This window comes from Cupressus sempervirens, chromosome 2 (genome assembly GCF_028749045.1).
Source record: "Cupressus sempervirens isolate cs-2001-9-10 chromosome 2, ASM2874904v1, whole genome shotgun sequence".
NCBI lineage: Eukaryota > Viridiplantae > Streptophyta > Pinopsida > Cupressales > Cupressaceae > Cupressus > Cupressus sempervirens.
In genome coordinates, this window is record NC_143119.1 from 641413089 (window position 1) to 641485177 (window position 72089).

The 72089-nt window shown below is 34.5% G+C and overlaps 1 long non-coding RNA gene and 1 pseudogene across 1 annotated transcript; one reads left to right on the top strand and one right to left on the bottom strand.

The window, feature by feature from the left end:
- Positions 1–20794: 20794 nt before the first annotated feature.
- LOC149575003 (uncharacterized) lies at positions 20795–43413 on the bottom strand. The gene is made up of 5 exons (XR_016359666.1): positions 43175–43413; positions 36474–36606; positions 21516–21599; positions 21305–21415; positions 20795–21104 (listed from the first exon to the last, which is right to left on the bottom strand). It is a non-coding gene; the product is annotated as an uncharacterized LOC149575003 (long non-coding RNA).
- On the top strand, positions 24060–31077 carry LOC149575004 (uncharacterized; annotated as a pseudogene).
- Positions 43414–72089: the final 28676 nt, after the last annotated feature.

Genomic DNA, 72089 nt, shown 5'->3' on the forward strand with positions numbered 1-72089 from the left:
AGAGGTGATGATCTCTGAGATAATGAACACTTGTTTAAAAGACATTACGAGAGATGACAATCTCTTATATAATGTGTTGAACAGTAGAGATCTACTGTCAGATCTGGATGAGTTCAAATCACGTTGTGATGTAGACATTTCTATGCCTATGAGTCAAAACTTGGATAAAAGAAGAATTTAATCAATCTCCAGATTTTATCCTATGAACTAGTGGATCTTAACTCAAGATCATATTGTGATATAAGACTTCCAGTACCTATGAGTCACAACTTGAATGAAGGAAGAATTTAGTCATTCTCTAGATCTTATCTTGTATATTGCATTCCATGCAATCCTATTATCACAAGTATAGTGATAAGTCTTATCACATGTATGATAATATGACATAGTATCATGTGTTCAATGATACCACACGCTTAGAGGATTCAAATAGATATAGAGTATCAATCTATGCTTATTCATTATAATTGATGTTGCTAGATATGATTATCTCTCAGTATGATTATCAAGTTAAGAGGGAGTGTTAATCCGAAATAACTCTGATAATATAACTGATCTGGACTGCAGATTCTACGGATCTAGCAAAGCATTGATATCTGTTGGTGTAAATAAGTATTTACTTATTACACATACTTAAGTTTTACTTAGGTTAATGCATTATTTAATTATTTTTTATTATTTAATTATTATTTTAGGTGAGGCACTTAGGAGATTGTGAACTCTCATTGAGTTACGCAACTCTAATTATGCACATGGTGTCTACAACACAAGAGTATGCATCATTCACTAAGTTGTCATGATGACAACATAGTTTTTTGCACTCCTCATTTAGCACATGTTGTCTACACCACTAATTTGCATTCTACACCATTGTAGGCTTATCCACATATCATCACACTTAATCCCGTGCTTAATGGAGGATAACCCATATCTGGTGGACATGTGCCTGGTTGTATGACATATCATGATGCTACCTTCTATGCTTTCTAGAAGCTCTCCTGAGGCCTTTATATTCAGGCACTCCTAGTGTACTCTTGATCCAATTATTGAGTGAATATCATTATTCTGATGATACTCTATCTATTTTGGTCTACTGTGTGCTTGTGTTGAGTTCTTTAGTTCTTGGGTGAATTTTGGCCTTAGCCAAATTCTTACAATATCCTTAGTAAAGGATTTAAACTATTAAATACCTTATAGTATTAACCTAATCAACATCCTTCTTGGAGCATTTATTAAAGTTATAAATGGCATAGTTATTGTTAGTATATTTACTAACTAAATTGTTTATTCATGAGACATTGATCTAGGCAACATACTCTTTGGTTTGTGTAGGGCTGACCTAGGAAGAGTCATGTCCTTTCTTAGGACATGTCTCTTGGGTGCCTTATAAATATGAGATAGGAATGTGAATAAAGGATACACAAGTATAAAGAAGTATGATCCTTTAGCATTCTCTACCTCATTCAACTTAGCAACAAAATTATATATATAGTTGTAGAATTATACATCATTAAAGGATACTGCTTTTACTGATTGGTGTTGAGAAAGATCATCTTCAACAAAGTAAAGACTTCATATCAGATTTGGTTGTTCAGAATTTGTAAAAACTTTACACTATATACTTTTATTTTTATTATGGAAATTTTTGCTACACAAAAACAATTCTCATAATAGATCTATGAGACTCCTTCCTTTCTCCATTGAGATTTTTGTGCACAAACTTCTCTTCCTTAGTGGTTGATGGTACTTCAATTGAATTGAGAATTTCATTCCTTATTTCTATTGATGATTCAATTTAGAAGAACACATTAATTATATGAAGATAATATTTTCATTTCTCAAATTTATAGTTAGGTTGGTAAATAGGGATACATAAATTAAATATGTATATTTAAAAAAGAATGTAACTCCTAAATTTTGGAATGATAGTATTGAATTACAAAATTATTACATCAATATACTTGGGCCATTTTGTAAATTCTAGTAGGAAATTTCAATTATTGATCATTTGTACTCATTTTTTAATTCTCTATAAAATTTGGTAATGTTTGTCTAGTGTGTTTATTTTTTGAGAAACTAGATATTTAATTGGATATAGTTAATTTAGTTAGTTTATATGGTTAAGCACCCCAATTCATGGATTGATACATGTTTTGGCAAAATGTTTAGGGCTCCCTATGAGATTTGTGATAAGGGCTTATCTGCCTCCTGTGTACTAAAAATAGAGTGGTTATATCGGATAGTAATAGATCATTCTTTTGGTGCAACAACAACTCTACTCTAACAAGTGGTATCAAAGCTTTGGTACTTATAGAAGAAATTTTTTAAGGGACTTAAAGCTAAAGATGAAGATGTACATGAAGGAGATACCCAAGTTGAACAAGGAGAACTTCCCTACATGGAAAAGCCTAATGAAGCTAGACATTGCTAGAATTGGAGACTCAACAATATTTTACTTGGAGAATGAATATATAATTGTACTTTTAGCTTTGATAACCCATCAAACAAAGGAGAAATAAGAACACAATCATGCAATGTTGGAGATTGCATCTACCCTAAGCTATGCTAAGTTTGATGATATAAATGAGTGTAATTCTACAATGAAGATGTGGGATAAGTTGGAAAAAATCCATGGAGGAGATAAGAATGTACTCAGAGTCGAATGAGAGACCTTAAGAGGAAATTTTGATGACATGAAGATGGTAGAAGGTGAGAACACTGCCCAATATATTGGAAGAATTAAATAAGTTGTGAATGCTATTAGAGGAGCTGATGGAAAGATTAGTGATGAGACTGTGATAAAAAGGGTATTGAGAACTTTACTTCCTATATATGCTATAAGAGTTTTTGCAATACAAGAACTAAGATGTACTCTTGGTAATGATCTAACCCTAGATAGTCTAGTTGGTAGACTTACTACTTTTGAATTGTCAAATTTTGATAATTTTAATGCCTCTATTATTAGAGTAATAAAGTATTTTCTTATTAATTAAATCATATTGATTTAATTATTAAGTCACTTATTATCTCTAGTTTACTTAAGCTAAACTTTAGACATACAATAATTAATTCTTTTATTAATTATTATCATGCAACCTAGGTTTTACCTGTTAGGATTTTGATCTCCTTTATAAGGATGATCTCTCTTTATAATTTATTCATTCAATTTTGATAATAACAATTTCTCCTTTTTCTCATCAAGAATGTCTTATCTGTGGATCTGGAAATTCTAGCCTCCATAACTTTTTCTTCTCTCTTTCTATGATAGGTGTTTACATGTAGGTGATTCTAGGGGGTTGTGGGGTTGATCTTTCATCAACTTCAACATGGTATCAAAGCTCCAGATCTTCATGCCCCTACAACATGGTATCAAAGCTCCAGATCTTCATGCCCCTACTCTCTTTATGAGAGGTTTGGCTTGGCTTACAGATCTGTATTTTTTCTTTCAAAGGGTTTAAGTTTTTTGAGTTATTTTGTATTGGATATTGCTATGGGGGGTGGGGTGGGGCTCAATTTTTTCAATGCATTTTGAGTCCAAGCGGACATCATCGTTGGATTTGTAACACCCAAAAACCCCTATTTCCATATAAAATTTGTCCAATTTAGACACAGTTGATAGGTAAGGCACAAAAATTGCTCCCATATTTGGGCACACTTCTCGAGGTGATGATTTATTTTCTAATTTTTAAAAAAAAATCACAAAAAAAAGGGCTTTATTGAAAAAAACTCATTTTTAAAAAAAAGCGTATGCTTTAAAAAAAAATGTTTTACTTCAAAGAGTTTTACCTTTTTTAAAACTCTTACATAGCAGGGATGTCAGAAAAGTATTGACACAGTAGGGACATCAAAAAAGTACTAACACAACAGTGATGTTAGAAAAGTACTAATATTGCAAGCCTATCGTAGGTGCTGACATTATCAAATTTTTGGCCAAAATTTGACAACCTTCAAACCATCTCTTTTATGATTTGTTTTGTCTTAAAAAACTGTCTATGGTGTTTTGGCCGTATCTTGGTCATACAGAAGTATTTTTTGACAAATATTATATCATTGGAAAACTCCTTTTGAGCCTTTCATGATGCTATGGGTTATTTGGAATTTCAATGCCATTTGGTTTCTTTCTTATGTAGTCAAAGCCATAATTTTTATTTTTCACTCTGGGAGACATATCTTAACCATCTAATATCTAATCTGGAAATAATTTATATCATTAGAAAGGTCTTTTCAAGCTCTTTCTAGTGATGCTAATTATTTTTCCAAATTATTCTCTAAGAACATTCTATTTAGTCTTTTGCATTTTTGCATTCTGGTGGATATCTTGGTTGTTTTAGGTCTGGGGATCAATTTTGTTGCTTCGAATGATTCATTCATGGCTTGTAATATTTATTATATCAGCCTTATGTCTCTTTTGATCTTTGTTGACATCCTTTTGTAGTATTTTTGCAAACACACTGAGGTAAATTGCCACTCTATTGCATTTCAGGATCTTGCATATCTTTGTGCTTTGGTGTACTCGCACTAAATTATAAAGTGTCTTGGGGGGTTTTATGTTGGCCATATTTTCCATCTTCCTTTTTCAAGTGAGTGTTCCTTTCATGAAATTAGCCTCATGATGTGTCGATGACACTTGCTAGTATAGGTGTTTGTACTTTTTTGGCATTGTCAATGTTCATGGTTCTTCGTTCTACAGGAGATATTACATTCAATTTCAATGTTCATATCTTCCCTCTCAACATTATAGGGGAGTTATGTTGATTCTATTTATTTCTTGTTTTGATGGGGTGAGCTATGTATTCAATATGTGATCATATGTGCTAGACGATTGTAGTGGCTGGATACCTATGCATTTTGATGAGATGGATCATTTACCATATAGACATTCTTTGATTCTTGTTTTTGGAGGCCATAAAGATATCTTCCATCTTCGATTGATCAGCTCTTCAGACTTATTCTTCTCTACCTAGTCATATTCTATACAGTGGAGGTTCTTCAGATTAGCAGTTTGGCAATGTTTGTAGCTTCATGCTTCAGTGGTGTTCTTCATGATCATCCCTTTATTCCTATCTTCTGGAACATTATTTCCATATCTTTTTGGAGTATGGTTTTTCCCATGTGGTTTTCTCTATTTCTCCTCTTTACAAAGATTTGGTTGGGCTTGGGTACCTCATCAGGCCTTGTTGCTAGGACCCAATTTCCTTTCAGTAGTAGTTTTTAGGTTTTTAGCTACTCCTTAAGTTTATCTAAAAAGGGGTGTTAGAGTAATAAAGTGTTTTCTTATTAATTAAATCATATTGATTTAATTATTAAGTCACTTATTATCTCTAGTTTACTTAAGCTAAACTTTAGGCATATACTAATTAATTCTTTTATTAATTATTATCATGCAACCTAGGTTTTACGTGTTAGAGTTTTGATCTCTGTTATAAGGATGATCTCTCTTTGTAATTCATTCATTCACTTTAGATAATAGCAATTTCTCTTTTTTCTCATCAAGAATGTCTCATTTGTGGATCTGAGAATTCCAACCTCCATAGCTTTTTCTTCTCTCTTTCTGTGACACGTGTTTGCATGCAGGTGATTCTTGGGAGCTATAGGGTTGATCTTTCATCAACTTCAAAACCTACTATTGAATCTTCTTTTAAGTCACAATTGGTTTTACATAAGTCTAAGAAGAAGAAAGGACAGTATGAAGTTAGTGAAAGTGAATCTTGTGATGATGATCTTGAGGATCTTGAAATGGTTAGGAGACTTCTAAGAGGTAAAGGAAAATTTAAAGGTAAACTCCCTATAATTTTTTTCATGTAATAAAGTTGTTCTTATTGCTGCAAGATGTCCTAACAGGGATGACAAGGATGAGAGGAAAGACAACAAGTTCAAAGGAAAAAGAGATGGAAAAAAAAACAAAGGAAAAATTAAGAAGTCTTGTTACATTGCTAAAGAAGAGAGTGATAATAATTCTGATAGTAACGATGAAGAATTTGTTTTTGTTGCTATGAAAGATGATTCTGATGAAGATGAGAAAATTACACTTATTTCATAAGTGAGTAAAGATGATATTTGGATAATTGATACTAGTTGTTCACATGACATGAATGGTGGTAAAAGTAAGTTTGAAAATCTATAACATTATAAAAGTGGTAGTATCAAGTTTTATAATGATGCACCTTTTCTTATGAAAGGTAAAGGATCAATACAATTGAGTGATAAGATCAAATGTGATAATAACTATTGGGTTGAAGGTATTAACGATAATTTTTTGAGTGTGGCACAATTGAATAGTTCAAGCGACAAAGTTTGATTTTAGCACAAGAAGGCTAAGATCTACAATGGTTCAAGAGAATTGATTGGAAATGGAGACTGAACTAGAGGTAACTTGTTCTATCTAGACCTATCTGATGACACATGTTTATTTTGCCAATGTGATGATATATGGTTATGACATAAGAGGCTATGTCATGTAAACTTTGACAATTTGGTAAGCATTAGTAAGATGAAGAAAGTAAGAGAGTTACCAAGATTGAAGAAACCTGATAATGTGACGTGTAAACAATATTAGTAGGGAAAAATGACAATGTCTAGTTTTAAGAGAAATACCCATACTTCTAATGTAATTTGAGAATTGGTTCATAGCGAACTTTGTGGACCTATTGGTGTGCAAAGATACTATGGTGATAAATATTTTATTCTATTTGTTGATGACTACTCTAGAATGATGACTATGATGTTTCTTAAATAAAGATTTGATGCATTTAAAAGGTTTAAGTTGTATTTGGGTAGAGTTTAAAAGGAAATAGGTAAGAGCTTGAAGTGTCTATGATCTAATAGAGGAGGTGAATTCATATCTGATGACTTCAACACATTTTGCAATGATAGAGGAATCAAGAGACAAATTTCTGCACCTAGGACCCCTCAACAAAATGTAGTAGCTGAAAGGTAGAACAAATTGATCATGGACTATGTTAGGACATTGATGATGGAGAATAATGTTGCACTAAAGTATTGGAGAGAATCTATAAGTACATTTATTTATACCTTGAATAGAGTACAAGTCAAGAAAGGTACAAATATTATACCTTTTGAGCTATGGTATGGTTATGCACCTACTGTGAAGTATTTCAAGGTCTTTGGAAGAAAATTCTATATATCAAAAGATAATAGAAATGGAAAAATTGATGCTAAAAGTGATGAAGGCATATTCATAGGTTATTCCACTAAAAGAAAAGCATATAAGTGTTTGAAATCTAACACTAATAAAGTTGTGGAAAGTACAAATGTGAAAGTTGATAAATATGTAGAAAAGAATAAAGTTGAATGTAAGAAGGAACCTAAAGATTACAAAATTTTTATATTCTTTGGTGAAGGTGAATCCAACACCTTATTTGAAAGCTATCGAGCAACATCAACAATACATGTCAAGTTACAATGACATTGTGTTGAGCATCAGGGAGTGCTAGATCATGGTATGAAAGATTTCATACATATTTGGTGAAGATTGATTTTGCAAGGACTAATGAAAATGGCAATCTATACTTGAAGATTGAATCTAAAAAAGGGATACATTTGGATGAGATATTCATTGATGATATCATATTTAGAGGAATGGATGCATTGTGTAAGTCATTTACATATCAAATGAGACAAGAGTTTGAGATATCTATGTTTAGAGATATCAGTATTTTGTTGGCTTGCAAGTGTATCAAATGAAGAAAGGTATCTATATTACTCTATCAAAATATAACAAGGAGATACTGAAAACTTTTGGTATGAAAGATTCAAGACCAATTGGAACACCTATGGCTACTGGACATAAACTTTCAAAGAATGATGATTCTGCTTATGTGAATCAAACCTTGTATAGATCAATGATTGGCAAGTTGCAATATGTTGTTCATAGTAGACCAGATAGTTCACTAGCAATTGGGATTGTTACAATATTTTTTGGAAATCCTAAGGGGAATCACATGATGGCTATGAAAAGATGGATTTTACTACAAGAAGAATGACAAGTTTGAGCTGAAAGTGTATACTGATGTAGATTGGGCTGGAAATATTGATGAAAAAAAGAGTACAAGTGGTGGAGATTTCTTTCTAGGAAAGAGACTAGTTTCATGGACAAGCAAGAAGAAAAAATATATTTCCCAATCTACAGTAGAAGTTGAATATGTAGCTCTAGTAGTTAATTGTTCTAACAAGTGGTATCAGAGCTTGGTCACAACTTCAAATAATCGGACGCTCAGATAATACTGAGGGGGAGATTTTTGGCAAAATATTTAATAACCCTCTTGGGATTTGTGACAAGGAATTAACTGCCTCCTGTGTACTATAAATTGAGTGGTTATATCAAACACTAACAAATTGATCTTTTGGTGCAACAAAAACCCTACTCTAACAATAATGTGCATTCTTTGTAATTTTAATTTTAATATAATGGGAATGATTTCTAGGTCACAATAAAATATTTAAATTATATATATATATATATATATAAAGAAAACCTATGCCCAAACCAACCAAAACAAAATGTATGCCCAAGTTAATAGTTATTATCATTTGAAAACATTAAATAAATAAAAAACTAATATTACCCTAAAATGTGATTTATATATTATTGTTTATTATTTATCATTAAAAAATTATAGAAAAATAGTTATAGGTCAATTTATACTAGTACTTGCACTTTTGAGGGATGCAATGGCTATGTCAATAGTAAAATATATATCAAATGGTGATATTGTGGAATATTTATGAATCTCTACCCCTCTCTATTTCCATATCTATATGTCTCTCTCTAGCTCACACACTACCTCTTGCTACCTCCATATCGTTATTTTTATAGAATTCTTACTCATGCACATAAAGATTCATTTCTTCATCCCCATCTTGATCTTATATTACCCCTCACTTTACCTTTCTCCTCTCTCTATTTGTATCCCATTTCATCTATTTGTCTATGATCTATCTATGTGTGTTAATGTTAGTGTAGTTTCAGTTGGATAAAACTCACTATATATATATGAGATACATATCTAATTAGATATATTACATTATATATGTGATATTTATATATATACAAATACATGTGTGTTAAATAATAAACTATTACATTAAATACTAATGAATAGACATGTCTTTTGAAGGGACATGTCTATCCATATATCATCTAATATAAGAGAGAAGGTTTTCATTTGGAAAGTACATACCAAGAAGGAAATACTACTACATATGCAACATTCTTCTAAACTTTAAATGGTTTCAAAGCAAGGTTCCTTCAAATTAGTATTACATACTAGAAGGTAGATCTAAAGAGAAAAGTTTAGTAGGAAATAAATATAGAGAGATCATACATCTTCCAACAATTATTCTTTATGTGGAATGACGAATAGAGGAGATAAAACCTTGGAAAGGAGAGAATACATAATATATCTTCATAAATTACAAAGAAATCTTTAAGGATGCAAACTTACAGGAATAAGTGGTTGGACGTAGCCCCAACCTCATGGATGATTCAAGTTTGAGATTACCACGAGAGTAGCAGGATGAACATGAGTTATGTTTGGAAAATTTAACAGGTATACCCATTCAATCACACAGTTATGATATTATATAGTAGTGAGAAAATTATCCGAAGCTAGAATGGTTGCTTGAAGATTAGTAGAGGTGGGAGTTTAGAGACTGTCATTAAGCAACCGATGTATTAAACATGTTGCATTGGGATGTCTAATTATACAACACTAACACAACACCAACATGGTATGAACTAACAAAGGTTGAAGAGAGTAATACTCTATACTCCTCATACATCTTCGACCTAAGTTTGTGCATAAGTTTTCCTGCAAATTTCTCTAAGGCTTGATAGTAACATGATATAAGCTTCATTTCTCGAACAAACAACACTCAAAGTATGGGTTCCATGCTTATATTGAGTATGGGACCATTAATACCATCATTTTTGGATTACATGGAACACAATTTAACACTAAATTCAAAACCTACGAATGGTATGAACCGTTTGGATACTAACCACTGAATTAGGTATATATTTTATTATGTAAGTATATGCTATTTATGTGAGGTTTATTTTCATATTCTTATTATTAAATTTAATGGTATGTATTTATATGGTAGGTATTTATTATGAAAACATGTATATACAAGGTAATTTAAATATTATAAATACTCTTTCAAAATTATTTTTATTGAATAGTACAATATAAATGTGATCATTATATATATATAGAGAGAGAGAGGATAAATTTGTGTGTGTGTGTGTGTGAAATTTTCTAATAGATAATTTATGTATAGATGATTATTTAAATCAAGTTTCTAATGTTCTTATAGTGAAAATATAATAATAATATTATTGAGAATAATTCTTAAAGGTGATTTTCATTTTAATATAAGAGCTATTTTCCTTGATTTTTTCCAAGGATGTCCTTGCAGTAAAAAGGAGATTTATTTTAGACTCATAGGGAGTTTGAAACTTCTTGAAAATAAAACTTGGATGAGGAGCCCAAATAATTTATATTTAGAGGGAGTTTGAAAGTCCATGTGTGTGACTGTATGATTTTTATGGGCCTAACCCCTATATACATCATGAGGAAGAGATGACTTCCAAATGATTATCACTTTTATTTGAAAAAGTTATTGAAACATGAATATCTTACAATAACTTAATTTTCTATTATGATGGAAATCTTATTATGTCTATGCAGATCATGATAGATTATACTCTATATGGTGGATGTTCATATGGTAAGCATTATGAGAATGTGTGTGCACATACCTTATGCACATTTTGAGTACACGGTGGATGTTATGAAAATTGATATTCAAGAGGCCATTGCATAGACTATTTGGTGAATATCATATGAGATGGCATTCAGGAGGCCATCACTCACATTACTTGGTGAATATCTTGAAACTCGACATTTAGGAGGCAATTTCTCAAAGAGTATGTGGTGAATGTCATATGAGATAACATTTAGGAGGCCATTACTCCCAATATATTTAGTCAAAGTATTTGGTGAATATCATATGTTGATATTCTAGAGGCCAATATTTATGATATCAAATGTTGAATATCTTTTGATCAAAGATATTCTTATATTACATTGAGGTAACATATAGTCCTGGGTAGTTGGGGAGTGTTAATGTTAGTGTAGTTTAAATCGAATAAAATCACTATGTGTGTGTATGTGTATATATATGTATATGTGTGTGTATATATATTATATATACAACACACACATATACATATACATATATAGACACACATATATGTATATATATACATTAATATGTATATATGTATATATATAATTAGATATATTAGATATATTATATTATATGTATTATATTATTATATTTGATATTTGATATTTATATACATACATGTGTGTGTGTGTGTGTGCGCGCGCATTAAATAAAAAACTATTATATCAAATACTAATGAATAGACATGTCCCGTGATGGGACATGTCTATCCATGTTTCATCTAATATAAGAGAGATAGATTTCATTTGGAAAGTATATACCAAGAAGGCAATACTACTACATTTGTAACATTCCTCTGTGTGTGTGTGTGTGTGTGTGTGTGTGCACGCATGCGCGCATGCATGTGCTCGTGTTTGTGTGTGCACGTAATGCATGCATGCGGGTGTGTGCGTGTGTGTCTACCTATGTGTCTATCTATCTATCTATATGTATATCTATATATTTTTCCACACACTTACACTATATCTATCTATATTTCACCTCCTATATCATTATCATTCTATGTCTTCATACCCCCCACCCCTACCTCTTTTCTCCTCTTTGATGCATATCAATGAAATGATTCTACTTGAAAAGCTACATTCTAAATACACCTAGTGTAGTATTAGTATAATTTTTATAGACTTACATTTGTATATTTATAATTAAGAAAAAGGTTGATCAATCAAACTAGAAAGAAGTATACTCCATATGCATGGGAGACATACATTTGTTTTGGATCTCTTATATGGTTGTGGACATTAATCTTTTCAACCTATTTTTTGGTTATTATTAACACAATCTACTAAACCTTTGAGGATTTATCCTTCTCCAAAGTCTTGATGACTCATAATAAATATTATTAAACATAATAAGTTTGTTATGATTGAATTTTTTATAAAGCATTATTTTTCCTTTCTTAATCTCGCTCTTCTATATATGTCCTAAAATTTTGATGTAAGTAAATCTTCACTTCTCTCTTCTCTTGGTCTTGAGTTCTTAAGTAATAATTGTGTGGGGAGACATCTAATGAAATATTTACATCTTTTCTTTTCCATATATGCAAACTAATTACATTGTCCATCTTCTCCTTCTCCTCCTCCCCCTTCTCCTTCTTATGTTGTTCTTCTCCTCCCCCTTCTCCCCCTCATATCTCCCCTTATTCTCTTATTTCTTATTCTCCTTCTCCTTATTTTAATCTTTCTTTTTCCTTTAGTCCTACTTATCCTCCTCCTCCTTTTTTGTATTATAATAAACCATAGTCAAACATTCTCCATTTTATATAATGAACAAGTAAAATAACATCTAAGAGTCACTATGTAGCAGAAGGTTCTTAACAACTCTAATTATTTTTCTATGGAGTGTATTTAATAAACCAAATGCAATTGTGAACTTTTCTTTATAGTGATAGATAAATAATTCATGTTCCTCATTCTTCACGTCATTAAGTAAACATCTTGAATATGAAAATCCAATGTTGTATAAATATCCCATGTCTTGGATGTGATCTGTCTCCTACTCACAAAAAAACATGTACCATATTTTTTTCTTCAATCCAACTACATCCATGAAATTTTTTAATTCCTCTATCTTTGATGTATCTTCTTATATTTTAACCTTACTCCTCCTGCTTGCATCTACATTGATGTTTGAGAGAACATAAGTTATAAATACTCCTAATCCCATATTCATATGTGATCTACAAGCACAAAGAAAATACATCCCCACAACTATTACAAATTCTGCAAGTATCTTATGTTGATCGCAACCATTACTAAGATGGGAAAGGGGGGGGGGGGGGGGTGTTTGTGGAGGTGAATCAATACGACCAATCAAACTAGTTATCTACCTTATCATTATAACCACACTAAAAAATAACCACTTAACTCCAAATATAATGATAAATGCAATGCGATAAAAATATGTAAACTCAAGCATAAAAGAATTCATCAAAAGACATCAATTTATATGTGGAAACTCTCAGTGAGAGGGTAAAAACAATGTTTGGATTAATATACCCACTAGCCCTTATAATGCATGTAAAGATTTCCCAATTAAGTGCTACAATTGTTTCTTTTGGAAACACATCTTGTTAGGAATACATATAACCTTTTAGGGTTACACAAGCCTTTGAAAGCTACCTAGGTAGATAATTTACAAGTCTCCTTTTGAGAGACACCTTGTTAGAGGATTTGTTAATGAAGCTTTCAATGTTAAGAGATACAAATATATGTTATGGTAAGAAATAAATCTAATGTATGCCATCTAAAGATAGTAATGTCTAGCCTTGTAGATCTCACTATGTATCCCTTAAAATGATTTGATATTCCTACTTGCTTTGTAAGGACTTCAGTCTCACCTCTGGTCTTGGTTGTTTAGAACAACCTATCATTGTATCACTCTCCTCTATAGCTTCTTCCCCTACTAGCTTGCACTTTGAACAAATCTTTTCTCTGATTCTCTTGGTAATAACTTTTTCTCTTTGCAACTTTGTATGCAACACTCTCTCTTATTTTCTCCTTCTTCCTCTTTTTCTCCACACCTTCAAAATGAAATTTTAGTGCCTTTATGCACACTACAATGTCTAGGCACATTTACCCATGAAAAGAATCCCACTTGATTTCAAACTCAAAATTTGAATTCTATGTCTGGCCCATTTACATAAAACCTATGACCCCCCTAGGGTCTAGGTTGGTAGAACTACCAACCCATCTAAGAGCTTATGTGTAGCCTTTGTCATTTCCTTCTTTCACCATTTTTCCCTTTCATTTGTTACATCCATTCTTACTATTCTTTTGGCTTGTCACATCCAACATGACTCACTTCATAGATGATTTGTGATCAAATGCCCTTCCACTTCTTTGTCGGTGGTGCCATATCATATATATGTGTATCAATTAACTCTTCTATAGGTTACCATGTTACCTTGCATCTTCTTATTTCTTCAACCAATTTCCAATCATTGACAACACAATTATGCACTTATTAATTCATTGAGACTTGTGAGGTCAACAATCTCCCCCTTTGGAATTGATGGAAAAACCTTTTCTATACCATCATCTTACAAGATATACTTTTCTTCATTTTTTTAAAATATATTTTGTTATCATTCATCCATCTTGACTGGTAGAAGGAATTTATCTGATGTATGGACTTAGCACATTCATGTTAGTTCTCCCTCTAATAATGTGCTACCTCATTCATGGTGTGCTCCTTTCTCCTAAAACTTTACCTTTATCTTTGTTGTACTTGGCCTCTGTGTTATCTTTACTTAGTTCTCAAATTGGATTGCATGTTTGTTCTTCGTCATTAATTTCAATTTTAATCCCCCCTAGTTCTTTTATCCTTACTTTTTGTGATGTTTTTCATTCATTCCTTCTTTTTGTGTTTTATTTTCCCATTTCTCTTTCGGTGGTGTCTTATAATCCATCTCATCTTTTGTATCTTCACCTTCATCCTTCATACTTCATCTCTTCATTTCATTTCATCTCTCAAATTTTACCTCTTACATTCATCTCCCTGTTTGGGTGCTATATTTATATCCACCTTTTTGTAATCAATGGCAAAGGGTTTTACAAGTTGTCGGATACATCCTTTTATTGCAACTATGTGGTGACAAGATGGGCTTCCCATTATGCCTCCAGGTTTGTGAGTGCAATCGTTTCACTCCTTATATTATCCAAGAGCTCTTCAATCCCATTAAGTTTGATAACTAGTACTTTGGAAATGCGTACTTCTACATCATGAATGTGTCCTTGTATAATGTTTGCCAAAGGGGACTACAACATGCCACTTCCATCAATCTTATGATTCTCTTTTATTGGCTTTCTTTGATATGATGAATAAGATGAAGTGTCCCTTATGTTTTGGACATAATAAGATGAAGTACCCCTTGTGTTTTGGACATACAGTCAATTGTAGGATTAGTGACTGCATTGTATGTTATCTTCAATGACTAGAGATTTTGTTGAGCTTGTTGAAAGGTCTTCTCTAAGTCTAGTGTTAGGTAACTTGGATCAAACATCTTTTGTAGGACTAGTGTTTTGGCCTTGAGTGTTTCTACCATATTATCTCTAACTTCCTGTAGAGTAGCCTTCTTGAGTTTCACAAGATTTACCTATTTCTTTATCCTTCAAGCTTCCGATCTATTTTAACTAAATCTTCAATTTTTCCTATTTCATTTTGATATTGTCAACTAAGCTGGTTAGTTACCTAATTAGATCTATATCTAGATCATATGATGCATGTGAGGACAATTTTGCAATTATATCCCTAGTAACTATCACTATTATTTCCCTTTGTTTCTTCTTGATCATCTCATTTACTTTTTCATGCCTCTTCAACAATTTTCTATAATCATTGATCTCATCTAGATCCATGTCTTTTATCATTGGCTTCTTTCCCATAATGGTAGCATCTTGAGTCTTCTTCTCTTCTCTTGTATCAGAATTCTTCTCAAAGAATTTTCCTTCATCTTTAGAGTTTGATATTGATGATGATGATGATGATGAAAAATATGGTGTCACATATATGCTTGGTCACCTCTTCTTTCTTTCATGTTCTCCTCTCATTATTCTTGATATGCTCAGTGCAACTCTTTTATCTTTCTTTCCAAGTGTTCTTCTCTCTAACACTTTGGATCTTGAGGATGTTAGACCTATTGCAATTGTTTCTACCTCCTCATGTTGTGCTTCTTCCTTTTCAATATCAAATGTGAGTTCCTCTAGTATCATCTATTGTACTTGCTCCAATTCTAGAGAGTTTTCCTCTAAGGTTTCATCATCCGTTACTTATATAAGTTTAGGTGACTCTCCTTTTCTACTTTATTCTTCTTATTTGAAGAATCAATTGTCACGGTGGTGATCTTGATGGTCTCATCAGTCTATTCCTGAGTTTCACCTCCTAGTGACTTCACTTTTTCTCCAATATCCCATATAATATCATGTGTGATTGATAGGGCCATCATCCAATTTTTTAACATTTTCAATTTGAGTCATAGGTATTATTGCTTGTACTTGAGCTTCTTGAGTGACTTCTATGCTTTCTTCCTCTAGTTACTCTTCTTCTCATTGTGAACTAGGTATTTCTTGTCTTTTTCATTCAGTGCTTGTGCATGTCTTTGTTCTTGCAACCTATTCCTCAATTATTTGTGTTACTTTATGTGCATCTTTTCCTATTGAAATAGATGGTTCCTTGGTAGTTCCTTGTGGTTGATTACCTTTTATTTATATGTCTATCTCCTAAGCCATTTCTCTCCAATGTTGATCTATGCTTGCTTGATCTTGATTGATACAACTAGTAATAATATCAATCATGTCTTGGATAGTCTTGAACTTTCCTCTATAAACTACTATACACATGGGCTTAAGTTCTAACAGGCTGGGTCTCATCTTAGTGAGGGATTCTTGTACCATTTTTCCATAGTTCTTTACAACTATACTCCATTTTTCATTGATTATCTTTTTTATCTCTTTGGGTAGCAATACCCCAATATCCTCTGATTTTGCAGTAGTTTCTCTCATACTATCTAGAACAACGCCTATGGAATTTTTTATATTATGTTTAGAGAATTGAGAAAATCTATTCTTCAATATTGAATAATTATACTTCTTGAAAATTGTTTCTATGATTTCTTTAATAGAAAGTGGTTTAGATTTATTCTTACCTTTATTTGATGTATTTTTTGCCTCAGCTTCATCTTCCTTTGTAAGTTTAGCACTCATTACTTTAAACAGAGCCTTCTTGGATGATCTTGGGACTTGGCTTCTCATTACCCTTTGTGAGGCCCTTCCTTAGCTTTATTCTTCACTGTGAGAAGTCTATTTCTTATTTTAATACAAGCACCAAACCTTGGTAGAATTGACCTTTCTTCCATTGCTAATAATTGTTCTATGTATGGTTTTGCTTCTTCTTGCATCACCTCATATCTGAACAATGTCAATCAATGAATTTTTGGTTGGACTATTGCAAGAAAATATATGTCATTTTTGTAACTTTTTACTAGACTAGTGGGGATCCTTTCTCGTCGATACAACTCTTTCTAAAAATTCTTGAAGTAGTCCCATAGCATGAAATTACCTTTACCTTCTACTTTCCTATAAAACTCACTTACTTGTGTGGTTGCAAGTTGGTCTTCTCTCCACTAGTGAAGTGGGAACCCTGAAAAATCTCCTCTAAGATAGAAAAATATGTAAACTAGTATTGAATCAAATCTTACACTTTTATCTATGTTATCATTCACAATTTTACCAAGATTATCCATTATCTACCTATGCAGGTATCTACACAAGTCAATCATAGACTTGTTTTGAATGGCTTTTAACACTCCATAGGCTATGGTGCTATGGATTTGGTTTTCTTTACTCGTGTGGAACATTTTGTACCCAATTTCCATGGATACAAACCTTATCTTTAGATTTGGAATCTCATTCACTATGCATCACATTGAATCCTGGATCAACTTTCCTTTGGTGACGGTGGCTTCTTGTTTAGCCAATACAAAATTTATGGATAAATCAATTCCAGTCTCATTGAATCTAACTAATTTCTGTACTAATACATTTGTGATCTTGAAGGATTTATCTAACCACATGTATTGTTCATGGATTTGTCTTTAAAAAAATCTTACCCATTCCTTATGAAAGAATATATGTCACTCTTCTTAACATAGACTTCTCCAGGTTGTTATGGCCATCCTTCAAGACTCCTCCTAAGTAGCATGAGCTATACAACTCACACATTTATCTGTCATCCAATTCTTGTACCTCAACCTTTAGGTATATTACACTTATGTCCTTTGTAAGTAAAACATCATCATGTAGACACAATAGTCATGTTCCATCTTCCACATCCTATGCTTTTAATATTATGGCTTCATATTCAAGATGATCTCTATGTCTACCATCAATCAAATTAACCTTGTTAATATCCTTGGCCATTGTGCCCTTGCATAGTTTTGGGTTTTCCACTTGTTTGTTATTAATAAGGTTCCTCTTTTTATTTGTACTTTCACAAATTTACTCTAAGCTCTTAGGGTTTCACAATTTTAAAAGCATGACTAGTTTCAAACTTGTAAAGTGAATATTGACTTGTAATTTGCCTATTTATGTCATGGAATTGTAATGTTACGGTAGCTATAGTTAGCAAAATATTTACCTATCACTAGAAATATGTCATTAATTCACTTAATTTACCTTACAACAATTAATTTTTACCCTTTTTCTCTATGATTGATAGGTTTTTCTTTTATGATGCATCAATGTCTTTGCTCCTCACTTTGTGTCCTACTAGTTTAGACTAGGGGATTGGTTTATTGTTAATCTTTTATCATCTAATCCCTCTAAGCTTATTGAGCTTAGATTGTTTGTGAGGTATCACAAATGACCAATGAGTTTATGACCTCATTAGGCTTCACTACCTCTACCACTTGACTCTTCTTCATCCATTTCATGGTGAAGTCCTTTTCAAGTTTCTCTATGGTCTAGTCCTTCTCTTTTCTAATCAGAGACTTGCTTCTTGGTATTCTATAGCTTTTGTAATCTCCTACAAGATGACCAATCTTATGGCATATGTAGCAAGTCATTCTGATGTCTTTCCATGGTCCAATGATGCATCTTGGGTTCATCATTAGTCTACATTGAGTTTTTGGATGACCATTATGTCCATAGGTCATGTAGACCAATATAAAAACATGTCTCTCCCAATGGGATTTATTGGCTTCAAAGAATAATGGTTAGCTCTTGCTCTTGTTCTGTAATATTCTACTTTATGTCCATACTTTTTGCAATAATAACAACATCCATCTATTATTTTCTCATTAAAATGAGATATACATTATTATTTTGTATGGCCATAGAGATGGAAATTGTGGTAATACCCATCAAAGTTACATTTCCTGACATGTGTTATCTACTTAAACCAACACATACTAGTTGTATATCATTTCTTACCATAATAATGACAAGTGGATTTCACAAATTTCTTACCTTTTGGAGATGTTCTTCTTGATCTTTTTTTTTCTAGGTTCTTTTCTCCTAAGGTCTCACCTTCTTCGGTCTTGTTGTCACCTTCATAACTAAAATCAGTTGTGCTTTTGTTTCTTCTTTGATCTTTTAGTTGCTCATCTATTTTCTCTAAGCTCTTGTTAAACTTTCTCAACTTTTTATTTTATTTGTTTGTATGCCTTAGCTGTTCTATTAGCTTGATTACCTTCCTTTTCAGCTATGAGAACTATTCCATGTGAGGCTGGCCACTCTCCTCAGTCTTTTGCACATGATTTCTTTTGACCACTACCTTAGCTTCATCTATAGCAGAGATGGCATTGTCCTATTCGGCTTGGGATCTTTCACCTTTCTTATTAATTCTTCTTTATTTTTTCTCATTTGAGAAATGATTTCTTTCACCTTGTCATTATTAGTCATTAGGTCAGATATGGCTTCTTCTGACTCTTCAGAGCTGCTATGTTCTTCTAACTATTCTATGAGCTCTTGAATTTCACTAAGTTTTTTCATCAACTTCTTCCTTTTGGTAAGGAACTTCCTGAGTTTTTCCTTTAAATATTCAATGGTGTAAAGTGTTTCTTGAAGCTATTATTGTAAATTGTGAGATGTCATCGGTGTATACAGTAATATCTTAGTGTGCAAAGAACATTAAGATAAGATAAATCTAACACTAGTACAAAAATAGTGATATGCGACTAAAAAAACTACTAAAATTTGTATATATGTGACTAAAATTAGTCACGTGGCTAATAGTAGTTAATATCCAGTCATTTATAACACTACTAAACTTACTACTAAACAATTTTAGTCGTCTATTTGATCATTGATTTTGATCGTTGATTTAGTAATATATTTAGTAGTGTACTTAATCATGCAACTAGTCACATATTTAATAGTTGATGTAATAGTATATTTAATCATGTCGCTATTCACATATTTAGTAGTTGATTTAGTAGTACATTTAATTGTGTGGTTAGTCACATATTTAATAGTTAATTTAATCGTGTGGCTAGTCACATAATTAGTAGTATATTTAATTTTGTGGTTAGTCACATATTGAATGGTTGGTTTAGTTGTGTGGTTAGTCACATGTTTAGTAGTTGATTTAGTAGTATATTTATTTATGTCATTAGTCACATATTTAATAGTTTATTTAGTAGTTGAATTAGTTGTGTGTTTAGTCATATATGTAGTAGTTGATTTAATCATGTTGCTAGTCACACATTTAGTAGTTGATTTATTATATATTAAACTATGTGGTTAGACACATATTTAGTACTGGATTTAGTAAAATTAAACAAGTCATATGATAAATCTTTTTTTTAATACAATGAATTTAATAGTGTAAAATATCATAACCTTAAACTTGAACTAAGCCATAAAAAAATTAAAAATATTAGATATATGAACAAACTTATGCAATAAACTTAATCAAAATTCTAAAGTTGTTTGAAGAGTTTTGAATTCTTTGAAATACACCATGATCAGTAAAATTGTTAAACAACAGAATATTGCATAAAAAGTAGTGTTGTGAGAATAGATGTTTATCAATGTCTACTAGATGATAAATATGTTTAATTATGATAATTTTTGTAAATACTTCATTGGCCATCGTGTGAAGGTTCCCACTTTCTATTTCAAAGAAATTACTCCATCTACTTTATCATCATAAACAAGAGGAATATTTTTTGTGACCGTTATAATGTTTACATTTGCATCTCCTATTCCTTTCAAATTGACTCCATGAGCAATAGATAGTGAATGAATCCGCCCAATTCCTACAACAGAACCATCATGCGGATACAATACCCTAACTTTGTCCCCTTCCGTGAGGTTATTATCAATATGTTTCTGCAAAAAGAAAAAGAAAACATTGTATTACATAATTAATCATGGAAGCAAGCCCCAAATATAAACACTACATTACCATGCATGCATACCCGACATATAAGATTATGAAAACATTGTTAAACATTTGATCAATAAACAAGGATGATACCTTATTAGAAACAACAAATATACAACTAAAAAAAAAAATTAATATACCTCACCTCAAGTTTAGAATAGCCGCTACTATGAATATCATGCAACCTCTCTTCATATTTAGTATAATCACTATCAACAATGGCTTCTCTTTTTCATTTTTCCTTCATATGATTGCTCTACATGTGGTTTAAAAATTAAGTAAAGATAATGTATAAAGTAGAATAAAGAATGCAAATTATGACGAAGAAAAATATTTCACAAGAACTATTATATTACCTGAACTTCATCAAAAGTACTTTTATGCTATAGGTTCTTGTCAACCAGTTCATCATGATCAACATCAATACCGACAACTATATTCTACATGTAGTTGAAACATCAAGGAAAAAATGGTCAAATATTTTGAAAATTATAGTTGATTTCTTGAATGAAAGATAGAAAGCCTATATACAACCAATAATATAGCATCCATTCAGCACTTTAAAACTCTATAATCTACTAATTTATCAAAGAACTAGCAGTTGAGTGAGCTAGCAACAAGTCTACAACATGAGACTTTGATCCATTCCCATTGGAAGTTATTCTAGTTACGTAACATCTATTATCATCTTTTTTGGAGTTTTTATGAAGAAAAGAAAAGAAATTAATTCACGGTGGAAAGGAGCATCCATTTCTACTTAAATATTGCTTCACCCACTATCGTTTAAAATGATAGACATTAATAGTAATGCATTTATCAATTCATGGCAAAGAAGCAGTTGAAGAGACTTAAAATTCATCAAAGTCACCTTAAAATATAGTTTACTTGTAGCATAGGAGACGTACCATTTCATGAAACAAAACTTAGAACTATTTTATCTTACAAGTAATTCCAGCTATTTGGCAGCAATGTTGAATGATATTTGTTTTTCGCTGATAGCCATATTTGCTGCTATATTGGTGATTTCTAGGGCAGAATATATTGCTTTTGGAAGGTCATTCATCTCCTTGGTACTGGGAATTTTTTCTTTGCAGCAAATGAAGGAAATATGTTTTCTTCTACAACATAAGTAATGAGGGTGTTCTGTTGTAAGTTATGACTCTCCAGCGTTGCTGCTAATGCACTTTTAGATTAGCTCCTTGCTAAGTTTGCACACTAGAGATACATACATGAATGAAATAGTACAATTTTAAATATCATTTTCCTCTTGGATTAGAATGGTAATCGATGTTTTCAGCACTGTAAGATGGAAAACTTAGCACAAGAAGAAAAATGCCAATGAAGATGGAACATAGGAACAGTTTCAAATTCAATAATGCTAGAAATGGGACATTCAATTCAGATTGATAGAAAGTTATATAAGAAGATAATACTTGAATCTAGTTCATTGTAAGAGGAAGATGATATTTGAATCTACTTTTTTTTATCAAATTGGAGAAAAATTAAAACCTCTTACTTGATTTGAATCCATGGAATTATGCTCATTCCATACGAAAACAATAGGTTGAACTGAGGCAGTCAAATGGGAAACATTCTCAGTGAGACTATGTAAGCAATCCATTATATATTGTAGCCCTTCGCTTGTGTTGACATGATTTGAAGAGGCTCTTACTGGGCATTGAACCGATGGTTGTGAAATCTCTGCTGATGAATTAGATTTCCACTTGTTATTGTTGCTAGATTTAGTAGGATCTAGTGTTGTCATATAGTTTACAATGTCTTCAAAATCTGTTTCTTTATTAGTGTTATCCACCTAATATAGAATGTCAATGTCAACAAATATCTGATTCATAAAAAATTAAAAATAAATAGCTCAATGTAAATATTAAAAATAAATAAATTTACACTTACTCCAATTTTGTCCATTTTAGCCTGCAACCCACCTCTACCATATGTATATTCAGCCCTCACACTATCTCTTGCTCTCTTGCCTCTATTACTCTTAGTCAAATATTCCTCACTACGCATACTTTCTTTTAATTCTTCCCACTTCTTTAGAGATAGAGTGGAATCTGACTTCTCTTTTCCTTCTATGATTAGTTTTCGACAATGGTATCTAAAATTGTTCATGAGAAGTCTCATCTTGTTCTTGTAGTATCTCCTAGAGATTTGTCCACCAATTATGTCAAAAGCATTTTCCATTTTTTGTATAACAAATTCCACATTTCGTGGATCTTGCTCCGTAAAATTTGATTTGCAAATATCTAAATGAGCTCTACATCTTATGCCCAACTCAGTAGCCCACCTTGCAGCATTATACCCAATAGGTTCACCATCTCTTGATACCTCAACCACAAATGGCTTCTTACCTTCTAATACTCTTTCTTTTGCTTTCTTCTTTGTAGATCTGTATAGAGTTTGGCTCAATCTTTGTCTTTTAACAATGGTAGGAACATCTTCTCTTGAACCACCATCAATATCTTTTGTTGATCCACCAATTTCATCCAAAACTATAGGTGCAACAATTGTAGTATGAGGTGGCACAGTAGATTCAAGTGGATTCTCTTTGTGATGTTCATCAGGTTGCTCATCAGGATGTCCTATATCAGGCAACACATTTGTAGGTGCTACATCAATCTTTGCATTATCATCTGCTGTACTCATTTGCACATCATCATGTGCTATATCCATCTCCTCATCAACATTTTCTACGAACTGGCAACATTGTATGTTTGTGCTCATTTGTTTTTTTATTTGCATTTTCTTTGTGCTTTTTTGCTTTCCTGTAATACAAAAGTAGATGGATCAAATTAAATTAATAGTTATGTTGTGTTTGTTGACATCTACGAAGAAAATTTACTATCAACTCATGGCGGAAGACAACTCATTGACTAAAACAAATGGCTAAGGAGATGTGAATTAGAAACATACAAATAGAAGAAAAAAAATTGGCACACATAATCCTCTAGGCCTATGAGAACAATCAAGATGGATAGAAGATGAAGATTGATATAAACTATGAAAACATATATTAAAACTCAAGAAAAACTTAATCATCAACGAAGCTCCAACATATGATGTAAACTCCTCCTCAAATACTGCAACAACTTAAATATAATACCACAGCTTTTATAGTCATAGGACTTCAACCTTTTAAGAAGTTGCACACTTTATTTCAGATTGTATGGCAACAAATCAAACTATGATATCCTTGAAAAGCACCTCAAATAAGTAATGAAGATAAAGAATTTTTTTATTAATTTCTAACAAGTGACCACCTAAAGGTCAATGGGACAAGCTTTGTGCCTCTCTGCAATAATTTGAAGCCACAGTGCCATGTTAGTTTCCAACAGAATTCCTCCTCTAAGTTTAGCTGGCAAAAGAAAAGTATTCCAATGGTTATAGAAAAAAAAAATGAATACATTTCAAAGCATTTGTAAGGCAAGAGGAAAAACGATCTCACCAATAGATGATAAATTAAAAATGGATATAGAAACCCCAAATGAGAATTCAGATGATCAAAGAGGAGACAAAAGAGCCATGAAATCAATAAAACAAAGGGTGCATGATCATCTTCTTCCAAAAGTTTTTATAGTTGGAAGGCCAAATGTTGGAAAATCAGCCCTATTCAACTGACTTGTTGGGGGGAATGTGGCAATTGTTCTTGATGAGCCAGGTGTAACTAGAGATTATTTGTATGGTAGATCATTTTGGGGAGAAAATGAATTTTTGGTTGTAGATAGTGGTGGTGTCATTACTTTACTAAAGTATTCGAGTGTTAGAACGGATGGGTTATCACTTACAAGAAGTAGAAGTGAGGATGACATTGTATATGCTGCAAAGGAAGCAATTGCTACTGGATTTCCTTCAATGATAGAGAAACAGGTTGTTGCTGCAGTTGAAGAGGCCTCAGTTATTATATTTCTTGTGGATGGCCAAACATGAGCCACAATAGCTAATATTGAAATGTGGATTGGTTGAGTAAGGGACATTCGAATAAAAGAATACGTCTTGCAGGGAATAAGTGTGTCCCCACATAGAGGGTTGATACAAGCAGCAAACTTTTGGTCCCTTGGGTTTACTCTGATTACCATCTCTGTGATTTCTGGTACAAGAACAGGAGAATTATTGGACATTGTATGCTTTGAAATTAAACTCGACAAGGCCTTGAAAGAAAAAGATGAGGTTGAAGATCAGATTCCTGCTATAGCCATAGTGGGGAAACGTAATGTAGACAAAAATAGTCAAACAAATTTCTTCTATGAAAAATATATCAGAGAGAAGCTTTGTGTACTTGACTAGGCTCAATTTTTTAATTTATTTGCAACAACAGGTCAAAGAATTGAAAAGATAATAACTACTACTGGAGCTTCTGACAGAGGGGAAATTAGGAAAAGAAATAGGAAAAAAATTTAAAACATTTAGACATGACAAAATTAGGAAACATAATTCCAGTACTACCCAACATGCCATCAGAAATGTATCTACAACATGCATTTATATGACGATGAATTGCTATTTTAAGGATCAATCTGCAATTCGTAATGTTGGCATCCAATATATGTATAAATAAATTATATTATGAACCTAATTAGGACCTATATTATGAAACATGTCCAGAGCTATTACTATGGATTGTACAGTGTTGTGTAGTCTCGACTCACTCTGCTGATCAGGACCTCAAGTCTGAAACATATTTACAGCTATTTATGAATTGAGTTTCTTATTTTTCATTTGATTTTTCTACATGCCATTCATAACTTCACATTATTTTTTATCTATACTTCTACCTCTTCCTCACAGACAAAGGATCAATACCTCTTTAAAATTTGGGTTTGCATCATTGATAGTATAGCCAAACACTTTTTCAAAGAGAGTCACCTTATCCCACGGAGAAGAGGAATAAAAGAAGTCCTATAATATAGATCCAATCTTGGAAGGAGATTTCTTGATGGTGAGAAGAGGACCAAAAATGCAGCAGCAAAAGGAGAAAAGAGATCCATCTTTAGGAAAAATTGCATGAGCAATGGTAAGATTTGTAAGATGATAATAGACTTTGGTTCCTTTGATAATCTAGTGTCATATGAAATGGTTAATAAACTAGGATTGAAGAAGTTTCCTATTGATAAACCATATAAGGCATCTTGGGTAAGTGATACTCAAAACATTGTTGTAAGGGAGCAAGCAATAATTGATTTCTCTATAGGAGAATATAAGGATCAAGTTGTATGTGATGTCCTTCCTATGACATGTTGGCATGTAATCCTTGGAAGGCCTTGGCAAGCCTCAAGGAACACAATTCATTTTGGTTTACCTAATGTGGTGAATAAGGATGGTGTAAAATTTCATTTGAATCCTTTACCGGGTCAAGGCTTGGAAAGGATTGTTTATTTTGGAAAGAAGGAATATGTGAACTTGCAGGAGCAGAGGAAGAGTCACCATGATGGGACAGGTTTGCAACATGAGCCATCTCTTATGGTTATGAAGAATGTGGTTGCTCAAATCAAAACTCAGAATTCTAATTGCAAGCAAATAGTGACTGAAAATGGAGTGTTGATAGGTACACTATGGTTTCCTATAGTGGCAAAAATGAACAAAGATGTGAGCCTATCCATGGAGGATAAGGGAAAGGGTCTGCGTGATCTCAAACAACAAGTTATGAAACCATTGGCAAGGGTAAAAGATGACTGTCCACAATCAGCAAGGAACAAGGTTGCCATGGATGGTAACAAGTATACAAAGTTTTTTTTATTATTCTAATTATTTAAATGCAGGTAATACTCATTTGAAGGGTGATAAGTTACATGTGAAAGGTTGTAGACTTCCATCTTGAATAATGGGTGGAAAGAAGAAAACAACTCTTCACTCTTGGGACAAGAGTTGCTTTGAAGGTGTGTATGGTACAACAACACCTATCCAATCACCTAAGTCCACCTTGGAACCAAATGGAGTCAGAGGATCAAAATCATCTTTGAATTTTAATTGGAAAATATTGATGAAGCCAATAATGGCAATTTGTAATAATCAATTTGATTTAAAAGTTAAATGTCCTACAAGTCTTGGTAAGAACTTAGGACCAACATATTGTATGGGTGGCCAATAGTGCCAAATAGGGATCTAGATTGATTTTATGGGTCAATTAGGTCCTAGGAACAAATTAGAATAAATATTGATAAGTTAGAATGAGAAAAAAATAAAATAAAACAATAGTTAGAAATTCAAAAAAAATTGAATATTAACGGTTATATGCAAATTGGAGGGAAAATGAGTTTTAAGGCATAAAACAAATCTCAAACACTTATAATCACTTGGGGTCAGTTATGGATGTTGGGAACAATATTATAAACAACCTTTAATGCCTAGAAAATGGGGATGATACGGACTGGTTAAGTATTTTGTACGGACTGTGAGGAAGAAGGCAATTAATTTAAAAAAATTAAGGTTTTCTTGCATTCTTGGTATCCATTTGATGTGCTGTTGATTCCAAATCATTTCTATGGCTCAAGCATATTGCATTTGATCATTTTGAATCACATTTATCTTCCTTATATCAATTTTTGACAAATTATATTGACTGGTCTGTTACAGGTGTTGGGGTTTGCATTGATTTGGAAACATGAATTAAGGGTTCATCCCTAAAATGTGATTACTGTAACTTGGGATGAATCCATGACTTCTATTATGATAAACTAACCTTATAAATGCAAGAATGAAGGCAATATTATAGGTGATCACCTTGAGAAGTTGATTTGTATGTTGAAGGACTAAATTTGTGGATGGATTCCTTAAGGAAATGCTTGGTTGGGAGCAGCAGCCATTAATCTACCTTAAAGAGATATAGTTTTAATGAATTTTATAGTCTTGTATTTCCCTATATATGGTGAATCAATCATTGGTTAAGCCTAGAAGTGCTTGGAGAGGGTACATTGAGGAGGCCCTAGCCTTAAGGGCTTGTTGAAGACCTAATGGGGGCTTTGATAGTTGCAGAGACCTTAGGGTCATTTTGAGTTGATTTTTGTTTGTTTGGAGTCATATTAGAAGACTGCTGAAAGTTTCATAGTCGAGAGATAAATATAAGTTATAGTTACTTTGTTAAATGACCATCTTTTTTTTGAATTGTTGTCACCTATTCACCACCCTTGTTGTCCTCTCTCTCTGCATCAATTGTTATCAAAGCCTAGGAGTATCCTAGGCGGAAGGAGAGGAAGCCTCTGGAGTCTTTTGGTTTAGCAATTCCATTGCTGAAGCCTTAGAGTGCCGATCCCTCCTTGTGTGCCCTAGTGTTGAAGGTGTGCTTGAAGATGTCAGAAGGTGAAGGAGATGAGATCCCACAAAGGGTCACTAATGCCGAACTTCCTAAGTTGGTAAGAGAGTAGATGACAGACAATAGAATGTTAAGAGCAGAAGTCAAGAGGTTGACAAACCTTGTGGACAAATAAGGAAATGAAGAAGACCATGAAGATGGGGAAAGATTTGCAGCAGCAAGAGAGGAACCTGTTGATCCTGAGGATGCAAGATTGCAAAGAATCTTGAAAGCAGTAAAGCTTGGAGACTCAAAGGTAAAAGTTGAACTTCCTATGTATGATGGAAGGATGGATGAGGAACTTTTATTGGATTGGTTACTTTAGCTAATAGTAACACTGGTGAGATAGTTGAGAAATACCCTGGCCATTTCATATGTGCCTCTGGTGGTCTCTATAGTGGTGAATACATTTTAGAGGTGTTGGATGAGGAGAATGAGTTGAAGCTTGGGGAGCTCTATTTTCTTCTTCCCAATAGAAAATTGGAGTTTGTGCTGTCTGATTCAGACATGGCAGCCATGCTTCTCAAGGCCAATGGTGCCACTCAGCAAAAGATGAAATCAAAGGGCAAAGTTCAGCCCCTCTTTGATATACATTTGCAGCAGGAACAGGAAAACCCACCTTCCCTTGTTTGTTTCCTGTCAAACCCTATTTCAACAGGGGCAATGTGTGGTAGGAGACAAAGAAGACAATCTAAGTTGGAGACCATTTTTGAGTGTTGATAATGTGAAATGTATACTATAAATGTATACCAATTCATTGATCTCTGTTTATAATCTCTGAAACTTTATACTCATTCGTTGATCTGTGTTTATAATTTGTGTGTGATAATTTGAATGTGGAGAAAAGGGTTTTCATATGATTGCTTTTTCCCAGTGTAAACACAACTGGAAGGCTGCTATGGTTTACATTCTGGATTCATTTTTATTTAATTGACAACAAAATTTGCATAAGTCATTCAAACTTTCCACTTCTTAATTAGACTCTTCACTTGAGTTGAATTCTTCAGTCTTTGAGTTTTTTTTGTTGATTTCTTTAGTATTTTGAGTTTTTAATGGCGTGGCTGATTGCCTGTGGAATGGCATGAGAGCAATTACTCTCTGATTTATCTGAAGACTCTCTAGAGCTCTTTCCTAAGCTATCTCTTTTGTTTAATATTAAAATTTTAATTAATAAGTCAATACACTGCATTTCCATTAGATCCAAAAACTTTTAATTAAAAATGTTTCTGTAAACTCTCAGCAGATGAACTAAATTTCATTGCAAGGATTTCTTAAAATGCATCATCCACCAGTTCAAACTCCCAAAATGAGGGTTTCCTTCACAAAAAAAACAACTGTCCTGAGAAATAGTGGCAATCTTAAGACAGGTTTCTAAGATATGTAGTTAAGTAACCTGGACTAAAGTATGAAGAGATAAAAATAAACTAAAGCATAAGCATCTAAATTTGGTATAATTATTAAGAAAGAAAAAAAAAGACGTTCATTAATCTATTTGGAAAACAAAATATAATTAAAATCGCAAAAATTACAGAGAGGAAATGGATAGTTGCTAACTATTGCTAACAGTTGCTAACCCACTCATAAAACATGAATCAACAAATTTGACTCAAAAGATACAAATTATGACAACAATATGTTCGAAACAAGTATGAAATCGATTTCTTGAAAGGTTTTTTTTTAATGGGTGTTATAGGTCACAGCATTTGAGGGACATGGGCTGTGCATTGGGATAAATCAATGGCATGTGATAGCAGATGGAGCTTTGTTTTTCCATTTCTTGAGATCCTGGGCAGAGTGCAACAGAGGCTTCCCCATTTCCAAACCTCCTCAGCACAATAGAAGAGTCTTCCAATGATAATACAAGAAATCCTCATCAATTTCCTACAAGGCCCATGATATAACAAGTGCTGGCATTGCAGGGGCCAAAATTTTTAAGTTTGTTTTCGAGAATTCATAGCCAGAGCACAAAAGAGTCTCCCCAAAATAGAGGAGATCTGATATACACCACATTTTGTTTCAGAGAAGATGTGATACAAGAGATGAAACAACAAAGTGGGGCTTGGACCTCTTTCATTGTAGTGTCTACTATGTTTTGGAGGTCTGTAATGAGAGCACGGGAAGTACGAGAGGAAGAAGATGTGTATTTCCTAGTTCTACCTGATTGCAGAAACAGGGTGAAGCCTACATTATAACTTTTTTAGTATTTTTATGGAGTACAGGTCTAAAACCCTCAATTCAAGGGTTTAGAATTCCTTCAGCGACATCGGGGCTTCACTAGTTTTGATTTTATTCATACCTTATTGCATGAAACAATGGAGAAAATCTAAAGGAGCTCTAAATGTTTTAGATTTTGTCACACATTGATAATTCTCTAGCCTTCACATAGGAGATTTTACTTAAAAATATAATTCCTTGACTTCAAAATTTAATTTTGGTCGAATGAGTTGAATTCCTAAAGCTGGCCAAGATTGGATTTAGGTTTCAACAATTCTTTATAATCAATTCCTAATTACATATGCAATCCATGTTTTACAGGACAAACATTGGGAACTACAGTTATTTTTGTTATAATAGATTGCTCGACAGTCACTGTTGCATTAGTTGCAAATTCTTAGTGCATTCTTGAATCACCTGGAGGCTTGGTTTCTCTTATGACTGTTGATCACAAGCTTGAGGTCAATCCTGAAGAGTAAGAACTCTTCAAAATGTAGAAAAAATTATAAATGTGCACACTTACGAGAATTTGTATTTCAATGAATATTTTCTTGCACATATCTATCTTTCTTTTTAATAGTTGATTTTGGCAAGCTATTTACTTATTGTACAAAGTCTAGATTTGGGTAAAAGTCCCTCAATTAATTGGTTAGAACCCTCCTCCCTGGTGCTAATGTCACTATCAGTTTTGAGCATGACTTGTGGCCACTACCTATCTTGTTGATGTTATCGTTTGATGTAATGAGTGTTTCCAAATGCAGTCAATATAAGAAATGAGTGACATATCTAACATCTTGAGGTTTTCTTCTGATTACAATTGTATAAAGAGACTAAACTATTTAAATTTGACTGTAGGAGGGAGCACATAATAGCTAGTGGTGGTGAGATTGGTAGACTAAATACTATTGGTGGAGCTGAGGTAAAAATTTCTTACAACATTTAGTAGGAAGTTGATTTTGAAAGAACTTTCACTTTTGCCTTTGATGTAACTGGCCTTAGTAAAGTAGGCAATTGTATTCACAAAAATGCTCCTTCGCATCTTGTCAATCTATAATAGACAACCTTACCTGATGCTTTAACTCTTTGACATTTGTTGATCATCCTAGCATCCCCTTCAATAGAATTTTGCTAGTACAAAATGAGAAAAATTATTAATATAATTATTTGAAATCTAAATGTAACTGTGTCCAAAAGTTTATGGGAGATACACATTTTTGGAAAAAAAAATTATGTTATCAAGATCAATAATTAGTCATCAAAATTCCTACTCTCGTCTAAGCTTTCTTTAAAGATTATAATGTACACTTAAAAGATTATAATTTACATCTAATCAGATTAAAATGCTTTACTACAGAAATTGACCGTGAAGTGATGGATTAAAAACTACCAGTTGGCAGACTTTAAAGATGTCAAATAGAAAAAGAGACTAAAGAGTAGAAAGTTGAATCAAATTTCATTTACCTAGAACTTCTATTTGGTGATCAACTTTTGCTAGATTAAATCATGCTAGTATAATATAGAGTAGATTTGAAACTTACCTATTTTTCAAGCCAAGACGTGACAAAAAGTCATTATTCTTTGCCACTCGTTCTTCACGAAGGCGCTCATAATTTGTTATTGGAATTGTTTGATTTCGGTCATTGTCATCTAGTGTACGCCTTGTATTCTTTTTCCTCATTTTTTGATAAGGAAGAAAATATTAATTTATAGATTAGTAACATGATAAAAAGACAACCCTCGTATTATGATTGATTTTGCAAATTTTTATTGACCAAGGAATATTAACAATGGTAAGATGTAAACATCTTTACACGGGAAAGAATAGATGCAATAGAATTCAACCAAAAAATTTACATGGTGCATAAACATTAATTATGTGTTATGACAACGATCAAACAAATCAAGAAGATGAAGATTCCAAGATAATTTCAAATGCCATTAATACAAGGAAAGATTCAAAAATATCTTTAAATACCACCAAAATATTAAATAAACATAATTTTTTTTTCAGTTTATTACACTTATATTCCGCAATAATTTAAGATGAAAGTCAACATGAAATCTTTTGACTCATAACATGTGCAACATTAATGCCATATATCTATATAGAAAACATTTAAATTATAAAGATATGTGACCTCAAAATATAGCAAACATTAGACAACATAAAAGCTTTACATAGAACGATCATAAAAAGTGGGGCTTTTCAATAATCATTAGCATTTCCAAGAAAACCAAAATCCCCATCACTCGTGTCTATATCTACTTGATTTTCTTCATCATCCTCATCTATGACATGTAGTACATTCTCTCTCTCAATTTCTTCATTGGCAATCAAAATATCTTCGTCAATAACTCTCTCATCGTCTTCATCCACTTCTTCAAATGTTTCTTGTAAATTAACATATTGCCGATTAGGCAATACATTGGAAGCTTCCATGAATTTTTGTGTGGAACGAGACTCTGTTTGAATGACATATGACCAACCTGGGCTTCTGCAATCATCAATCAAGAAAGAATGGTTGATTTGAAGAGGGGAAACATATGGCTCATATGTCTCTGATAAAAATTGCCGTGTATGTGCACGTACAAATCCATACTCATCAAATTGTACTGAGGATGGTCGGATCCACTTACATTTTAATAATATTGGGCTATTTTCACCAAAATCAACTTGAATAATATCTTGAATGAATCCAACATAAAATTTCTTCTCAGTATCGTGAAAAAAATCAGCACTAACAACACAATCACAATTTATCTTCCCTTTGTCTTTTTCTTCAACTCTTAAATGGTTTCCATAGGCCCACATTCCACCAAAACGCATAGCCCATATATGTGGAGATTGTGAGAGCTCACTTTCCTCTGTTGTTATATCTTCACCTTCTTCTTTTGCATCATTGATTGCATTAGCAATCCATTCTTCAAAGTTTGGAAAAGAATCACCTCTAATCAAAGTATTACATTTGTGCTTTTGAGGCCGATGTTGCATCCAAATTTCATGATCTTGTTCATATTTTCTACATAGAATATGTAACAAAAATAGTAAGATAAATAACATAAATATGTAAATACAATTGATAAAATAAATTATTGTTAATTTTTTTATACCTGCGCCACTTATCAAATGAAGATGTGTTCTAAAGAACAAAGGCATGTATTGCACTTCTTTCCTGATATGATAACTTGAAGCGAAATCCATTGCCTTCTAATACTTCACCTGCAACTTTTTCATCTTCGTCATCATCCCATACATGTCGATTGACATTTTTAAAATTCTTCATATATTCTGTACAAAATCACATGGCCTCTTGCATTGAATATCCCTCAGACATGTTGCCTTCTGGTTTTTCCCTAGTACGAACAAATTTTTTCAAAACCTTCGTATATCATTCTATAGGATACATCCATCTCGTTCTTACTGGGCCACAATACTCTAGTTCATATTCTAGATGTATCAAAAGATGCATAGAAATGTTAAAGATTGCTAGTAGATATTCTTGTTCCAATAGACAAGGAACTTCAACAATCTCCTCTCTCAAACTATCAAAGTTTGAAGAATCTAATACATGTGAAGTCATTCTCTTTAGTATAAGCCCCAACCTTATAATTGCCAATCTTGGTCCCTTTGCCAGTCTTGATATATTTACCACAATGGGTAAAATATTTTCAATTATGACATGATAATCATGAGTCTTGAGGCCCCTGAAGCTATTAATGTCATTTTGACTTTTGATGCTACTACTTACATATCCTGTAGGAAACTGAGTTTCAGACATTAACTGTAAGAATTCAGCACGTTTTTCCCTCTTCCAGACATAAGGTGCATTGGGCTTTCTATATTTTTCATTATCATATTTCTCAACCTAAAGATTTCGACGAATCTTTATTTCTTGAAAGTCTTCATGTGGTGAAATAGTATCAACAGCACCAAAAAGAGTCTCTATGATAACATAAGCTATATTTTTCTCAGTATGCATAAAGTCAACAGTGTGCCTAATAGATATATCCTTGAGCTATGGTAACTTGTACAATATGCACAATCATTTTACACCACTTTCATTGCATGGATCATAACTGCTGCCAATAATTCCATCATTCTCAATAAATGACATTCTTTTTTGTCCATTCTCAATAATATAATCACTTGTTATTGATAATGGTGCTTCACGATTCTCTTCTTGACCATTGAAACGCATTTTTTTTTGACGGTATGGATGGTCCATTTTAAGGTAAGCACGGTGTTCACAATAACTACACTTGCGTAAACTTCTTGAGTGCCTCACAAAATCCTTAAAATTACAAGCTGGACATCCATGGTATCCATGAACAGAGAGACTAGCTAATGTGCCATATGCCTGAAGGTCATGAATTGTAAATAATAAGGAAGCTCTTAAAGTGAATTTGATTGAGTGACCATCTGCTAAAGATTGAATTGCTTCAGCTCCTTTCCACAATTCCATTAGCTCATCATATAATGGCTCTAGATAAGCATCTATTGTTTCTGAAGCCACGCTTTTTTTTCCTGGTATAATCAATGTTAACATTAAGAAAAATTGTTTGGTTGCTAACCATAGAGGCAAGTTATAATTTATTAGAAACACTAGCCAAGTTGACCATTTAGTACTTTGATTTGAAAATGGGTTCACCCCATCTAGAGCCAAACCCAACCTTATATTATGAGGATCTTGAGAAAAATCAGGCCACCTGTTATCAAATTCCATCCACGTCTTAGAATCAGGCACATGTCGTTGTTTTCCATCAGTGCTCTTATTTTTATCATGCCATTGCATAAGTTCAGCTATGTCTCTGCACCTATACATTCTGAGTAATCGTGGAATTATTGGGAAGTGTCGAAGAACCTTTCTAGGAACCATAGCTGATTTCAGCCCTTGTCTATACCTGGCTTCATGACATCTTGGACACTCACTCTCATTTTCAAGAGTTTTATGAAATAATACACAACCATTCACACATGTGTGGATGTTCTTGTATGCCAAGCCGAGCTTGCTGATTTGATTTTTACATTGACTTTGTTTTGTTGGCAATGTAGAGTCATTTGGTAGTAATAAACTTAATAATGCCAATAACTGATCTACACTCTCATTTGTCCAACCATGAACCACTTGCAAGTTAAGAATTTGAAGGATTGTTGTCAAATGACTTAACCTGCAATTAGCATAGACAGGCTTTAAAATATCCTCCATTGACTTAGCCCAATCGTCATTTAGACCCTCTTCGAACATTCTAGCCACTTCAATCCCTTCGTCAAATATTTCTTCTTCATCATCTATGTCTGTTACCTCTTCATCTATGTTTTGTGCCATTTTGTCTATGTTTTTTATATCTTCATCTCTCACTGGCTGCAAATTTATCATATCTTCATAGTAATTATCAGCCCAAGGGCTTATACCACTATGCCCATACCTGATCATATGATTGTAAATCACATTCCTTTTTTTCACCTTTCCACCAAGACATATTTTACATGGACATGGATATTTGTCCATGTTCCCCTCATTGGCTATTCTTTCATCATATGCATGATATTGACCTATAGTCAACCTTTGATGCTGATCCATCTGTAATGTTATGAATTCAAGAGTTAATTTAATTTCTGGTTTAAAGAAAAGGCAGAAGAATCTCAGAATAAAGATGGGAAATTATTGTTGAAAGTACTAGATTTTAGAAGAGAGTATAATAAAAAGAAGACAAAATTATTATTTTTCCTCAAGATACATTTAATTGACATTAACCTAACCAGAATGAAATATGCATGTTTTGGATTTCAAATTACCTCTGAATTTTTTTCAAAGGACCTCACTGAATTCAAATTCTTTACAACACACTCTGAATTCTTTGCCGGCCTTTTCAAAAGTCTCCAAGTTCTATCCAAAAAAGATTTATCACCCATACAATTTCTTCAATATCTATCAACGAGAATAACGAATGTTAATAACTATGATGAGGGTAAGAAGACCAAGCATTTAGAAGCAAATAATGTGTAATTTACAATAGCACTAGAAACAAATTTATTACAGTATTATCAAAACCAGTAACAAGACAGTCATCAAAGGTGGTCAAGAATATATATATATATATATATATATATATATATATATATATATATATATATATATATATATATATATATATATATATATATATATATATATATATATATGACTTCATTTCTTCCTCCTTGGTGGCAAGGAAGCCAAGAGTTGTATTGAAATTGTCAAGTTTGCAAAAAGTGCAAAATTGCAAAACTGCCATGTTGCAACTTTAGGAAATAGGTAAGATACTTGAAATATGAATTAGTTGTAACCTTCGCATCAAATATGGCATCAAATATGCAAAAAGATGTAATTCCTAGAAGTCTAAAAAGGGCTAATTGAGCATATGGATGTAATAAGGATTAAAATAAGTTAGTTTTTTCTTTAGAAATGCTTAATAACAATTAAGCAAGTACCAAACAACAAAAATATTTAATCATCTATCATAACCAAAAAGGATCTACGTAGGGAATAAGAACTTGAATCATCTCCCAAAATAGTTTTTAACTCTGCATTATAAAGACCGATATTGTGATCACTAGTGGCTGGGTTGATAAAAACCCAGGAAACTAGTTTTTGAAGTAAAAAAATACTCATTGTTTTCCTTGAATTCAGGATTGAAAGCCTCTTGGAAGAGGTATTTATTGCTATAAGAACTAGAATCAGGGCACAGGTGTCCAGTTGTCAACTTGTTCCAGTTAAGTATTTTGATGGTGCAAGTCGGTCCCTAATTAGCACAAAGGGACTCGATAGGTCTTAGATTGTGTTTGTCATGTGTCAAGGGTGGTGCAGGAGCACCTAGAACATAAGGGTCACCATAAGGCCAAAATAAAGGATACATGGGACAATTGATTCTACAAGGTTTAAATGATCATTTGTGATTGTAATCAAGGCTAATAAGGTTATGTGAGTTCATGTAATATATGATTGTAATTAGTGTTGTCAATGATGCCTTGATTGGGCGTATGGGTCAAGTGAACCTTATAAGTGTTTGAAGGGATAAATAGGAGTTTAATAAATGATTTGGGTGTCATAAAGTCTCATAAGACCATATGAATGTAATAAAGATGATGGTTAGGTTCCTAAGGTTAGAAAAGTCAAAAAGTTGTTAAGAATTATAATATGCAATAAGCTTTTGTTAAGGATATAACCGACTAATAGTTGGTTCCATAAGTGGTTTGGGAGGTTTGGATCAGTTGATATAGTGGGGGGATGTTTAAATATGATGTAAAATGTCCAAAAAGGGGAGGATGGACGATTTAACAAGTGGGATCTTAATGAAAGTTCAGTTTCTTGTATTTTCTCTATTTTATTATATTGTTGCAGTCTGATTACACACATAATTTCATGTGAAAGACTTAGCATATTTATCTATAACCTATTGTAATACATGAAAGAATGAATATACTCCATTTTGATTTTTGAATCACCCGATTTCATTGAACATTGGCAAAGATATTCAATTTTTGGTGTAGGCTGTCCAGGCTTTTACTAGCGTGAATAGAGAGCACTTGAAATGTAGTTTCTTTCATAGTTAACATGGAATAAACCACCATAATGGATAGGGTTATGGTAGAGAATGTAAATAACCTGTTTTACAAGTTGCAGGCATTTATGCAAGAGTTGGTAGGTGTTTTGAATGGAGAAAGACAGTAACTGTTTGGAAAATGAATGAAAAACTGTCCCAGAAAATTCAGTCTTAGTGCAGGGGACATATCTCCATATTGAACCGTTGGATCTTTCCAAATTTTGGATATGTTGGAGAGGGCCAAGCTATGCCAAATCTGAACGGTGTGATCGAAGAAATATGATCAGGGTCAAAAGTTATGAATGACTGTATTCGGGTCTATGTAAGGGACAGCGACATGGCAGTTTGTGGTGAATTTCCTTCATGAACATGTTGGGAAAGTTTTATGAAGGGATTAGGTATTGTGTGGGGATGAGATGAAACTAGTGATTATTTGGAAAGACAATGGTGATGTTAACAAGATGTAGAGCCTATGGTAGCACAAGACATTGTATGTGCACTCTGATAGAGAAGGAGTTGATGGGATCAATGAGAAGATCCTAATGAAGATGCTTGATGAATGGTTTAGAAACATTTGGGAAGTCCCTCTTAGCATGAATGGTTGCAAGTCCACCTAGGGGCTCTACATCAAGTGGTATTAGAGCATAGAAGATGCCATTGGGAAAAGAGTGGGAGAAGACAATCTGAGATTTTGAAGACCTAGAATCCCTTGTTGAAGCCTTAAAGTTGAATTATCATTTAAAGAGCGTTCCAAGGTGGTGGTTCAAAGTTGAATAAATCCTAGATTGTAGATGAAGTGTGGAGAAAAATTTTGCTGACATCAGAGGGATATAACAGAGATGGTGATCATCAATGCAGATTTGGATTCAAGGTACATTGAGGAGCCATGTATATTCAAAACATATTGTAAGTGCAAGAACAAAGTTTGCAAAGTTATAGCTTCAAATGGTGTGTTTTCAAATTTTGTTTCGATTGAGATGGTCAAGCAGTTGAATTTGCCAAGGATAATGCATGAGAGACCATACAGGGCACATGGGATAAATGTGGCAGACCAGGTTGAGGTGACACAACAAGCACAAGTACATTTCAGCATTGGGAAATATGAGGACATCCTATGGTGTGACATCATTCCAATAGTGGATTGTCATTTGATCTTTGGAAGAGCATGGCAGATGAAGAAACGTACCCTACATGATGGAGCAAATAACACTTACACATTCTTGGATAGAGGAAGGAAAGTTGAGTTGCAGCCCTTGAAAGAAGATGTGTCATGGATAGTGACAAGAAGTGTTGGTATTTTGGAGTGGAATGGACTCTTGGAGAGTAAAGTGCATGCAAAAGACAAAAGGATAGAAGAGGATAATGTGGAAGGTAGGGTACAAGTTAATGCTTTGGAGCAAAAGGTCTATGATGAGGCACAAAGAGATGTGGATCAGATTAAGGTTCTAGAGGAGAGAGAGTAGATGGTGTGGATGTTTCATGTGAAGGACCAGAAGAAAAAGAAGAGAGGCATGTGAAGATAAACAAAGAGGAGTGGTGCAGGAGCACCTAAGCTACAAAAGGTCAAAGATTCAAATATGAAAAAAAAAATGAATTTTCTTTGGTTTATGATCTATAAGGTCAGTTGGATATTTTAAGGTCACATTGAGTCATTATGCCAAAATATGTAATGTAATTGCAACAAGTTGTTAAAGTTTCTTATCAAGGTCCTAATACATAAATGAAGTAAAACATGTCAAAATAACCCACGGAAGGGTAAGAATTATGTAAAAGGCCATAAAATGTCCTTTGTGATATGTTTGAATGGTTTTTGCAAAGTTTTTGTAAAAGTTGTAAAATGCAACTTTCAAAAGTTGTAAAAAAAGACAAAATAGGAAGTTATATGGTCAAAAGAGGAAGTTAAATAGTTGTAACCCCCATATGAAAACTTAAAGGATATAAAAATCTCCATAATGGTCATTCATATGCATAATGTAAAGTTGGAGAAGGATTGGGAAGAATTGGAAGCATTTTGGTATCATATTTTTATTGTTCAATCTATTGTTTTGCTCTCTTGAAAGTTTTCCCTCTTGTTTCCAGGCCTTGTACACACATGTACAGTCTGGAAACAAGTGTGTTTATATTATGATATTGTAGAACAGTGAATGAACTTCCCATTCCTTTTTGTTTGAATTGATTTTATGCAATTTTGAGAAAGTTATGAGGGTTTTGGTGAAAACTGTTTGTAACTGCCCAAAACCCTGATTCACAACGACCAGTTTTGGAAGAATTGTCATAACTTTTTATTTAACCGTTGGATCTTCCTATAACCTGGAGAAGTTTTCTATATCTATCATTTCTACAACTTGAACGGTGCGATTGGATTTTTTATCAATATTTTGAGAATTATGAATGATTTTTTATGACTGTATTTTCATGACCAGAATACAGCAAATTTCATAGTTGGACAACTCTTTGTTTCCTTCTGCAAGCAATAGATAGACAAAAGATTTAAATGATTCATATTTCATGAATAAGATATGGATATAAAATTATAATGGTTTTATATCTTTGGTTATACTTGGTAATGGTTATATGATTTGGGTAAGGAAGAAACGCCTCTAATATGAGAATGTGTTGATGAATATGTAGTGAATTTGGAATTGTATTCAATTTGATGAAGAACTTGAATTTGGATCAAAATGATCCTAGAAAATTTATGGTGTTCCATATTCCTCTGCATCAAGGAGTCACAGTATGAGGATACTCATGAAGATGACAGGCCTGTGAAGAAGTTGATGATGTATGGGCCTAAAGATGTTAGGGCTCATGGAGTTACGATGAATGGACTTGAGAAAGAAGTTGCAGAGGGCATTGCTAATAAGCATAGCAGTCATATGGTGGAAGAAGTTCAGATTGGAACAGTCTTATGTCCTTTAGAGCATGCAAGTAATCAGGGCATCCTTGTGAAGAGTGGAGGAAAGGCTATGGAAGCAGCCTCAAAGAAGAAGGCAATTGAAGTGTTTACATGCCAAGGAGGATGGCATTGGAATGGTGAGTTAAAAGAGGTCTTAGAGATGACAAGGGCCTTAGAGAGTGGAGAATCAAAGCTCTTGGAGATAGCATTGAAGAAAGAAGCCACAAGTTGGCATAAGGAGATGAAGAAGAAGGCTGTGTGGCCTGTCAAAAGGCTTATGGAAGAGAAGAAACTACTGCAGGAAGGATTCACTAAGAGAGTTCAAGGAGTCGATGGTGAGAAGACTGTACAAGTTGCTAAAGGTAGAAAGAAGACAAGTGTTCAAAGACTTGGAGAAGAGATAGATTTGTGGGATGAATTTGATGCCATAATTGAGGAATGGATTAATTTGTGGGATGAATTTGATGCTCTATTTGGCTGGGTATGATCTTTTGGTCGATGTTTTTTATGTTGAAGAAGGGTATAGGCTAATGTGCTGGTTCTTCCTACTGTTAATCTGCTTATAGAGGCTCTACCTCTTTGTGTTTCTTGGGCTAGTCACCCTATTTTTGGTAAAAGTAGAGCTAAGATAATAAAAAATGCATATAAGTCAGTATCATATCAATTAAATCAAAATAAGCTATAACCAAATCAGAACATATGATAATACAACAAAGGTGATAACTAGGTGGTCAGTATATCAAAGAACTATTATAATTCACCAACAGGATTAGCGTAATATACAACAAAAGAGTCAAATCTCTTATAACCAAAAGGAGGTTAAGATTTTCATTTGATCTTTTTATTCTCTATTTGCAGTGAGAGTTTTAGAATGCAAAGATTAATAAGACCATTGTCGTATCTTTTCATTCAATGTTATTAATATTTTAAAATAAAGAATACAAGAATGGAATAGTTTGAAAAAAAAATTCCTATTGAACACTTCATTTTAAAGTGTTTACATTACATGAATAATATCAGCAAAGTAACATAATTCTAAAATATTGTGCAGGTTGTATGGAATGCCATGAAGAACTATAGGCTTTGGATCTTGGCTCTTACCTATGGATACTATTTTGGAGTAGAACTTACCATAGATAATTTGATTGCACAGTATTTTTTTGATAGATTTGATCTAAATCTTCACATAGCAGGCATAATTGCATCTACATTTGGGCTTGCCAACTTAGTAACCTGTCCATTTGGGGGTGTACAGTCTGACATTGTAGCACGTAGGTATGGCATGAGAGGACGAATTTGGGCTCTATAGACTATTCAGAACCTCGGTGGAGTTTTCTATGTTTTGCTAGGAAAGGAAGATTCCCTGAGCCTCTCCATTACATTCATGCTTGTCTTTTCCATGTTTGTGCAAGCATCTTGTGGTCTCACCTTTGGAATAGTTCCTTTTGTATCTACAAGGTTTGAGTTCTCTATTCCCATTTCCATTGCCAATGAATTGACTGATCGAGGTTAGATCTTTTTCATCAGCATCCAATAAAACCACATAAACCCTAGGGTTTTCCCAGAGATTTCATAAATGATGCAAGATATGGAAAACATGTGGCCAACTTTAATGGAGGATTCTTATAAGTTACAGAAGTCATTTCAAGATAGAATTTATATGGTTTCTACAGTTCATAATGTTAGGTACTCAACATTTAGAATATGCTGTAAGATTTTATTTCCTTGATGTTTCCAATAATTCTACAATCCATCATTCTCTTCTCTAATCTGTTGAAGGTTGTTTGAAGAAAAGAATTCGTACTAGAGCCTTTTACAGTAGTAAATTAAAAAAGAAGACATAAATCTCTTACAACATAATCATGATAACTATTTTTGAAAGTTACAACCCTAATCAAATGGAATACACAACATGGAGAGTTGAAACACTTCGAGATACTTATTGATAATAATAAAAAATTCCATCAAAGCTGTAGGAATGTAAAACAGTCATATTAGATGTGATCCAACATGCTTACTTGCAATTTGCTGTAGCCGTAAACCTCATTCGGGCATGTTCATTTTGAAGCCATCCAACATTTGATTCAGAGGAATTTGGATTTCAATTTAAGGTTTGTACACAACGAAATCCGCACACATAGAGAAGGCAACATGCATGGCGGAAAGTTTTTTGGTGCTTGGTGTAGGAAATGACACCGTGGAGTTGCAGATTTTTGGCGGGAGAGGCTAGTAAGTAGCAGAGCAGTTTGGGCGCAGAAGATTCGGCAAATGGCAAAATGATTATTTTTCAACGTTTTAGCGGTTTTTGTTTATGTTTTTTTATAGGTAATGTTTAGATAGTTTTGAGTAGTTATTATTATTATTATTATTATATTAGTGGTGTTTTATGTTTTATAGGTAATATTTAGTTAGATTTGAGTTTTATTATTATTATTATTATTATTACTAGGTTAGTGATGTTTTATGTTTTATAGGTAATGTTTAGTTAGATTTGAGGTTGTTTTATTATTATTATTATTATTATTGTTATTATTATTATTATGTTAGTGGTATTTTATGTTTTATAGGTAATGTTTAGTTAGATTTTAGTTTATTATTATTATTATTATTATTATTATTATTAAGGAAGGTATTTTGATTATTTCATTTTTATAAGTATTATTTAAAAGAAAGAGATTTTAGTGTTCTATTTTTTTTTTTCAGATATGGATTTATATGAAATACTATGCATGAAATATTGGTTAATAAGTTTGACTAAAAAAACTACATAGTTGAATTTTAAAAAGAAATATCACAACAAAAAATAACATTTGGTTATCAGCAACAATCACAATGTTGGAGTTGTCACAAGACTTCCCTTGCAATTTTCTCTAGACGCATGGAAAATTCGAGATTTCATATTTGTACTTCAATTAGGAATTCTCAATTCGCAAAATAAATCAAATAAACTAAACATTCTATTTCTACAATATATATATATATATATGTATATATATAATGGCACATCCACCTTTGCCTAAAAAAATAAAAATTACTAGCATAGATATCTTAAATATATCTATCTAGAGAATTGTGGATAGCTATCCATTATAAAGTGATCAAAATTTAATTTATCGAACAAACAAGCATTTATTTTTTGAGTAAAACATTATACAAAATGCACATGACAAAGGATGACAATAATTAAACCACCTTAAAAAAAAAGTTCATCTAAAAGTAATTAATATATAGTGACTCCTTTCATAATTTTCAAATGATGTTACATCTCCTAAAATGGTGAATAAAATCTCTCAAGCCATTCTGCAAAGTGTGATGTATCCTGGTAGATTCAAAGTGAAACCACAATGAGTATCAGAAAGAGAAGATCCAAGGGCCATCAATGAATTATGAAAAATAAAATCAATGTAATCCATTGATAAATAAACCATAGAAAAATTGAAGAGAGGAAGTAAATTTACTGAGTAATTATCTAATCACTTGTTTAGTCATTTATTTGTTAATTTATTTAGTAGTTTGTGCTTAGGCGACTAATTGTAGGTGACTAATTGTATAGTCACTTATTTGGTTGTATATTTAATAGTCTATTTAGTCATTCTATTTAATTGATCTCGTGATTTTACTTTTTGATCAAATTAGTCACATATTTAGTCACACATAGTTGTAAATTGCAACGAAATAGTAGAATGTGATTAGTTTTAGTCACATGACTAAAGGTTTTAGTGGCGTGACTATAAGTTTTAGTCACATAGTCACATATTTGCTAAAATGTACTAGTGTAAATATTCACAAACTAAAGAAATATAACAAACGTTATGAGAGGACGAAGGAGACACATAAGGAGAAAGAAAACCAAGTATGGTGAGCTCCCTATGTGTGACCTTGATACTTAGATGTGTCCAAATGATGGTGGGTGTGTGCTCAAAAACATACTCAAGATTCAAATGATGGATTAAGTCTAAGTATGAGGGTGAATGAAGGTTTTAACAATGGGAGCATGGGTGGATTTTTCCATTGTAGATGGTATTTCGACAGTTTATGAGCTCTCAAAATAACATTATAAGTTTGCATCAGAAGTGGATCTGAATTGTGAGAGGGGAAGAGTCCAATTTATAGGCTAAGGGGTGGTGAGATGGATGGCCAGGATGCAAGAATGGAGGAAGGATGAGGGAAGGCTATGATTGAAGTAGAGGGAAGCACATGGATTGTGCTTTCTCAAATCCATAGCCTTGTGACTAGTGTCACAAGGGGATTGGATGAGAGAGGATGGTCAAAATGGGTGGTCAAAGGGAGTTTTGAGGGGGAAGTAGCGTGGAAGAGGGATGTAAGAGGCCTTAAAGATCCACTAATGCCTTGTAAGAGCCTTAAAGTCTCTTGGATAGGAATGTAAAAGGGATGTGATGAGAGTTTGACTATGGCTTGGGTTAGGAAGTCTTAACCCTTGTTTAAAGTTGTGCACATATTTAGGAAGGGGATTAATCTTAGCTTAGGAGGGGTTTAAGATGCAAGTGGGTCACCATTAAAGAGATGGATTAATTAGTTAGCTAAGTGAGGTTAGCATGGTTGAACGGGTTGGATTTGACTAATGATAGGGTTTAAGCATAGTTACGGGTTGGGGGTTGATTTATTAAATGATTTATTTAATAAAAGGGAATGTGGGATTAAATTAAATAGGTATAGTGAAATTATTTAATTTAATAAAATAATAGGGATTTAATTGATAATTTAGGCTTTAGGTTGTCATTTAATTTTATCGATTGGACTATAGCTAATTAAATAAATAAATTAGGTAGGGGATGGTGATTAATTAATCAAATATTAAATAATTAATCAATAATGTCCTATGAGATGACTAAATAAGATTACTTAATGATGTAATCAAATTCAGGTGTTTACATTTTCCCCCTCTTTGACATAGTGTTGGGACAACATTATTTCAAAGAAGTTCGAACATAAATGAAATGAAAAATATTTTTAAAGCAACATAGTTGCCCCAGTCTTGAATAGAAAAAAGGAGAGACTAGATTGTATGATGCCCCCTCAAGAAGGTAGAGTGGAGAGAAGACGAGGCTTGACAACTTGAAAAAGTTTGATAAGCCGAAGTGAGTAGGAGGATATAGATGAACTAAAAGATGGTTAAAAGTGCAATAAAATTGCAAAAATAATAGGGCCAGGGTGAAAGGGGTCACCATGGGTGAAGGACGGGGAAGTAGGACACCGCAAGGGGATTATAAGAGGGTTTAGGAGGGCTAGAAATGAATAAATGTTCTCATATTCTTAGTGATATATTATCATTTGTGAGCTTTGGATTAGATGATGCAATGGTTGCATAGGGACAACCAAAGCATTGGGTGGACGTGGTACAACATGTGCGGGCACAACGGACACCAGACCGTTTGGTAGGCACTAAACTTTACCTTATGGATTTGTAATTTTTTAGTTACAGAAATTCCAATTTTTTAAAACTATGTTTTTGTGAGCATGGGTCTAGTGGGAATGTCATAGGGATCTATGGGAATGTGATCCCACAAAATTATCAAAAGAAAGGGTTTAAAAAGAGGGATCACAAGCAAGTTTTGGAGAAATTGCAGGATAGCATTTTTTACAATAGGAATGCAGTCCCATGGGTTCAGGGGATAGATGTGATCAAGATGGGTTATTTGGCGAGGTTTCTACATACACAAACATACATGAAAATGGTGATGGCATTGTGTGAGTGTTGGTACAACGAGACTGGGACATTTCATCTATCTACAGGCAAGATGACTATTACCCTTGAGGATGTTTACAAGATCTTTAGGCTGCTAGTGTGATGTACACCACTAATGGCAGTGAGGTTAGTTATAGAAGAGAGGGAAGTGCAAATATTAGTTGGGCACGGGGTCCACTTCCAAATCTAAAGGGGCCAATTTTCTTTAAATGAGCACTTGGATTAGGTGGTGCCAGATAGGTGAATTTATTTTTATGTTTGTGGATTAGTATAAGGGTATATTTCCCCAAACACAGGCAAGATAGGAGCGACATTGGCCTTGATCCTGATGATCATCTAGATCATAGATGAGGGAGTCCTATCTGCATGGGGCTCACTGATGTTGGTAGAGTTCTACATGGATTTACACCAAATCATATATCAGGGCACAGGGTACCACTAGGGGAGGAGTGTGGGATTCCTTACCTTGTTACAAGTATGGGCATAGGAGCATATCATTGTGTTCATACTACTTTCACAAAGAGAAAGGCAACTAGGGGAGGCTGTGGTATACAGTTGGGGAGATCCACTAACCTACCACAAGATAGAGGAGGTGGATTAAAGGCTAGTATAGATAGATGAGATTAGGGTGGTGACCTAGAGACCATGCATAGGTCTCAAGTCATGGGCAGAGGATAGGCAACAACTCTCATACACTATATCTCCATGCTTCATTTTTGGTCAATGGGATTACATTGTTGAATAGTATCGTCCAAACAGGGTACTATGATAGTTTAACTAGCTATAGGATGTGTTAGGAGATCTATTGTGGTATTGGTGGGTGACATGGGAGTCGATGGCCCTATTTGGGCCACTACTACTACAGAGGGAGGGGTTATTCCAGGGATGGTGGGACATGGTGCCACAAGATTGGGATTAGTTTAGAGGGCCAGTAGATGTTGGGTCCACATAGGGCTATAAACTAGTTTTAGTACTTGAGGCCCATGCAGAGGGCATAGGTGTGAGGGCAACAATAGTGGCAAGGGAGATCTCTTGAGTAGTGAGGAGGGGGAGGTATGGAGCAAGGGGATTGAGGCAATGGGTGGAGGTTTTCGTGCAAGGTGAGGCACCATAGAGGAGGAGACAAAGGGAGGGAGAGGAGGAGGAGAGGAGGCAAGAGGAGGGGAGGCAAGATGCAAAGAGGCCACAATAGGAGAGGCCACATCGACAGGAGGGAAGAGAGGAACCCTAGCGGCCAATAGGAGGAGGAGGAGGAGGATCTTCATCTGGAGGAAGGCATGGTGAATTGGCGAGGAGGTACACCTCCCTATAGTAGGCACACAAGGTAATGAGCTGCTCTGGGATATGCAATGGGAGAGAGAACAACTCAGAGATGAGAGGGATCAGTTCCAGAGGAAGCAAGATGCTACCCAAGGATAGCTAGATAGAGCTGAGATTGAGATGGGGGGATTGCGGTTAGATAAAAAACACTTGGACTAGAGACTAGAGGTGGTGGAGGTTGAGAGGGATAGACTCTAGGGGAGAGTGGATGTACTTCAAGAGGAAAGAGATAGGATGGTGGTGGAGGTGGTAACCCTCAAGGCATAGATGGTGGTGGGGGGAGGTTTGGAGGAGTTGAGATGGCTAACGGGAAAGGTGGAGGATCTATGGGAGAGTACATGTTTCTATAGGGGTAGGTACCATGTAGCCATACCAACTAATCAAATAGAGAATTATAGGCATCCAACACAATTAGGGACAATTAGCACGCATACAAGGATTCAGGGTGGTGGGAAGAGTGAGTGGAGCACTGGGGGATCCTAGAGGATAGGGTAGAGCCATAGACCAGGCTTGAGTAAGAGGCAGGATAGAGGGACATTAGGGAGGAGATATGAGAGGGATATCTCTGGTACAAGTGAAGGAGGGGATGGGTAGAGGATGAGGCCACCAACAACAATAGAAGTAGTATAGGATTCAGGGAGGGACCGATATGAATCCCATGGAGAGGATTCAATGTATGAGGGTGCAGATGAGTAGTGATATGCTACATTTTGGTTACGGGGTATACCTTTGTATGGACATGCATTTTTGTAGGCATAGAGCCATGTGTACTTTTATGGATACATGTACTATATGGATGTTGTATTGGTAGTGGATTTGGACTATGAGGGACATTTTTGAATTCTTTTAAGGGTCTATTATGTATTATTTATTCATTGTAGGATATGATATATATGATGATCATTCTTTAGGGTGGGATATGTGTGTTATGAGTAATGTGCCTGTGTGATTTTATTGTATTGTATGTATTTCATGAGATGCATAGGATATATGTATGAGATGGACTGACATGTGCTATGCAGGATGTGATGTTGTATATGAGATGAGTGATATGCATGATGTTACTCATGTTTGTGATGCAAGATCTGATGGTTTTATATGAGATGTAAGATATTACTAATGTGTGTGATGAAGCATGTAATGTTATTGCTATATATGTAAGGATGTTGATTATGTTTTTAGTAATGCATGCATTAATGAAATGTTTTGAGTTATGTTTGATAAAAAAGATGTAATGGTGAAAAAGAAATATGTACGTAAAATGCAAAAAAGGATAAGGAAAAGGACACCTAAAATTTACTATAAATGAAAGATACAATGGATAATTAAATTATTTGTAAATTTAGATAATGAAAATGCATATCATGATAAAAGGAACTAAAGGGGATAATGATAACATACTTAATAACTAAAAATGAACCTAAGCAGATAATGATAATCACATGATAACTAAAAATTAACCTAAGAAGATAATGATAACGCAAATGATAACAAAAAATGAACCTAAGAAGATAATGATGAGGCAAATGATAACAAAAAATGAACCTAAGAAGATAATGATGAGATAGAGGATAACAAAAAATGATCCTAAGAAGACTTTGATGATGCAAAGGATATTTAAAATGAACGTAAAAAGACATTGATAATGCGAACGATAATTAAAAAGAACCTAAAAAGACTATGATGATGCCAATGATAACGAAAATGTATCTAAAAAGACTATGATAATGCAAATGATAACGAAAATGAATCTAAGAGGACTATAATAATGCAAAGGATAATTAAAATGAACCTAAAAATACTATGGTGATGCAAATGACAACGAAAATGAATCTAAGAAGACTATGATAATGTAAATGATAAAAAAATGAATCTAAGAAGACTATGATAATGCAAATGATAATTAAAATGAACCTAAAAAGACTATGATACTGCAAATGATAACAAAAATGAATCTAAAAAGACTATTATGAGGCAAATGATAATGAAAATAAATCTAAAAAGACTATGATAATGCAAATGATAATTAAAATGAACCTAAAAAGACTATGATAATGCAAATGACATCTAATGAATGGGTATGACATAAATTCAAGTACAATGGTAGGAAAATGGGTGCAAGAGTAGAGTGATGGGAAGGATGGACATATAGCATATCACTGATTAACCATAACCTTGGATGGTGGAGCAAAATAATGTGCACAACTTGGAACATAGTTTGAGATAGGGGATCTAGGGAGATTTGATAGGTGAGGGGATTGGGTAGAAAGGAAGAGGTGATGGTTTGAAATTGGACCCTTGTGGATGGGTGGAATGCGGGGGATTAGAAAAAAAAAAAGAACTTTGTATTTTTCAAGCATAGGAACTGTAAGATGGGTAGGACAAATGTGTACAATAAGATAGGAGCTTGTATGATTGGTAGGCCTGATGTGGTAAGTTGAGATGGGGTAAATCTTATTTCATGAGATAAAGGTAGTGGGGGGAATGAAATTTTTCTTGAACCTTGAGGGTGGGGTACTTCATAAAGAACAACCACCATGTAGTTTTGAGCACCTAGTTTGATATAGGAATACTGGGATATGCCAAGGTTACCACGAAAATCAAGGCCTATTCACCAATATTACATAGGATTGACTCGAAACAACACACAAGGATTTCCCTGACATCACACATGAATCCCAGAGAAATCAGAGTAGAAATGATGTTGGGTAGTCCACAAGAAAATGGCATTTCCCAAATGCACCATGTGATTAGTGATGATCATATGTTTGGAACATACAAGGGTCATATCCAACTGACTCATAATTAGAAAAAGACCTGATCAAGACCCCACTCTCAAATTTTCCCATTCATAGCACACCATGATATAAAATATCATGATTACCTTGAGGAGGGAACAACCAAATGGCTTGGAAAAGATAATTAAGAACCAAAAAAGTGAAATTCAATACCAAAAAAAAAAAGAATAAATCCATAAAAAGTAATAGTTTTCCAAAGAGATCAGTAAGAATGGATACTGATGGACCAAAACTAGACATAAGGAAGGATACATCATGCAAGGACCTATTGGTATTATTTGGGACTACGATGAATTTGGCAACCATAACTTTGTTTAGGAAAACTCTTGGGGTTTGAAAAAGGATCTATTTAAGAGAATTGTGGTTTGTGACCAGCTACAAACTGACCTAAAAGAGAAAATGGGGTATGTACAAGGAGACTAGAGAAGATAGGATCGAAACTGGGATATACAAAAAATTGACCAAGATACTTACAAGGATCACTATACAAAAGCTTAGTGTAATGGGACATTCATTTTTATAGGTTAGCAATTTTAATTAAAATGGAAAAAGCTCAAGATAGGGAGATAGTGAAATTTATCTAATATAGTACAATGATTTATAACATAGGGGTATGGTACATGGATATGATACAGGGAATATGATACACGAAAGAGGATGTAGCGGATATGAAACATGTGATAGGATACATGGATATGATAAATGTGGGAGTTAGTGATGGTATAATATAGCATGCTAAATTAGATTTCCAAGTTCAAGGATAGGGATAGTGATAGCGAAAGTGTGGCGATGGGATCCGTGGAACACCTTGGAAAAAATGGAGAGATGAATGACTAGATGTGGGGGGGATGGTGGGAGGATATAGATCAGTGATAGATAATGGGAAGGCCAAGTACACATGGTGCATATTGCTAGGTTTTCACCAAGGTACCTATCCAAGGTGCTAGAATTGCCAAGTTTTCACTGTTGGACGTTTATTTTTCTTCACTATTTTCTTTTTCTTTTTTGGATATTTTGATTTTGATTTTGATTTTTTTGCAGGATTAGCATGATACACTAAGGGGCTTAAGCATAGAACTTCTTGAAGTGAATGATGTTGGTGGGATCATCTAGTAGTTCACCATCAAGTGTTGATAGTTGATAGGCTCTTGAGCCAAAAGATGTTTTGACAACATAGGGACCAAGCCATGTGGGTTCAAACTTGCCCTTGTTTTCTTGGTCTCCCTAGAATTTCATTTTTTCTTTGAGGACCATGTTAGCTACTTGAAATTTTCATGGGTGACCTTGTTGAATTTGTGCTTGAGGTGATTCTAATAGACTATGAGATGGTCATAGGCCTCTTGTTGTTTTTCATCAAGTAGATCTAGCTGTGTGAGCTTGAGGGCTCTATAATCCTCATTTGATATTTGTCCTCATAAAGAGATGTGAAAGGATGGGAGTTCAACCTCAATAGGTAGGACTACCTTGACACCATAAACTAGGGAGTATGGATTTGTGCCTGTGAATGTGCAAAATGAGGTGCGGTAAGACCATAGGATTGGGTTAATTTGTAGATGCCATTTGCGGCTAGAGTCATTGACAATTTTCTTGAGGATTTTTAGTAGGGTTTTGTTAGTTACCTCAGCCTGACCATTACTTTGTGGAAATTATGGGCTGGAAAAATGGTGATGAATGTGCACAACTCTTTCATATTGAGGTTTTCAAAGTTCCCTCCATGGTCTATATAAATGGTAGTAGGGATACTGAAGCAACATGTAATGTGCTAGAGGATGGATTTAGATACTTGAACTCCTGTGATAGTGACAAGTGGGACTACTTGGTGAAATAATATGTTGTGGTGATTATCCATTTGTGGCCTTTTTAAGAAGGAGGTGCAATAACACCAACAAGGTTGAACTCCCATCATGCAAATGGCCAAAGTGGTGCAATGGGTTTAAGATCTTGAGCTAGAGCTCATATTAAATTTTCATACTGCTAACAAGGTAGACACCTTTTGACAAACTCACAAGCATCATGTTCAATGGTAGGCCAATAATATCCATCTCAGAGTATTGGGTCGAAGATCTTGAGTTGGAGCTCGTATTAAATTTGCATGTTGCTAACAAGGTAGAAACCTATTGAAAAACTCACAAGCATCATGTTCAATGGTAGGCCAATAATATCCAACTCAGAGTATTTGTCTAGGTAGGACTATACCGCTCATGTGAGCACCATAAAGTCTAATGTGTACCTCTTTGAGAGCTATTATGACCTCATTTTGGTCTAAACACTGAGAGAGAGTATCATGATAACCTCAAAAATATAGGGTGTTGGCTATGATAGTATAGCAAGATGCTCTGCGAGTGAGGTTTTGGCATTGGGTTCATGTGAAATGAGGAGATATGATACCATTTTTTAGATAACCATGAATTTTGTGGATCCAAGGGGATTAGGGACCAACCAAGATGCATACCCATGTTGATTCATCATTCTCATATGTGGGCTCATGTAGCTACTTGACTAAGAACTCATATAATGTAGCTTCTTGAGGAATTTCCAAGAGTGAACCAATAGTAGCCATGGCATCTACAACTTTATTTTGTGACCTTGGTACCTACGTAAATTGGATCTGAGTGAAATTTTGCTTTAACTAATCAACCAATTCTTTGTAAGGCTGTAGTTTGTCATCCTTGGTTTGGTATTCATCAATGAATTTCTTGATATTCAGTTGTGAGTCTCCAAAGACTTGTAATTATGTGATGTTCCATTCAACTATGATCTTGAAATTTGCAATTAGAGATTCATACTCTAATATATTGTTTGTGCATTGGAACTGTAGTTTGAAATACTTAGGAATGTAGTTGCCTTGAGGGGTGACCAACAATATTCCGGCTACAGAGCCATGGGAAGTATAAGATCCATCAAAGTATAGCTACCATGATGGTTGTTCTTCTATCATGCAGAGATGTTCATCTGGAAACTACATAACTAGAGGGTGATTTTTCACTAAGGGTGCATTAGCCAAGTGATCTGTAATAGCTTGTCCTTTGATTTCCTTTCTATAAACATATTGGATGTCAAATTCACTAAGAAGCATGACCCGTTTTGCTAGGCGACCTGTGAGTGTTGTGCATGATAACATGCATTTCAAAGGATCAATCTTGGAGATAAGTTGCACAATATGAATCAACATATAATCACAAAGCTTCTTAGTGGAAAAAATCATAGCTAAACAAGATTTTTCCATAGGCATGTAATTATGCTCATAACCAACTAGAGTGTGACTGATGTAGTAGATGGATCTTTCTTTCCCTTTGTCATCAAGTTGTTCTAGGAGCACACCTAATGCTATTTAGGTAGCTGTTATGTACAATATCAATGGTCTCCCAGCAACTAGTACAAATAGGATAGGCAGGTTGGCCAAGTATTGCTTGATCTGCTCGAAGTTGCACTAACATATAGGATCCCATCTGAAATTCTGATCTTTTATGTGTAAACGTGTAAATGGTTGGCATTTATCTGCTAGCTATGAGATGAACCGTCTTACTAATTGCAACTTTCCTTGGAGGAAGTGAAGCTATCACAGTGTTTTTGAGGAGGCATATCCATGATGGTTTTGACCTTTTGGGGGTCAATCTCAATGTCAAGCCTTGATACAATAAAATGTAGGAGCTTTCCATATGTGACACTGAAGACACATTTCTTGGGTTAAGCATGAGGTGATACTTTGCTAATTGATCAAACACTTCTTCAAGGTGAGATAGGTGATCTAGGGCATTAATATATTTGACCAAGATGTCATCCATATAATCTTCAAGGGTTTATGGATGAGGTCATGGAAGATGACCATCATAGCTTGCTGATATGTTACCCCTATGTTCTTTAACCCAAATGGCATCATGTTTTAATAAAAGGTCCCCCAAGGGGTAGTGAATGTTGTCTTATGTTGGTCCTCTATTGCTATCCATATCTAATTATACCCAGAGAAACCATCCATGAGAGATAATAACTTGTTGCCTACTGTGAGATCAAAAATCATGTCAATATTTGGTAAAGGTAAATCATCTTTGGGACAAGCCTTATTGAGGTCCCTAAAGTCAATGCAGATTCTAATATCACTAGAGGGCTTGGTGATAGTTACCATGTTAGAGATCCAGTCTGAATAATCAATTGGGCAGATGATCTTCACATCTAGCATATTTTCTAACTCCACTTTGATTAGTAGAGCAACCTTAGAATGCATCTTTCAGAGTTTATGCTTGACTAGTTTGACCTTTGGGTCTACTGCCAAATGGTGCACCACTAATTTAGGATCTAGTCCTGGCATGTCTTGGTAAGACCATGCAAATCGACCCATGTTTTCTTGAAGTACCTCAATGAGATGATCTTCTTGTTCTGATGGTAAGGATGTTGTAATGTATGTAATCCTTGGTGTCTTTATTAGACTGATACTAACTAGTTTGGTGTCCTCTATCAGGATCGATGATACTGCAGGCCTGTGATCTTGTGGGAGAAGGATGAAATCTCCATCCTTAGGTGCCTTGAAGAGGTTTTCACTGTCAAATACATCATTTACCTTTATTTCATTTTTTGAATGATTCAATGGTGCTCTAGAGGAGTTTTTACCAAAGGATACCTTTGCTTTTCTTTTTCTATTTTTAGCTTTTTTATTTTGATCATTTTTGCAATGTAAGTTGATTGTGGTGGTGGCTTTTTGTGTGGTATTGTAGCTCTGATGAATCTAAGGAGTGCATGCTCTGTAAATATGGATAACATTTGGTTGGCCCTAATAAATGAGTTCAGGACGAGTGAGAGGAAGGTCTATGAGATTAATGGATAGTTCACATAGCACATAGGCTCCTAGATAAGTTCATCAAGGGAAATATTATTATAGCATTTCTTTTCAACTTCCTCAGGGATGTCCTCAACTTCTAAGAGATTTCTCTGGATGTTTAAAAAGGCATGACTATCTTTAGTAGTGCCCCTAGTTGTGGGGAGTCCATAGCCTAGACCTTTCTTCTTCTCCTCTTTGTACACTTCTATTGGTTGTGTGATGCCTAATTCTTCATGTCTTAGGCCACCTCCTTGATAATCCTATTGTTTGGTACTAAGGTGGTGTGAGTCTTCATATTTTTGTTTGAAATAGTCAAGGAGTTCTTTACCTTTCAAAGGTGGGTCCTTGTATAACGATGTGCTAATGTCAAGGTTTTTTTCTTCTCCATTGAGGATCTAGTTGGTAAAAAAAGTAGTGGTCCCAAGTTGTTTGAGCTAAGAAGTTGTGTTTGGCTTTGGCCCCTAATAGGTTAGGCACCCCTGAGTATGTGGGCCAATAGGTAGAGCACCAAAAACAAGGGTGTTTGAGAGATTATGTTCACCACAACCTTCGTAGTTGATCCTAATTGTGGAGAGTGTAGAGGCTAAGATGGTGTCAGGATTATGAAAAGTACCAAAAGAGTTGACCATGGCGGTGCCAATCTCAACTATGGGGTAATGGTTATCATAGGATTCTTCTACCACATTGCAATATGCAAATGGTTCAAGATCAGTGTGGATGGTTATCTCAGTTCCATGATGCAAAAATTTGACGTACTGATGACAAGTGGAGGGGACAACCTTCATAGCATGAATACATGGTTGACCAAGGAGGATGTTGAAGGGTAGGTTAAGATCAACTACATGAAAAATTGTTTCTTGAGTAGCAGGGCCAATTCTAATAGGTAGAAAGATGGTTCCTTTATTAGTCTACTCCAAGTTGTCATAGGCTTTGATAGTGATGACTTCATTTATGATATTTACCTTAGTGTATCATGCTTGTTTTATGAACTTTAATGTACATAGGTTTAAGGCCAACCCATTATCTATCATGACCCTCTTGACAAAAAAGTTAGAAACCATGATAGCTATGTAGAGTGGAAGGATATGATCTGGCTCAATAGTTGGGATGTCAAAGGTTTTGAAGGACAATGTGCATGGTGTAGAAAGATGGCCTACCAAGTTTTGAAAGTCTATGGCATTGATATTAGTAGGGACATGAGACTCATGAAGGGAACAATCAAGGATTTATTTGTAAAGTGAACTCGAGTGCATAAGATCTAGGATAGAGATTTGGGTTAGCATAATCTAAAGGTGTTCCAAGGTATTATACTTTAGTCCTGATGGGGTAAGCGCAAATGGTCCTACGATGTTGAGTCAAGTCCTTCTTGTGGTAACTGCACATTGGTCATCTAGGTCTTTGATATTTATCACATTGACTAAAGGTTCTATCTCAGATATGCAGCCGATAAAATTATCATAGTCTAAGTATGTCAATGTATAGTTCTATGATTTATCGTGGTTATCACCTTGTTTGTTGTGAACATTATTTGGTTTGTTGGTGTTGTTGGTGGTGGTATTGTTTATAAGGGCCTTGTCTATTTTTTTGTTGTGTGGGAGAAATGCATTTGGGTATATCAACAATCCTACATTTGGAGAAGCTTGTGCCCCCACTATGATCTCCTTTTGGTCGATGAGATCTTGCACATAGGCTTTGAGTTGCATACACTTGAGGGTAGGATGTCCTTTAACACAATGAAATTTACATAACTCACTTTCTCTATACCAAGATGCCCTTGATTGATTGTGATCTAATGGTTGCATCTGTGGATGCCAAATAAGATAGTCTTTGGCAAATTTTTCAAAAATGACATCAAGTGGTTCCCCTAAAGGGTTGTATACTCAGGACTACCTTTGGATGGGCATCTTTGGCCCAACCATGATAGTAATGGTGTTGGTTTGATTTTGAGGATGGGGTGCTTGTGTATTGTGTTGATTGTCTTGTGGTGGAGGATGTTAGTAGGATTGTTGGCATGTACTCTATTGATAGATCGATTGTTATTGTTGTTGGGGTATTTTTTGATAAGGAGTATTTGGTGACTAGGTGCTTCTTTGACTACATGAACTTTTGATGCATCTATGGCACCATCAGTGACTATTTGTTCTTATTACAATACCATGGTTTTTCATGGTATTTGCCCCATTCTTGAGTTTTTTATTTGTAAATCTTGATAATTCCATCCTTGATAAGTCCTTGTTCAAGTCCCATGCCCTTTACTTTGATGTCTTTGTATGTATGTAGGAAATTCATTGTCATGGGATGGGCAATACATGGATGAGAATTGTCGATAAACATTTTGACAAGGTGATGCTCTGGGATAGTACAAGAGATCCAAGTTGTGAGGGTTTGCCATGTTTGCAAGTAATCAGCAAGAATTTCTCCCCTTTTTGTTTGGTGTGGACTAAATCAACCATAGATAACTTAGTCTCAACTAGATGAGCATATTGGGCCACAAAGGCTTCTAAAGGTTTAGCAAAGGTTTTAATTGTGCCATAGGGTATCTGATAGAGCCATTTGAGAGTGGGGCCTCCTAAGATTTTAGGAAAGAGACGCATGAGAAACACATCACTATAAGCCAATTCTTGGTAGTGCATGTAAAATTCTTTGACATATGTGACTAGATCTCCTTTTTCCCTGAATTTATCAAATTTAGGGACCTCAAAATGTTTGGGAAAGGGTGTCATTGTCATTTCTCTATCAAATGGATATGGATAGACATTATCAAATTTTAAAGTCTTGGATTTGGTTTCATATTTTTGAGTGCTTTTAGGGTGCTTTTCATCTCTTCTCACTCAGGGTTGACAAGTGTCAATGATGGTGCCCCTAGACTTAGTGCCCTTGGTGCAGGGTATGTGTCAGATTGGGAAAGTGAATATGGATAGTTTTTTTGGGCGTATTGTGGTAGGTGGATTATGGATTGGACTATTGTTTGGATGGGATTTATCGAATGTTGGGGTGGCAGTTGGATGTACTGCTACATTTTTTGGGTAAATTGTTGGTACTGTAGTTATTGCTAGGATAGATAGGTATGGGATTTTTGTCCACATGGGTGATTTTGTATGGGTGTTTGGACATACTACTATTGTGGTGGTTTTTGCTAGAGAGGTGGTGGTGGAAATGTTGGTGTTATATTTTGAGGTCACACACTATGCCCATTATATGTCAATTGTGCTCCTCCTTGAGAAGGCAACTGTGTGCTGAGCGGTGCCAAATAGTTGGTGTAGGGAATTGTCCCCATTTTTGGTTGTTGTTGTTGTGGTATCATTTTGATGCAGGAGCATCTTGTATTAGAAAATTTATATTTAAAAAGAAAAAAAAATTGGAGAGAGAAAGTGGCAAAATTAGAGAAAAATAAAAATAAAAATAAAAAATAGAAAAAAGGAGAAAAGAGGAATTTCTATTTTCAAGGTACATAGGTGGCGTAAATAGAAAAATAAATAAAAATGGTTATCATTCCATTTATCAAGGTGTGTCGATGGAATTCTAGAAGTTTGTGGACATTTCCTTAAATCATGCATTTAAAATTTGTTGGGGCACATGGTGGTGCTTAGTTGTATTTGGGTGGGAATTAAGTATTTTATGTAAGGTAGTTGTATTTACCTTTCATCCCACATTGGTTGTTTTTGTAACATCTTGGGTGGTAAGTGCCTATTTAAGCAAGGCATATGAGCATTTCTAATCAATCTTCAAGGTGTGATCTCTTCTTAGTAGAAGCTTGGAGAGAAGGAGGAAGTAGAGGAGAAAGTTTTCCTAAGTTTGTGGACAAACTGCCGAATGTGAGGCAGTTGACAACTGGATTGTGATGGAGTTGTGAGTTTGTGAGAAGAGCTAGTGGCTACAGTTTGGAAACAAGGAGATTGCTTGGTGGGATTTTGAGTACTAGTTGGATCTTCTTTGGAGGTCTGTACCAAAATGTAGATTTGAACTAGCTAGGGTTTGGATTGGATCTTGAGTGATCTTGCAGAACTATTACTTGCTTTGTATTTGGTTGTAACCGAGAAGGCCTTACAACCTGAAATTTTGCATTTAATTAGTTATTGTATGAATAAAGAGTTGAATTTGGTATTAGATTATGTATTTTGTGTTGTGTTTATGTTTTGTCGTTATTCGTTGGGGGCTTTCACATCTCCTTTGGGGATTCTCCTCGCTTGCACTGTGTCACATTTGGTTACTTCTGAATGGTGGCACAGAAAAGTAGTTGGTGATGGGCGGTAATGGATTGATTGGTGGTGGTGGTGGTGGTTGATGTGCTTGCAAAGTTGGCATGAATGAAGTACTAAGTGAGAATCTTGTGGTTAACCCTTGTGATTGTCCAAAACTCCAAGGACCAAGTGGAAATGAGGTGGTAGTGTTTGGCATAGATGTAAATGGACTAAGGGTGAAAAAAGGTGGGTTGGTAGGTCCGCTTGGTGGCATCCCTATAGTGAATTGCGATTTTGATTAGGCACTTGGTTGGAATGTGCTAGGTGTGCCACTAATGGGTATGTACAAAGTGGAAGCAACAATTTGGGACGTGGAAGGTCTTGCAATATTGAATAGAATGGATGTGAATTGTAACATGGTGGCATCAATAGTGATGGAAGTGGTTGTAGATGTGGGTTATGTGGGGGTAGGTTGTTGAGGTGTTGTGTAGACAAGTGATTGTGTGATGGTGGGTTGGACACATTGTGAGATAGAAGCATGGAACTAGGTTGATGGGATATTGGGATCCATGAGTTATGTTTGTACCATTTGATGTCCTCTTTCTAGTATGAAAAAAGGGTCATTAGGATCAGATGGACCAATGGGTGGTGGTAGTCTACCAAAGAAGGGATGGGTAGGATCAGATATGTCCAAAAGTGGTGGTCTCCCAAAGCCAAAGACACCAATGTTGTCTCTTAGGAAGTTTTTAATGATGGTTTCCCTATTCATATCTATGATAGCATTGAAAATGGTTGTGTGTCTTGGTTGGTTCATAAAGGAATCTATGTCTAGTGAGGGATCCAAATCTTATGGATTTTGTGATGGTGGATCATGTATGTTTGTAGATGTTGTTGGGTATGGTTGTGTGCTAGCTAAACTACTGCTAAGAGTAGGATCTATGTCTTTCTTCTTCCTTTTTTTCTTACCAAAACATGTCGTAGGTGGCATGAAATCATGATGCTCCTAAGGATAAAATGCAAGATGTTAAGAAACGAGTGCAAGTATATGTGGGTGGATCATTCTGCTAAAAGTTCTAAGGATATAACAACTATGATGTAAGGATTTTATAGGATGTAAAAGATGTATGATAGATGTGTGGGGAGGGACTTGCTTCTAATGATATGATACCTAAGAGGCCTAAACAATGAGTGATGTGATGTAAAAGTAAAAAAGGATATTTTTGCCCTATGTGTAAGCTCAAGATGTGGTGGAAATGTCAACTCTAGGTCAGACTTGTGACCTTTCAAAAGATAAATGATGATCAAGTGTGGAGCCCAACCTTTAGCTCAAGGTGATGAGGAACACAAGTGATAAATATAGATTACCCTAGGCAATGCTTAGTCTAAAGGGATAACCGTGATAGTGTAATGGATGTAAGATGTAGGATACATAATTCTCAACAAAGTGATACCAAATTCTCAAGTATGATGGAGATGATAGAGGATCATTTGGATGGATTTGTATTTCTAAAGCATGACCTAAAGATGATGAATCTACAAAAATTCTTAAGGAGGATAAGAACCTATATGATAACCTAAAAGGAAAAATCTATGTTATGATAAGTGCAAAGTATGTGTGGAAGAAGATGAACCTAATCAAAGTGGGTATAGCTAGTGTAGTCGATGAGACTTTGATTGACTCCATGTTGTAAGGTCAAGTTTTGAACTTTATGGTCCCACTCGGTTTGTAGAGAAACTTTAATACATTCTTTCTCAATTTGGTCTAGTTTAGCAAGTCTTAGGTTAGGTGTTTGCTTCTTGCATTCTACTTCTATCTCTCTATAGGCTGATGGTTGTTGGAGTTTGACTTTTTTAAACTTGGGTTTTGGTTGGTTTGACATGAGGTTTTTTACTAGGTTTATCTCAACAATGGGTTAAGGCAATGACTATGCTAAGTATACCTTTTACTTTAGGTTGGACAAAATTAATTTTTTGGATAATAAATGAGTCTAAGGAGATAAGAAATGGTTTTTATCATAAGATGGTATAATGACTTTTGTTTAAAAAAATAAAGAGGTGAAGTAAAACCAACTAGACGTAGGGTTGTTACAAATAGACTTGCTAACAACAATTTTGAAACAAAAAGGATAGGACTCTTTTGATAATGGATATGGTGTATTGTGAGAAAAAAATATCTCAAAGGAAAAAACAACTTTAAGAGAGACAAATAAGTGATCTATTTAGCAAAAGGATTTGATAGTAACCAATGTGTATGTTTTATAGATGTTTTTCATGAGGTTTCTTTACAAATAAGACAATCCAAGAACACTTTTTATCCCTACAGTCAATTTGGATTCAATATGTTATTCCACGGTCCACAACTTGATGTCTCCTAATTCTAGTCCAATATGTCCCTCTAATCAAAGACATGAGTCAATACAAGATTCGATCGGTAAATGAAACACATCAAAGAATCTTCATCGAATGGAAAATAGAAGTCCCCCTTCTACAAGGACAATGACTCTTAGAGATGAAACCCAAGTAGTCTTATGCCTCTACTAGGGGAGCACAATGGTGATTAATCTTGAGGGATGTTGTTTCCCTTGCACTGCAAATAACATACCAAGGATAAAAGGGTAACTACTAAGTTGGTTCATAATTACATCTATAGAGTCAGCTAATCGGTTGTTACGTATGTGATTCACTTAAAAATCTATTCCAGACATGCTAAAATTGTGGGAAATTTTTCCCACCTCAGGCTACCCCTAGAAATGCACAACTTGAACTTGCTTGATGTAGAAAAAAGTTTACATTTCTTCTCATTTATATATTGGCTTGAGGATTTTACTAGTTTGAGCTTCTATCCAAAGGGGACAAACTTCCCAGGGGATGATGAATTCACTAGAAGCACTTCTAAGTTGTTTTGGATGATCTTGTTAACAAATTTTGATACATGTGTCATGCAATTAAATGGTTCTATTTTGCAGAAAATAAAAGATAACTCAAAGATGTGTTAAAATACACAATCTTAAGACACGCAAGACACTTTATTTGTTCTAATTTAAAAGCTTTTAGTTGTCTTTCTTACCTGTGACTTGAAAATACTTGTGATTAACTTGAAAGGTTCATTCCAACTTGACAACAATGGACAACATAAGAAATCGAGTCAACATAAGAAATCATGGTTGTGAAAACTTTGAAAAGGATAGGAATAAGAGTGTTTTTCCTTAAGTCATTTGAGATTGTGTGAATTCTTTTTAAGAATTAATTTGAAGCATTTGATTTGAAATGCTCTTTGATACCCAAAATAAAATATTCATCGTATTCATTCTTTCTTAACTTCTGCATTCAAGATGGAGTTTTTGTTCATTTTGGTGCCCAAGATGAAGTGTGATTTATAGCATTGATTTTTTTTTGACCCGTAGCATTCAAGATTTGGTTTGCTATCTAACCATTCATTCCATTTAAAATTTGTAAGTTTCCTTAGGGCATTCAAGATTGAATTTTGAGTTGTTTATTTTAAAACCAAAATAGAGGTGTGAGTTCATTCCATTTTTTAAACAAGTAAATTCTTTAAACAAATTATTTAAGGAAACAAAACATTAATTAGTGACCTACACTCTAGTCCTAAACTGACACTTGCACAAAAATAGTTAAAACAACAATGAACCTGCAGGATTCAACTTGCGATCTTGCAAGGCGAGCACAAAGTCAAACTAGCAAGATTGTCACCAAAAATTAGGGAAGAAAAAAGAAAAAATGTGGGTCGCAGAAGAGATACTTATAGAGCAAACTCACCAGACAGTGATCCTAGGGGTGTTGTAAGCATTCCCTCTGATTGGTTTAACTATAGGTTTGAGGACATAACTCAAGCAAGGTTTTCTATGACTAGACTTTTGTGCAGAGTGATCCCATAGGTATTGCAAGTGAACTCACTAGCATGTACAAATGATCCCATAGAGAGAAGGAAGGCGAGAATGAAAAAGGGGACTCATATGGTCATGTGGCAAATAGGTTGGGTTATGAAAGAAATCTCGCATTTGTGGGTTTGTGTCCCTGCAGAAGTTTTCCTTCAAACACGAGGCTATGGGTTTGTGAAAAAAGAAATTTTGAGGTTTAGTTGTGCAAAAATGGATGAGGTGGTTGGGAATGCGCCTCCTGTATTGGCATTGGTAAATCAGCAAACAAGGTTAAAAACCAAATACACAAAGCAATAAGAATAAAATGTTAGTTTTTGGATTAGCAAATGCAAGTGCAAATGATTGAGAATGACCCAAATGCAGGGTACCATAGGGCATGCCAAAATGTATGCAATAATATCTTAGTGTATAAAGAACATTAATATAAATGTAAACATTCACGAACTAAAAAAATACAATAAATGTTATGAAAGGATGAAGAAGACACATAAGGAAAAGCAAACTAAGTATGGTGAGCTCCCTAAGTGTGACCTTGATACTTAGATGTGTCCAAATGATGGTGGATGTGTGCTCAAGCTTCAAATGATGGATTAAGGCTAAGTATGAGGGTGAATGAAGGTTTTAACAATGGGAGCATGGGTGGATTTTTCCATTATAGATGGTAATTTGACAATTTATGAGCTCTCAAAATAGCATTATAAGTTTCCATGGGAAGTGGATTTGAACTGTGATAGTGGAAGAGTCCAATTTATAGGCTAAGGGGTGGTGAGATTGATGGCCAGGATGCAAGAATCGAGGAAGGATGAGAGAAGGCTAGGATTGAAGGAGAGGGAAGCACATGGATTGTGCTTTCTCAAATCCATAGCCTTGTGACAAGTGTCACAAAGGGATTGGGTGAGAGAGGAGGCTCAAAATGGTGGTCAAAGGGAGTTATGAGGGGGAAGGAGTGTGGAAGAGGGATGCAAGAGGCCTTAAAGATCCATTAATGCCATGTAAGTGCCTTAAAATATCTTGGATAGGAATGTAAGAGGGATGGAATGGGAGTTTGACTTTGGCTTGGGTTAGGAAGTCTTAACCCTTATTTAAAGTTGTGCACATGTTTAGGAAGGGAATTAGGCTTAACTTAGGAGGGTATTAGGATGCAAGTGGGTTAGCATTAATGAGATGGGTTAATTAGTTGGCTAAGTGAGGTTTGCATGGGTGAATGGGTTGGATTTGGCTAATGATAGGGTGTAGGAATAGTTAGGGGTTGGGGGTTGATTTATTTAATAAAAGGGGATGTGGGATTAAATTAAATAGGTATAGTGTAATTATTTAATTTAATAGAAGAATAGGGATTTAATTGATAATTTAAACTTTGCATTTGATTTTATCAATTGGACTATAGTTAATTTAATTAATTAATTACCTAGGGGATGACGATTAATTAATCAAATATTAAATACTTAATCAATAATGTCATAGGAGATGACTAAATAAGATTACTTAATGATGTAATAAGATTTAAGTGTCTACAATTGGTACTACTCTTAAGATTTTTGCTACAAGGGATTGATCTCTGATACCAATTGTTGGTCCCAACCAGTACTGACAGGGTGGGGGGGTGAATCTGTACAATCAATTAAATGGGATATCTCATTTGCCATTCTAACCACACTAAACAATAACCACTTAAATGCCAATTTAATGATAAATGCAATAAGATAAAATCATGGAAACTCAAGGATACATGCATTAATCAAAATAAACATAGATTTATATGTGAAAACCCTCGGTGAGAGGGTGGAAACCACAAGGGGGATTAATATACCCACTAGACCTTGTAATGCTTGTAAAGGGTTGTCAATTAAGATCTCCAACTATTTCTTTTGGAAATACATCTTATTAGAAATGTATATAACCTCTTATGGTTTCATAAGCCTATGAAAGCTACCTTGTTAAAGGAATTACAAAAGCTTGCTAATGAATTTTTCCCTATTAAGAGCTACAAATAGATGCAATGGTAAGAAATAAATCTAATGTATGTAAAGTAAATAGAGCATTGTATTCCCTTATATATTTTAATGTGTATCCTTGAAGATGTTATGATCTTCCTACTTGCTTCATGAGTACTTCAATAGATCATCTCTAGTCTTAGTTGTTTGGAATAGCCCATCGATGTATCAATCTCCTTTGCAACTGCGTCCCCTACTAGCTTGCACTTCAAACAAATATCCTCTCTTACTCTCTTGGTAATATAATTTTCTCTTTGTAACTATGTATGCAACACCCTCTCTTCTCTTCTCCTTCCTCTTTTTCTCCACACTTTCAATATAAAATTTGAGTGTATTTATGCACTCTATAGTGTTAGGGCATAGTTACCCATGATGAGAACCCCACTCAATTTCAAATTCCAAAATTGAATTCCATGTCTAATCCATTCACATAGAACTCATGATCCCTATTCCTAGGGTGTAGACTAGTAGCCCTATCGGCCCATATATTAGCCTATGTCTATCCTTTTTTCTTGCTTGATTTCACCATTTTGTCCTTGTTGTTACATCCATTCTGATTCTTTTGTTTTCTTGTCATGTCTATAGTGACTCACTTCATAGATGATTTGTGATCAATTCCCCTTTCCACTTCTCTGCCGATGGTGGCATAGTATATATATGTGTACCGATTAACTCTTATATGGGTTACCATGCTACCTTGCACTATCTTATTTCTTTGATTGGTTGCCAGTCAATGACAACATAATTATACACTTATTAATTAATTGAGACTTGTCCTATCAACAACTTAATGATAAAGTTTAAGATATTCTCAAGGTAGTTGGCATGGGTAAGAAGGTTGACCATACACACATAATGACCAATTATAGGTATAATGTGATAAGAGTTATACTTATGATTGAAGTATGTACAAAAAATACTTACATGCACATTGAACATAAGAAAACATTGGGAACTTGAAATTTTCCAAATCCTTTCCAATAAAATCATTTTGTGCATATCCTCCAATCATTGTAGTCCATGAAATGACATCTCTTTGAGGCAGTATATCAAATAGTTTGCATGCATTATCTATGCTTCTACATTTTGCATACATTTATAATAGAGTATTATGTATAAAATAATTCTATAATTCACATGCATTATCTATTCTTTCCTTCACAATTTAATGAGTTTTTGTAACATGTTGCAAATCTCCCATGTTGGTTGTCACTAGGTTGGATTTAGCTCATGCCCAAGTTGATCCTTCTCCCTTAGGATTCTAACCATGTATAACATTGGTGATCCCTACTAGTGACTCCCATTGTGGTCAAGCCATTTTTGTTCACCCATAATATGCCTTACCCCCAATCTTCATCAAGTGTCCACACACTCGACTACATTAACATACACCCCTGTAGAATATAAGTGCATGTTGAACCTCCTTGGTTATATTCCTTTTCTTAACCTTGCATGTATCCTTAAGCTCCCAACTCTACTCCTTTTCAACCCACATTGAACTATTGGACTAACTGCCAACATTCCCCTTCGAGATTCGTGACATGGCTTAACCACCTTTTGTGTTCTATAAGTCTAGTGGTTGTATTGAGCATTGATAGATCGATCTTCTGGTGTAATGGAAACTCTAGCTTGTAACAAGTGGTATCAGAGCTTGGTCATAGGTTCGAATCTCCTCAAGTAACACTGAGGGGGGGATTATTGGACTAACCACCAACGTTCCCCTTCAGGATTTGTGACATGGCTTAACCACCTTCTATGTTCTATAAGTCTAGTGGTTGTATCAGGCATTGATAAATTGATCTTTTGGTGCAATGGCAACTCTAGCTTGTAACATAAACCCCTTATTTTAAGCCCTTCATGTCTTTGCATCATTTTCCATCATAAGACATCATGCTACTAATGTCAATCATATGTAATCTTAACACCCAGAGTCTCTACCAATAGTGGCATGTTGTGATGGTTAAGTTGTTAAGTTGTTATCCTTGCGATCAAGGTTCAAATCCAATGGGGATGAGGTCCCTTGTTTGTGGCCTCACTGGTTCATAGCTCCAGGTCAAAGTGTTTACCCCTCTTTTAAAAAATAAAAAACACCTAGAGTCTCCTGATCACCCTTATAGAGTCTCCTGATCACCCTTAATCACCTTTATACCACTCCTTGAATTCTAGGAACCATTGTATCTCCCCTTCTCAACTATGCCTGCTCCCAAAGAAAATCATTGTACTAGTGCATCAAGAATCACCATAAATCCCTTGTTGAACACTACATCCACCCTAAGAGACTTAAACTATTCCCTTGCTCACTACATATACCACCTTTGTATACTTGACACTACCAAAGCTCCTCAAAATATCCCATGAGTCCTCAATTCTAAACTTGCATTCTATGCCCAATGTCTCCATAACTTAACATCCCATGTTGGTCACCCCTAGCTTGCCATGAACCTTGAAGCACCAAGTTGTTCCCTATGGAGTTGTTGATTGACTTAGCCAAAAATTGAATCCAAACACTAAGCCCAGACTACCTCAATCCCATGTCTCTATCTACATGCCTCATTGGTGAGCACCTTGTGACTCATGCATCCACTACTCTTAAACCAACCTTTATGCACACACACAATCTTACTCATTGGATTCCTTTGCAATACATACCTACTTGAGTACCATACCCTTGTTCCAGGATCCACCCAATCCCTTGGACACTATACTAATCCATTTCCAACTCAACTATGCCATCATAACATCACATATGAATCACTTCACCCATTTCAATCATATACCACTATTAGGATTAAACCATAGACATAAATAACAATTATATGCAAATATAACCAATATCAAAAAATAATAGATCACACAGAAAAGAACACAAGACACCAAGATTTAACATGGTTCACCCAATCCTTGGGCTATGTCCACTAAACAACAAGTTTGCTATTATTATGATCCAGTGATTATAACCTAATTACAATATGTAATCCATTATAGCTCAATACCACCACAAGAACAAATTTTTGCATCACCACTATGAAACAATCCCTAACCCTAAGCCCTTTTATACAAGTATTTTTACCACTTTAGGGTTATAATTAATAATTACATGTCGGCCCAAAATCTCAATAAAATAAGGCCCAATTTTTTATATAGAATTTATGAAGTATGTACAATACTTTCCCAATCAGTCACCACAATCTAACAATCTCCCACTTGGGGACTGATTAGGCTCCACACTAAACAACAATCTCCCACTTGGAGACTGATCCTGTAGCTATGTCGCTACTCCATGAGGTTCCCACTAGATAAAACCACCTTGGACTCTACTATTCCATTATTCATATTCAATTTAGAAGACCAATTGAAGCCAAAGAGGAGTTCAGCTTCTCCCTTGTTACTACCTTTGTAAACATATCCACTAGATTTTCATTTATATGTATCTTGTCTTGCTTTAATTGTCCATCCTCCAAAATTGATCGAATGAAATGGTACCACAACTATATGTGTTTGGCCTTTGAATGCAAAGTTGAATTCTTTGCAAGATGAATGGCACTCTGACTATCTCTAAAAAAATAATTATCCTTCTGAGGGTGTCCCAATTCTTCCAGGAAGAATTGAAGCCATATCATCTCCTTGGCTACCTCTATAGTAGTTACATACTCTGCCTCTATAGTGGATAAAGCATTAACCTTCTATAACCTAGAAACCCAGCTCACAGTTGCCCCACCAATAGTAAAGACATAACCTGTAGTACTCCACCTGGTATCAATATCCTCTACCAAATCTAAGTCAACATATCCCTATAAATTAGTAGTCAAGCCCCCAAAGTGTAAACACTTATTTGATGTTCCTCTCAAATATCTAAGAATCCATTTGATCGCATTCCAATGCTCAATTCTTGGATGATTCATATACCTGCTAACGACTCCCACTGCATGTGCAATTTTTGGCCTTGTACATACCATAGCATACATCAAGCTTCCTACAGCTATAACATAGGATACCTTGGACATCTTATCCTCCCCTTCTTGTGTCTTGGGACACATCTCCTTCGTCAACTTCAAATGACCAGGTAAAGGTGTGTTGACGCTTTAGTATTCTCCATAGAGAAACATTGCAACATCTTCTCAACATAATTAGCCTAAGATAGCATCAATTTCCTATTCTTCCTATCTTTGCAAATCTTCATACCAAGGATTTTTTTTGCTGCCCCCAAATCCTTCATTGCAAATGCATGTGCTAACTAGCGTTTCAACCTGATAATATGATCCATGTTAAACCTAGCTACAAGCATATCATCAACATATAAACATAAAATAATGTAGCTATCATCATCAAACCTCTTAAAATAAACACAATGATCTGAATGACACCTATTGTATCCATGCTCATGCATAGAATTGTCAAATTTTAGATAACATTGCCGAGGTGCTTGCTTCAAGCCATATAAACTTTTCTTTAATTTGCACACTAAGTTCTCCTTACCTTTGACCTCAAATCCCTGTGGCTTAGCCATATATATCTCTTCATCCAAATCACCATGAAGGAAGGTTGTTTTAACATCAAGTTTCTCTAAATGCAAATCTTCAGTAGCCACAATACTTAAAATAGTATGGATAGAAGTCATTTTAACAACAAAAGAAAATATCTCATCAAAATCAATGCCCTTTTTCTGTGCAAATATTTTTACAACTAACCTGACTTTAAATCTTTTCTTACCTCCATCCCCTTATTTTAACCTGTAAACCCACTTATTCTATAAAGATCTTTTACTTACAAGCAACTTGCATAAATCTCATGTCTTATTCTTTAGCAAAGAGTCCATTTCATCTTTCATTGTAGAATCCCACTAAGTCTTAGTATCCACCTGCATAGCTTCATCATAACATTCATGTTCACTAGTATAAGTAAGTAAAATTGAATATAAAGAGGGAGAAAATATTTCTAGAGGTTTAATTTTCCTTGTTGATCATCTAACATTCACTAGTGTGTGTTGTATTTTTTGTTGTGGTTGTTGCACATCAGGAGGAATGGCTAGAACATCATCTTTTGGAGTATCATCCAACACTACATAATAATCTTCTTTCTTCTCATGTTGCTACGAAAAATCTTTGTACAACACTTTCTCATTGAATATGACATCCTTGCTTCTTACAATTTTATGATTTTCAAAATCCCAAAGCCTATAACCAAATTCATTAATGTCATATCCAAAAAATACACATTTCTTTGACTTAGCTTCCAGCTTGGTTCTATTTTCAGAATTTATGTGAGAAAATGCTTCACAACCAAAGGTTTTGAGAAAAGAATAACTCACCTTCTTACCAGTCCATGCTTCCTCTGGAATACCACAACCCAAAGGAGTAGAGGGACCTCTATTAATCAAATATACAATAGTATTAATAGCCTCCACCCACATGTGTAAGGGCAACCCAACATGCAACCTCATGCTCCTTGCACTCTCCATTATAGCCTTGTTTATGCATTCAGCCACTCCATTTTCCTGTGGAGTCCTTGGAATAGTTTTCTGTCTACAACTACCATTAGTGGAGCAATAATCTTCAAATTCATGACTACAATACTCACCACCATTATCAGATCTGAGACATTTTAATTTCTTACCAGACTCATTTTCAACCAAGCATTTCCATTTCTTAAAAGTTTGAAATACATCAAATTTATGTCTCAGGAAATAAACCCATACTCTTCAAGTTGCATCATCAATGAATGTAACATAATAATGAGAGCCACCAAGGGAAGATACCTGAGCCGGTCCCCATACATCAATATGCACAAGCTCTAATTTCTCCTTTTTGTTTTCCCTCCCAGTCTTCACAAAACTCACTCTCTTTTGTTTTCCATACACACAACTTTCACATAAATCCATATTAACACATTTCAGACCTGGTAAAACATTCTTTGAATGAAGTACTTTCATACCTTTCTCACTGATGTGCTCAAGTCTGTTGTACCATAGTGTTGTATCAGAATTTACAGCAGCTATTTGTTCTCCCTGCTCAACTACAACAACTATTCCTGAACATTCATTTTTCTCTTAAATAATTAAAGTAGAAGGAACAATATGACCTATACAAAGATATAAGGTGCCTACTTTCACAAATTTTGCTACTACAAGGGAACCTTTTGAAACCTTCCAATTTTTATCATTAAAAGTAACTACACAACCCTCATCACCGAGTTGCCCTGCTGAAATTAAATTCTTACTCAAC